The sequence below is a fragment of the Trachinotus anak genome, unplaced genomic scaffold, assembly GCF_046630095.1.
Source record: "Trachinotus anak isolate AG129_WGS33_773 ecotype Australia unplaced genomic scaffold, CSIRO_AGI_Tana_v1 ptg000012l, whole genome shotgun sequence".
NCBI classification, from domain to species: Eukaryota; Metazoa; Chordata; class Actinopteri; order Carangiformes; family Carangidae; genus Trachinotus; species Trachinotus anak.
This window is the reverse complement of record NW_027273863.1, coordinates 27,247,642-27,319,730: the sequence shown is the minus strand read 5'-3', so window position 1 is coordinate 27,319,730 and position 72,089 is coordinate 27,247,642. Positions and strand designations below refer to the sequence as shown.

The 72,089-nt window shown below is 37.2% G+C and overlaps 1 protein-coding gene and 1 gene segment (V, D, J or C); both read right to left on the bottom strand.

The window, feature by feature from the left end:
* The window catches only part of LOC139628550 (uncharacterized), a 352,652-nt gene extending 340,410 nt beyond the window's left edge, over positions 1-12,242 (bottom strand). The window contains exon 1 of the mRNA XM_071490297.1: positions 12,072-12,242. The gene's annotated coding sequence lies outside the window, so the exon portion shown is untranslated. The remainder of the gene's footprint in view (positions 1-12,071) is intronic.
* Positions 12,243-28,650: 16,408 nt separating this feature from the next.
* LOC139628861 (M1-specific T cell receptor alpha chain-like) lies at positions 28,651-52,526 on the bottom strand. The segment is given in 5 exon segments: positions 28,651-28,980; positions 30,159-30,266; positions 30,355-30,396; positions 30,816-31,025; positions 52,081-52,526. Coding segments are annotated over 5 exon segments (402 nt in total).
* Positions 52,527-72,089: the final 19,563 nt, after the last annotated feature.

The following is a 72,089-nucleotide window of genomic DNA, read 5'->3' as shown; positions in this document are numbered from 1 at the left end:
TGAAACTCTGTATGTGATTATGAACTGATGAATTAGACTTGATCTCAGCTTCCAGATGTGAGTTTTGTTTCTCTGAGGGAATATTCCCCTGAAACTGTCTGACTGGTTTATCAAATACTCCCCACCTGTAAGCTTGACTCAACAGTTTGTAGCATCACTTTGCTAATTCACTGCTGCTGTAAATACACAACTTCAGAGTTGTGAGGAGGTGATAACACAACACAGAACATCATACTGATCATCAGCTAATAACTGCAGCTGTAATGATAGTTTTGATGATTTAGTGACATGACTCTGTTTGGTCTCTAGATACTGTTGTAACTGCTGTTTCTCTCACCTGACCACAGGTACTGTCCAGAGTGACGGAGCAGTTTACAAGTCTCTGAGATTACTATCTGAAGCTTTCAGATGACTATCTGACACTCAAATGACTTTAGACAGAGTGGCATATTATGGTTCCTCAGCTTTTACTCTTATTCTTAAAGAGCAGCATCAGAGTCATTTTCAGAGTTTGAAGGTTGAGGAAGAGTCAGAGAGAGAAGAGAAAATACAGATCTAAGAGGAGACAGAGAGATTCAGGGAGGAGCTGAGCTGTTACTGAACTATAGAAGAGAGAGGAACTTCCATATTCAGCAGAGTTCAAGACACAAACCATCAACATCACCTTTATTCAACATGCTGTCATTGGATCATTGTGGGTTTTCTCTACTGTTTCTCTCCATTGTTACAGGTATGTTAGATTCTGCATTTAAAGAAAGTCTTTTAAAACTTCTTGAATGTGATTCAGTTATCAGAACTTTTACATCTTGTGATAACAGAGTTCTCTCTTCCTTTAGGAGTCAGCTGTCAAGAACTGACTCCAGTCAAGACTGAAGAGTTCAGTTCAGAAGGCAGCTCTGTTAATCTGTCCTACAAGTATTCCAAAAAAGCAACTGCTAGTGATGAGTTTTACTGGTATCGACAATATCCAGGAAAACCACCAGAGTTCCTCATCTTTCACTTGGGAACTCAAAATGAAAACAAGTCTAGACTGTCAGTTAAAATGAGTGATGATGGAACCAGAATGGATCTGCAGATCTCCTCTGCTGCAGTGACAGACTCTGCTGTGTACTACTGTGCTCTGAGGCCCACAGTGACAGGAAACAACACAACTCTGTACAAAAACCTTTGGAGCAAAGACAACACAATACTCCACAACATCCACTAGAGGGAGTCACACACTGTTACACTTCAGTGGTTCCTCATGATCCAGTCTAGACTCAGTGAAGATAGAAGAGAAAACCGATCAATAAAAGTCAGAATGATGGAGACAGTTTGCTGCATCATTTAACTGTAATCACTGTCATGATAATAAACACAACATCTGACTGTACAATCTCCAGTGTTTTAGTCTGAATGGTGATAATTTCAACTTCTCTTCTGATCTGAACATGTTTCACATTCTCAGTCAGAATTTCTCACCAGTTTGCAACAGTTGAGCTTTGAGAGTTTTCAGGAAGTTGTTTCTCTTCAGATTGATTCAGGTGAATTTTCTGCAGTTCCTCCTTCAGTTTGACCTTCTTGGATGATGATGATGATAATGATGATGACGACTGCAGCATCACTGTCATTACAACAGCTTCCATCAGCCTGTATGGAAACAGAGCACAGCAAGAGGAGGAGCTACACAACTGAATATGAAAGGCTTCACTTTGGACCTGAAGAGCTGCCGAGTTCTCTCTATTGTTCATTCAGTACAAGTGAAAATAATGCTCCTGCTTTCAGTTTGGATCGTGATCGTCTCCTTTCATACTGGTCAGTACTAAAAACATGCACCAAGACCCAAGAGTTAGTGGAGCTTCATAAAAAATGAATATGTTTCATCATTTCAAAAATCCAAGTGTCATGGTGAAATATCTGTTTGTTCTTTTCAGGATCCTCTGAGGATTTAGTGAAACCATTTAAAGATGTAATGATGACTGTGGAAGGAGACACTGTGACTCTCTCCTGCAACTATTCAGGCTCTGTACGAAGTCTCTACTGGTATCAACAGGAGTCCAGTTCATCTCCACAGTTTCTCATCGCAGATTATTCAGAGAACACAACAAGACAATCTTTAAAACAAGACAAGACAAAGAAAGAGTTTCATCTGCAGATCTCCTCTGCTGCAGTGACAGACTCTGCTGTGTACTACTGTGCTCTGCAGCCCACAGTGACAGAAAACAACACAACTCTGTACAAAAACCTTTGGAGCAAAGACAACACAATACTCCACAACATCCACTAGAGGGAGTCACACACTCTTACAAGACTGAGTTTTGGAGACTGTGTCTGTGGACTGATGAGAAAAAACATCATGAAAACTAACATAAAGGTGATTTTTTTGGTCACACCCACTTCAGTCCACCTCAGCCAATGAGATTATTAGTGTGTCCAGAGCAGAAATGTTTGAGGAACTAAAAGCACAATCAGCTTGATGTTGAGGAGAAGGGCTGTGCAGCAGAGAGGCTGTTTAGTTGTTGGATTCTCCTGCAGTGGAAGAACATTGTTCATCTGCTGTCTGTTTGGCTTCAACTCCTCCAAAGACATGTTGCTTTACCTCTTTTTGTTTTTCTCTCACTTCATAGGTGAGTTTGACAACAAATGAGAGTCTCAGTTCACCTGCTGTAGCAACAAGATATTTGACCTCCATTTGATCACTTTCACAGTTGAAAAGGCACAATAATGTGTCTTTGTGATGAAGTCCTGTACAATGTAGTTGTGATGTGAGCTACAGTTGAGCTGTTTGTGTCCACAGAGTAACACTGTACAGTGACATTTTCCACTGTCTTCTCCTCTCAGCCTCATGGACAATGTTAGTCTAATGGCTTCATTTTCTCTACTTTTTCCAGGACTAATAGCTGGAGACAAAATCTCTCCTGTAAGAGATGAAGTCAGTGGAACAGAAGGACAATCTGTCACACTCACATGTCAATATCAGACAACAGCAGCTGGTGTTCTCCTTTACTGGTACAGACATGATTCTGACCTTCAGGCTCCTCAGTTTATACTGTTCAAAGGAGAGGGAGCACTGAGTGCTATTGAATATATTCCTGATGGTCGATATCAAACCCAAACAACAAGCTCATCAACTGAACTGACCATCAGCAGACTAACCCTGGCAGACACAGCTCTCTACTACTGTGCTCTACAAACACAGTGATACAAAGTGTAGAAGAGGCTGTACAAAAACCTGAAGACAGATATCTGACTCCTCTTCAAAGAGGAGGGAAGTGGTATTCAAAGCACAGCTTGATATCAGATGGATTCTGCTAATTCCTGTTTTCTCAGAGTCACTGTGGTTACAGCTGCTAATGAAACACTGTGGGAGGATTCACATGAGCAGCAAATCCACACCAATGACAAACCACCTGGATGAAGCTTCAGACACAAGACTCCATCAACAACAAAAACTAAATAGATACAGAAATTGTTCAGATTGAACACACAGAGATCAACTCTGGTTTCATGATGCTTTATATGTTCAGACAGTAAAATCCTCTGCAAAGATCCAGTAGAACCACAGTTCACGAGATGAAGAGTCAAAGTGTCTGAATTTAAAGAAACAGCAGCTTTCACAAAACCTCCAATATCATTGCCATCGACCTGACACTGCTGTCGCAAAGACAACACAATACTCCACAACATCCACTAGAGGGAGTCACACATCTGCTCTTTACATATTACATGGAAGGATCACCCAAAACCAATTTTTAGGTCATCTGAGGGCTTCCAGCTCTTCAGAGCGGATCGCGACACAGAGCTGTCCGGCAAGACCAAAGGTGGAGGAATCTGCTTTTATGCAAACAGTGGCTGGTGCAGAGACGTGACAGTGATCCTGCAGCACTGTTCTCCTGACCTGGAGACTTTCATCATAAACTGCAGGCCCTTCTACTCCCCCCGTGAGTTCACCTCATTCATCCTGGTCGGTGTTTCCATCCCACCACAGGCCACAGCAGATACTGTGTGGAGTGGACCAACCCGGACTCCTTAGTTATTGTCCTTGGTGACTTTAACAAAGGGAACCTCAGCCACAAACTGACCAAATACAGACAGTTTGTTAATTGCCCGACCAGAGAGGGGAACACTCTGGACCACTGTTACCCCACAATCAGTGGTGCTTATCACGCCGTCCCCCGGGCTGCACTGGGCCACTCTGACCATGTCATGGTCCACCTGATTCCCACATACAGGCAGAAACTAAAACTGTGTAAACCTGCTGTTTACAAGAACCTCCAAGAACCTCCAACTGCACCAATCACCAGAACAAATTCCTTGTATGTGAAACATACTTGGCAATAAAACTGATTCTGATTCTGATTCTGATTCTGATTCTGATTCTGATTCTGATTCTGATCAGATGTTTTCCTACCTTACAGTTCTCCCAGCATTGCCTTTTGTTTAAAACTGCATCTTAATGGGCTCTTTTGAGGTGACAATAAGCTGGATTGTCAAGATGTGAATTTGTTGTGTTTCTGGTTAGTAAATCTAACTGGAAAAACGTAAAATAGTAAGAAAATCATCAACATTTTAAAGTGCTCATCTTCAATTCAATTCAATTCAATTTTATTTGTATAGCGCCAAATCATAATATACATTATCTCAAGGCACTTTACAGGGTAAGGTCAAGACCTTACTTTGTTACAGAGAAAAACCCAACAGTTCCCACAACGAGCAAGCGCTTGGCGACAGGGGGGAGGAAAAACTCCCTTTTAACAGGAAGAAACCTCCAACAGAACCGGGCTCAGGGTGGGCGGCCGTCTGCCTCGACCGGTTGGGTTTAGGGGAAGATAGAAAGAGGGGGAGGGGGAGGAGAGGGGAGAGAAGAGAGAGAGACCAGGAACAGCTGTGTAGGTAATGGTGTTATCAATAATAATGATGACAGGTAACAGTGGTTAATAGTAAAGATGAGTAGTGGTGGATCTGGATCCTGCTGCTCCCGAGGCAGAGATACCTGCAGAATGAGGACAGAGAGAGGGAGAGAGAGGAGAAGCACAAAACTACGGGAGAGAAAAGGAAACAAAGTTAATGGCATGAAGTCATTGAGAGAGAGCGGGGGAGAGAGACAGAAATAGGGAGAGAGCGCCCAGTGAATCATGGGAATCCCCCAGCAGTCTAGCTCTATAGCAGCATAACTAAGGGATGGGTCAGGACATACCCGAGCCAGCCCTAACTATAAGCTTTACTAAACAAGACAGTTTTAAGCCTGATCTTAAAGGTAGAGAGGGGGTCTGCCTCCCGAACCCACGCTGGGAGCTGGTTCCACAGGAGAGGAGCCTGATAGCTGAAGGCTCTGCCCCCCATTCTACTCTTACTAACTCTGGGAACCACAAGTTGACCTGCATTTAGAGAGCGAAGTGTCCTATTGGGAAAATAGGGAACTATAAGCTCTCCAAGGTACGATGGTGCCTGACCATGAATGGCTTTGTAGGTGAGGAGGAGGATTTTAAATTCGATTCTGGATTTTACAGGGAGCCAATGCAGAGAGGCTAACACAGGAGAGACGTGATCTCGTTTCCTCGTTCCTGTCAGTACTCGTGCTGCCGCATTCTGGATCAATTGGAGGCTTTTTACTGAATTTTTGGGACATCCTGACAATAAAGAGTTACAGTAGTCCAGTCTTGAGGTAACAAATGCATGAACTAGTTTTTCAGCATCCTTTAGACATAGAATGGGTCTGATTTTAGCAATATTGCGCAGGTGGAAGAAGGCTGTCCTAGAGACTTGCTTTATATGTGAAGTAAAGGACAAGTCCTGGTCAAAAATGACACCAAGGTTTCTGACTGTAGCACTGGAGGCCAAGGTGATGTCATCCAGAGTCAGTATATTATCACATAGTGTATCTCTGAGGTGTTTTGGGCCAATTACAATAACTTCAGTTTTGTCTGAATTTAAGAGTAAGAAATTACTGGTCATCCAGATTTTTATGTCCTTAAGACACACCTGAAGCTTGGCTACCTGGTTAGTCTCACCTGGCTTCATGGATAAGTACAGCTGGGTGTCATCTGCGTAACAATGGAAATTCATCTGGTGCCTCCTAATAATGTTTCCTAGAGGAAGCATATATAGACTGAAGAGCATTGGTCCTAGCACAGAACCTTGTGGAACTCCATGACTGACTTTAGTTATGATAGAGGAGTCATTGTTAACATGAACAAACTGGAGTCTATCTGACAGATATGACTTAAACCAGCTTAGTGCGGTTCCTTTGATGCCGACCATATGTTCTAGTCTCTGTAATAAAATCTTATGATCGATGGTGTCAAATGCGGCACTAAGATCTAGTAGGACAAGTATAGAGACAAGTCCATTGTCTGAGGCTATGAGGAGATGATTGGTAACCTTAACCAGAGCTGTTTCTGTGCTATGATGGACTCTAAAACCTGACTGAAAGTCTTCAAACAAACCATTCCTGTGCAAGTAATCACATAACTGGCTTGCAACGACCCTCTCAAGGATTTTGGAGATAAAGGGGAGGTTGGATATAGGTCTATAATTGGCTAAAATGTCAGGATCAAGAGTAGGCTTTTTAAGTAGAGGTTTAATTACTGCAACTTTAAAAGCCTGCGGTACATAACCAGTTGATAAAGATAAGTTAATCAGACTTAATATAGAGGTGTCAAGTAAAGGAAAAACCTCTTTGAATCTTCTCACCACTTTTCAGAGAACATTCAGAATCATTCCTCCTGGCAGGCCTCCTCCTCTTTGTGATCTCTTTTCCTCTCTGCTCATAGAAAAACTAGCATATTTAGTAGCATAGCATTTGTTAATGCCAAAAGGTTGGTGCCAGATTTGGTGCAGGTAGTTAGTGACTGGAAGTGATTAAGTTGCTAACACTATAAAGCAGACAGCTGGAACTCATCCCTACAGCCTTCATTGTCATCTTCATCACTCAAACAACTACATTACAGTAACAGCTTTAGTGCTACTGTTACTCCAGTTCTTGCTACTTCAGTGACATCTAATAATAAAATACAGCAAATAAACAGATGGCCAGTAACAGCATATTTATACAAGAAGTGCAATTGTAGTTTTCTTACCTTACAGATGTTGTCAGCAGTGAGACAGTCCGATGTTGGCTCGCATCTTGTTGGAGAAAAATGCCTGTCTAACGTTAGACGAGTGTCATCTGCAGCAAAACATACTTGAATTGTCTTTTTAAAAGAAATAGGAAAATTAGTGAAATCACAAAATGTTCAAATCCATGTGTTTGTGGGTATCAGCAAAGTTTGAATTACACTTTACAAAACCTCTCTCCCAAAACCACAACACGAGCCACAGGCCCAGTAACAAAGTACATTACTTTTTTCTGAGAAATACAACAACATGAGTTTATTTTACATGACATGTGAACCAACGGCTGTAAAATAATTCATTTTACAAATTCTTCATCCTCCCCTCAAATCTCAGTAAACTGTGGAAAAATTTCAAGAAAATTAAAAGAAAAGTAAAAGAAAGCTTTAAGTGCAGCCTACTCTACAGTAAACCTAGGTGTTCCAGGAGCTCTGTCCCAGAATACAACACTCACCACTCCTTAACATCAGATTTGTTTTAGAGACATAATAATATATAATTTTCTTACCTTACACTTGTTTTCAGTGATGAAGCAGCCCTTCTTGTTGGCCCAGTCCATGGAGCAAATTCCAACACTAAAATAACGTTAACTAGATGTGTGTAACGACAGGTGAAAAGTTCAATTCTCGTCTCGCTCAGAGAATGAGCTTCTATTTGTTGACTCACAACCAATGTAGCTTGGCCAATGATTTTGTTGTTTTTACTATTTCTGCTCAAACAGAGGGAGCAAAACATATAACTGAGGAGGCCGAGCCTCTTAAAATCACCTGGCTGCTGCAGCCAGTTTAAAATTTGTGCAAAGCAGCATAGCAGCCAATGAGTGAGCCTCACCTTTTCTCTGCCTAAAGAAAACAAAAGAAAATTCTGATTGTGTAACTCTATTTCCATGTCTTCGGCTGCATCTCTGAGGCTGCTATAGCTGGCAGACAGCCCCCTCTGTCGGCCGACACAAGCACAACACTAGACGCCTGTCTGCTCTGTTTTGTCTGTTTTTGTTGTGCCTCAAATATGTAAAATTAAATCACTGCAATCTAGTGATATAATTCTACATTTTTTTAAACATAATTTTAAAAAATTAAGCTCAGAGTTGCTCCTTCATGAAGAAAAATTGTTATATTAAACAGGCTCTCTGTGCACACAGGACTAAGTGGAAAAATCACAGCAGTTTAAGTTCTGATTATTCATTCCTGTCTGACATTATAACTTCAGCAGCTGGAGACCTCTAGGAGAGTAGCTGACAGCAGGAGCTGAGAGTAAAATAAACATGTGACATTAGACAGTTGCTGTGAGGCCATTTCTTACATCCAGAGTGTTTGCACTTTGTTACAGTTGTTAGACTTTGCAGACGCCTTGTGAGTGTTGAGAATAACAACCCTCAGGTCCAGTCATCCAAATCAGATTGTGATGTGTTGTGAGACTAATTAAAATGACTTGGCCTTGAGGATGACACCAACTACCATTTTAGGCTACATGATGTTGTTTTAATATAATTTTAAATATGAAACAGCCTCTAAGAATCATTGCCCCCCCCTCCTGAGGAAAAACCCCCCTGATTGTCCTTGTATAACTCACACCCTCCATTTTCAGAGTCTGGTCACCCTGAACTTGGCGGACGTCATGAGACTGGAGTTAACCTTGACAGCATCAACTCTAATCTCTTCATACTCTTTACTTCATTTACTTACAATTTTATTTTCCATATCAGCTTTAACATCCGTGCCACACAAGTTACAGGCCAATCAAAACCATGTGGGTAACAGCACCTAACTAGCTTTTAAGAGAAATACAACAACATGGGTTTTAGTTTTCTGACCTTACAGCTGTCCCCGGTGATGGAGCAGTCTGGGTTAATGTTCGCTAGCTATGTTAGCTAATTAGTGATGTCTCATCACTGCGGCAAAGCAACCTTGAACAAAATGTCTCTGACTTCAACTCATACAGTCTATGCTTCAACTAAATGAGTCAAACAAACTGAAACGTTGGAGTCTCCACTCGTGACATGTTTCTCCCTCTCTCGGAGCTCACTGGACCGTTGGTCCAAACATCATGGAGGTTGTGACTGACTGACCGTTGATTTTTAAATGACTGACAGCCGTTGACGCTGGTGACGCTCTCAGCTCTCATGAATGGATCAGCCAATCATATCATACAATCACTCCCATAACGTCACTAATTGGTACTGCAGGAGTTTTTGTTTGTTTGTTTGTTTGTTACAAATCATTATCTTTGGATTTAAAGTTTATTGAATCTCCCAAGGTTCAATGAAAATGAAGTCAGCACAAATGAATTATATGTGCATGTTATATGTGTACACTGTATGTGAACACATGTCCAAAGTATTCTGTTATGAACAAATAACACTTGACAACTTTGAATTAGTAAAATTATTCCGCCATATAATGTTAATATTAGTAGGTTAATTCTTTTCTATTTGATCATTTTTACATACTGGCATTTCTATGCATATTCCTAGTGTAATGTAGATGCATACTTATTTTAACTTGTAAGAATGAACAGTAAGCATGAATGTCATATGTGCATAAGAAGCAGTTAGGTACCAAGTACTGCCTAAAACCTGTATTATAAACAAAGCCTGTGAACTGTGCCAGAATTTAGAGGTGAATTTAACCTTATGTGTGTTTTCTTTAACTCGTGACCAGAAACACTAAACCAATATTGCCATGCAGTCTGAATATTAAGATACACAAATATTAAATATTCAATAATGATTGTCAGTTATGTATTGCTTATTTGCATCTCACTTAATTGTTACATTCATAACATACTTTTCCAGGGACCTGTGTTAAAAATAATGAAATTAATGTTTACTATACATATACTACAATAAAGTATCAGTGCTGAATCCAGCACAATCAAATTAGTTTGGACCTAATACACACATCATTCAAATCCTGCTGAGGCAGATTCATGGGTCAGTTTTTCCATTTTTGCATTCTCTGCATTCAAATGGGGAAAAACAAAGCTTTCCCATGTTAAGTGATCGTGAGTCCCTGCTTCATTCAGGACCGTTTGTGTGTGACAGCTCCTGAGAGAAGCCACAAGGTGGTGCTAGTGTAACATGAAAAAGCAAACTTGCAGTCCACCACCTACAGGTCACAAGACTCCAGTCACAGTCTGAATGTGAGCTGACGGAAGACAGCAGGACACACAGTAGCATCAGGTCATTTCTGATAATATCAATGACCCTCAGCAGCTGGAATACAGTCACTATGTCTTTAATCATTCTTATTTATTCTTTCTTTCTCCTTCTTTTCACAGCAAAATAGTGGAATGCAAAGAAGACGAAGGAGGACTAAATTTTGGGGGGTATGAAAGCCCAGGTGTTGCAGAATTCCAGTATAATTGTGTGTCTACTGCTTTGTTGAAGTTGAAGTGGCAGTGGGGATATGAACCGCAGAAGGACATTATCGACAGACAGCACTTTCCTGTGTGTTTAATGACATAATAACGCATCCAGAAAAAACACTGTCCAGCTTAAAATGGCAGCTACTTGGTTGCAGCAACCTTTGTAGTGAATGAAGATGAGTGCCAAGCTTGAAACACATACCTGATTTAAAGATCTGAAATCTAATGTGCTCATTTTAGCTGTTACAGAGCCGGAACCATTCAAGGCTTTAAAAACAAGCAGGAACATCTTAAAATCAATTCTGAAACTCGCAGGAAGCCACTGAAGCAAGGAGGCAGCAAGCATCAGTGTAATATGGTCGCTTCTCTTTGTATGTGTTTACAGCCTGGCAGCGATGTTTTGTATTGACTGCAGTCTCTGGATGTTTTGACTGCTGATATTAGAATAAAATTCATTGCAATGGTCAAATCTGGTAAAAATAAAATAAATAAAAGAAATCACCTAATCTGGGTTACATGGTTAAAACAAGACTGCACCACTGTTGTGACTTGAGCATCAAAGGACAACTCTGGATCAAAGGTAAAACCATGGCTGTGAGCCTCTCTGGATAACGTACCCAGACTAGAGCCACAGAGGTTAAATATGATCACCTTCTGAGCCATTCAGCTGCAGGAAGGTTTTGGAAGCAGGACAAAATGCAGGATGCATCAGTGGTACCAGATATAGCTGGGTGTCATCCACATAGCAATGAAAGGCAATGTTATGACTGCAAAAGATTTCCCCAGGGGTAGCTTATCAGAATCAGAATCAGAATCAGAATCGGTTTTATTGCCAAGTATGTTTCCACATACAAGGAATTTGTGCTGGTGGTTGGTGCAATTGAGGATCAGGGGGATCAGTGACAGTGGGGCTCTCTAGCCTTGTTGATGAGGCTGATAGCTGACGGGAAGAAGCTATTTTTGTGGCGAGAGGTTTTGGTCCTGAAGGACCGCAGCCTCCTGCCAGAGGGGAGTGTCACTGGTTACTGTCAAGCGGTAAGCATATTGTGTCACTTCCGGGTGTTGGTGGTGTTGTGTTTGTTGCTGCTCTCCCTGAATTCAGCTGATCCTCGTTGTATCTTTGTATATAACCACTAATTATCTGTTGTACTGTCGAACTCCTGTTCGATCACTCTCAGCTCTCTCCTTCTCTTCGTGAGATTCTCATTAAAACACAGCTGTTTACACGCTAGCTCTGTTAGCTACTTTAGCTTAGCAGTTAGCATGGCTTCTGTCTCTCCCTCTCCTGCTCTCTCTTGCTCAGCCTGCTTCATGTTTAGTTCCTCCTCTGCCTCCTTCAGCGATAATGGTTCATGTAACAAATGTAGTTTGTTCTCAGTTATGGAGGCGAGGCTCAGATCTGGATCTCGGCTCAGCACCATGAAACCACATCTTTAGCTTCTCCAGTTAGCCAGCCCCCAGCAGCTGGTGCGGACCGACCCAGTGTAGCTCCGTCTGTAGCTCCTTCTCTCCCCCCAGCAGCTCCCGAGCAGCCGGGAGGTCAGGGCGGCTGGTGACTGTTCGGAACAAGAAGAGGCTTAGTCCTAAACAAAAGCTCACGGCTCACCACCAACCTGTTCACGTTTCTAACAGGTTCTCCCCCCTCAGCGACACCCCCGCTGGGAAACAAACTCTGGTCATTGGTGACTCTGTTCTGAGAAACGTGAAGTTAGCGACACCAGCGGCCACAGTCACATGTTTCCTGGGGCCAGAGCAGCGACATTGAGTCAAACCTGAAGCTGCTGGAGAAGGATAAACGTAAATACAGTACGATTGTAATACACGTCGGCACTAATGACACCTGATCACACCGATCGGAGATCACTCAGATTAATGTGGAGTCGGTGTGTACTTATGCTAGGACAATGTCGGACTCCGTAGTTTTCTCTGGGCCCCTCCCCAACCTGACCAGCGGGGACATGAAGCCGCTGTCATCGTTCAGCCGCTGGTTATCAGCTGGTGTTCCGCTAACGATGTGGGCTTTGTTGATAACTGGCAGACTTTCTGGGGAAGACCTGGTCTGATTAGAAACAAACATCCCACGCTGGATGGAGCTGCGCTCTTATCTAGAAACTTCACTGAGTTTATTAGAAGCCAAAGCCCTGACAAACCAGAGCTGAGACCAGGAGGCAGAGCCGCAGTCTTACACTCTTCTCTGCGCCTCTTAGAGCAGTCGCTGCCATTCACCCCCTACAAACTGTGTCTGTCCCCCGACCACCTACATTTAAATATAATAAATCAAAAGTGAACAGAGGAGGAGTTAGACATGAAAACCTAATAAAAATTAGCACAACTGTTAGTCCAGAACCAAATAACAGGAAAATTAAATGTGGATTCTTGAATATCAGATCACTCTCATCTAAATCTCTACTAGTCAACGATCTGATAACTGATCATCACATTGATCTGCTCTGTCTGACTGAAACCTGGCTGCAGCAGGATGAATATGTTAGTCTGAATGAATCAACACCCCCCACTCATGTTAACGTTCATATCCCTCGAAGCACAGGCCGAGGAGGAGGGGTGGCAGCCATTTATCACTCCAATTTATTAATGAATCCCAAGCATAAGGTTAATCATAATTCATTTGAAAGCCTTATTCTTAGTCTGTCTCACCCAAACTGGAAAACACAAAAACCAGTCCTTCTAGTTACTGTATATCGTCCACCTGCCCCTTACTCTGAGTTCTTATCTGAGTTCTCAGAGTTTTTATCTGAGTTAGTTCTCAGCACAGATAAAGTTATCATAGTGGGTGATTTTAACATTCATGTAGATGTTGAAAGTGACAGCCTGAGTCATGCATTTAATTCATTATTAGACTCAATTGGCTTCTCTCAGCATGTTAATGAACCCACTCACTCTTTTAACCAGACCCTTGATCTGGTTCTGACTTATGGGATTGACATTGAATACCTAACAGTTTCTCCCAGAAACCCTCATTTATCTGACCATTCTCTGTTAACATTTGAGTTTTCAGTCATGGACTACACAGCATCTGGGAAAAAATCTATTACAGCAGGTGTCTCTCTGACAATACCATCAGCAAATTTAAAGAAAGGATCCCATCAGTACTTAGCCCACTGCCATGTATCAATGCAGTAGGGAACAGCTCTCTTAACTTCACATCCACACAGGTTGATGATTTTGTTGATAGTACTGTAGCCTCACTGCGTGCAACTCTAGACACTGTGGCCCCTCTGAGGAAGAAGGTAGTGAGTCAGAGAAGGCTAGCTCCATGGTACAACTCAGAAACACAAGCTTTAAAGCAAAATTCAAGGAAGCTAGAAAGGAAGTGGCGTTCTACTAACCTGGAAGAATCTCTAAAGGCTTGGAAAGACAGCCTGTTGGCGTATAAAAAAAGCCTCCGTAAAGCCAGAACATCCTATTATTCATCATTGATAGAAGAAAACAAGAACAATCCCAGGTTTCTGTTCAGCACTGTAGCCAGGCTGACAGACAGCCACAGCTCTGTTGATCCATCTATTCCTTTAGCCCTCAGTTGTAATGACTTTATGAGCTTCTTTACAAATAAAATTGTCTCTGTTAGAGAAAAAATTTACCATCTCCTCCCCACAGCTGGCTCAGATGTACTGTCCAGTTCAGCAGCCTCAGAGTCGACTGTAACTGGCTTATATTTTGACTGTTTCTCTCCTGTACATCTCTCTGAGCTTGCTTCAACAGTTTCATCATCTAAACCATCGACTTGTCTTCTTGACCCCGTTCCAACAAGGTTGTTCAAAGAAGTTTTTCCTTTAATCAACACCTCTATATTAAGTCTGATTAACTTATCTTTATCAACTGGTTATGTACCGCAGGCTTTTAAAGTTGCAGTAATTAAACCTCTACTTAAAAAGCCTACTCTTGATCCTGATGTTTTAGCCAATTATAGACCTATATTCATCCTCCCCTTTATTTCCAAAATCCTTGAGAAGGTTGTTGCAAAGCAGTTATGTGATTATTTGCACAGAAATGGTTTGCTTGAAGATTTCAGTCAGGTTTTAGAGTCCATCATAGCACAGAAACAGCTCTGGTTAAGGTTACCAATGATCTCCTCATAGCTTCAGACAATGGACTTGTCTCTATACTTGTCCTACTAGATCTTAGTGCCGCATTTGACACCATCGATCATAAGATTTTATTACAGAGACTAGAACATATGGTCGGCATCAAAGGAACCGCACTAAGCTGGTTTAAGTCATATCTGTCAGATAGACTCCAGTTTGTTCATGTTAATAATGACTCTTCTATCATCACAGAAGTTAGTCATGGAGTTCCACAAGGTTCTGTGCTAGGACCAATGCTCTTCAGTCTATATATGCTTCCTCTAGGAAACATTATTAGGAGGCACCAGATGAATTTCCATTGTTACGCAGATGACACCCAGCTGTACTTATCCATGAAGCCAGGTGAGACTAACCAGGTAGCCAAGCTTCAGGTGAGTCTTAAGGACATAAAAACCTGGATGACCAGTAATTTCTTACTCTTAAATTCAGACAAAACTGAAGTTATTGTAATTGGCCCAAAACACCTCAGAGATACACTATGTGATAATATACTGACTTTGGATGACATCACCTTGGCCTCCAGTGCTACAGTCAGAAACCTTGGTGTCATTTTTGACCAGGACTTGTCCTTTACTTCACATATAAAGCAAGTCTCTAGGACAGCCTTCTTCCACCTGCGCAATATTGCTAAAATCAGACCCATTCTGTGTCTAAAGGATGCTGAAAAATTCATGCATTTGTTACCTCAAGACTGGACTACTGTAACTCTTTATTGTCAGGATGTCCCAAAAATTCAGTAAAAAGCCTCCAACTGATCCAGAATGCGGCAGCACGAGTACTGACAGGAACTAGGAAACGAGATCACATCTCTCCTGTGTTAGCCTCTCTGCATTGGCTCCCTGTAAAATCCAGGATAGAATTTAAAATCCTCCTCCTCACCTACAAAGCCATTAATGGTCAGGCACCATCGTACCTTGGAGAGCTTATAGTTCCCTATTTTCCCAACAGGACACTTCGCTCTCTAAATGCAGGTCAACTTGTGGTTCCCAGAGTTTGTAAGAGTAGAATGGGGGGCAGAGCCTTCAGCTATCAGGCTCCTCTCCTGTGGAACCAGCTCCCAGCGTGGGTTCGGGAGGCAGACCCCCTCTCTACCTTTAAGATCAGGCTTAAAACGGTCTTGTTTAGTAAAGCTTATAGTTAGGGCTGGCTCGGGTATGTCCTGACCCATCCCTTAGTTATGCTGCTATAGAGCTAGACTGCTGGGGGATTCCCATGATTCACTGGGCGCTCTCTCTCTATTTCTGTCTCTCTCCCCCTCTCTCTCTCGATAACTTCATGCCATTAACTTTGTATTTTTTCTCTCCTGTAGTTTGTGCTTCTCCTCTCTCTCCCTCTCTCTGTCCTCATTCTGCAGGTCTCTCTGCCTCTGGAGCAGCAGGATCCAGATCCACCACTACTCATCTTTACTATTAACCACTGTTACCTGTCATTATTATTGATAACACCATTACTGACACAGCTGTTCCTGGTCTCTCTCTCTCTCTCTTCTCTCCCCTCTCCTCCCCCTCCCCCTCTTTCTATCTTCTCCTAAACCCAACCGGTCGAGGCAGACCCCCCCCACCCCGAGCCCGGTTCTGCTGGAGGTTTCTTCCTGTTAAAGGGAGTTTTTCCTCCCCCCTGTCGCCAAGCGCTTGCTCGTTGTGGGAACTGTTGGGTTTATTCTGTAACAAAGTAAGGTCTTGACCTTACCCTGTAAAGTGCCTTGAGATAATGTATATTATGATTTGGCGCTATACAAATAAAATTGAATTGAATTGAATTGAATTGTCACAAAGAGTTTGTGTCCAGGGTGGGAGGAGTCAGCTACAATCTTCCCTGCACACCTCAGAGTCCTTCAGGTGTGCAGGTCCTGGAGGGATGGTAGATTGCAGCCAATCACCTTCTCAGCAGAGTGGATGATATATATATATATATATTATATACTGGGGACCCAAAATAGACCCCTGAGGGCCACCAGAAAATAGAGCAATACAAGAGGAGGAGGAGGAATCTCTAGGCATGACAGAGAAGGACCTGCTTGAAAGATAAGAGATTAGCCAATCCTAACATAGTGTTCAAGCAGACATTACAGTCCACTGTCTCAAAGGCTGAGCTGAGGTCAAGGAGAATTGAAATTGATCACAGTTTTCAAAGGTTTCATAGTTATTGATAAAGGACAGTAGTAGGATGCAGACGATTTCTGGAGATGGGTCTAAGATTACTTAAAACATGGGTGAAATGGGATGAGAAATGGGAAATGAGATGATGAAACCCTGACTGAAGTGAGGACCAGAGAGTGAATATAGGGGATGAGGGTTGGGGTTGTGGGGTCACAGGAGAGGAGAGGAACACATGTGATCAGAGAAGGCAAACTCGACCAAGTTCACATCACCCACACAGAAACCACGGGAAGGAACAACGTCCAGTGTGAATCCTCTGTCAAGGGGCTATACAACATAATAGCAGATATTTCAGCAACAAACTTTTATTACCATTTGTTAGAACAGCCAACACACAGTATTACTCCTACAGAAACAGGGCTGAGGCATTTGTAGGCATTTGACTTTTTAAGACACAAGATGTCACAAGAGAATAAATCTGGGAACATAATCAATGAAGGAAACAAGCTTGGTGTTAATGGGGGGTTTGTAATGATGCCAGCATCTTGTATTCATTTTAAAAGCTGGTACAATATTAACTATATACTTTTTTCTATTACAATAACCATTGTCTTGTTAAAGCTGATGAACTCTGGTGAAACTTTCCTGTTTGGACAAAGCAGGTCTGTCTCAAGGATTTATTTCAGCAGCGTGCACAAACTGCACTTCAGAAAAACAAATAAAACAAAGTCTTCCTACATTACATGATAAAAATGACCTGGGTTATTCAGGACTTGTTGATCTCTGTGTTACAGTTCATGAAAATAGCCACAGGGTGGTGCTGGTGTCACATCAGAGAGCAAACAGAAAGCCTGCAGGACTCCCCCTACAGGACACACGACCCCCAACTGACTCCACCAACTGAGCAAACAGCAGCAGAGCAGGGCACATTTCTGATAACGTCTACAAACTGCTGCAGCTGGACTCTGCCAACGCAGCTGTGCATTTTACAAGGTGACCTTTATAGAAATAACATCTGCATCATGCTATAAAAATAAAAAATAAAAAATAAATCTTGAATGTCCCCACAGCAGGGAACCTGTCAAAGCCATCAGGTGGAAGAAGAGATCACACACATGCTGTAATATAACAATTAGCCAGATTAGCTTTGAGACAATAGGTTTTTACATACCTGAGCTATTTCTATAGATTTCATAGTTGGAGTGATAAATAAGCTTCAGCTGCAGCTTGAAATCCAGTTTTACTCTTCTGTTCCACCACAGTACAACTATGACTCGTCTTCAAACTCATTGCTGAATAAAAAATAAAATAAAATTGGCACTTTATACAATCAGGAAGAGCTGATACCCCTTCCAGCTCCAGACCTTGACCTCTGACCTTTCATTTGGGTAACACAGAAGACCAGATTGCAAAGGAAAAGTTTGTTCATTTTAAACCTAATGTTTGTTAATTTGAGGAAAGGTATGTTTTGTCCAGTGTGTAGCCGGTCGAGGCTACCACCTCGTACTTTCTTCCTTTATGAACCACATCAGGTGATTTAATGTTCTGAATCAAATCTCTCACAGAACAAACCACATATTAAAGTGACAAATTAAAAAACAACACATGTCATAATGTTTCTAATCACTTATCTGATGACTGACACTGTAGTACTGAACACATGGAAGAGCAACAGAATGTAGAAACATTATTACATGAAGGTAAAAATATAATTCTAGACTAAAAACTCTCCAAGCTGATGAGCTGAAGTAATTTTGTTTGTTGGTTATTGATTGCTCTTTTGTTATGATTGATGATACAGTATATGGACAAAAGTATGTGGACGTGTCTGTATCTGTTTGTTTGCTTTGGGTCTCTTGGTTCCAATGAAAGATGGGGTGATTATAGATATAGATCACATAGATTATATACAACAGTGTTCCGTGTCAACTACTAGGCTGAGTTCAAGTTTCATATTATGTGACTCATATCACTGATTTCCTGTTTTACTTCTTGGCTGCATGATTTAATCATTGGTTGTGCGTAGCAGCACTCAACAGTCAACTTGGTCGAGCTGCTGTGGGACTGAGACCTGATCAGCAGGACCAGTGCTGGACCTCACTGATGCTCTGGTGTCAGAGAGGGAGAAAATCTCTGCAGCTGGTTCAACATCTGGTGTAAAGACCGAGACCAGAGGGGTGGAGGCCGTTAGAGCAGCAGGTTAATGACCACGGGGTCACAGTCACATGTTACACTGTCACATGGGGAGGGAACGTTCAGCTGGAAGTTAAGTTTGTAAATAGTTTAAAGTTGAGTTGTTTGTTCAGATTTCACCTGCTTTTATAACTAACCTGAAAAATAACCTGAAGACAGTTCAGTTAGCTGTTTAATATAGTAGGATATAACATAATAATGTATATTATAATAACAATACGACATAGTATAATGTAATATGTAATATAATATAGCAGTATGCAACTATATTATATTATATTATATTATATTGTATTATATTACACTATATTATGCTGTCTTACTGATCCCTATAGATGTCTGAAATTACAGCAAATAAGTTTGTTATGTCTATATATTTGGCAGCATTTTACTCGAAGTTTATAATCAGTATATAAAGGATTAATATAAAATATGTAGAACAAATACTGATCAATCGATATAGACATGTGTTTAACTACATTATAGTATCTTGTTGATGTTGTTTGTGCTCTGCTTGTAAATACTAAATGCTGTTAAGGACAGTGTTCCCCTTTGTTTCACATTTTCTATAATATCTATGTTATATGAATATATTAAAATTTTCTATGTTCATATTTTTATTTTGTTATTGGTACAAAGTTCCTGAGAGTTTTAAAACATCTTCAGCTGCAGTTTCAGTTTTTTTTCTACAACTTGTGCTGGAAATATTCTGAGGTCGTGTTTTTTCTGACGGATGTTTGTCAGAAGGTGACCTGACCTCAAAGCCTCCTGCTGCAGCCTTGTTACTTCCTCTGTGTTTCTCAGCCTCGTGCACATTGTGCTGCTTCCTCTTTCTGTTGGTGGTGAAGCTGTAGGAAGCAACAAACAAACAAACGCTGTTTGTCATCTGGTTACTGTCACAGCAGGTCACAGGGCTGAGGCAAAAACAAGGTCAGACTCTGCCTGTCATGACAGTGACAATGATGATGATGATTTTTACATCTGTAAACATTTCTATAGGACTATGACATGATAACCAAGTGGTGGGAAAAGGCAAATATACACAGCACAATCTCACATGGTCAAATATGTATATATATATATATGTGATGAACACTGTGATACAAGAAATAGAGCAATAATAAAGTCTGATGTCACTGTGGACAAACATAAACATGTATAATTACCAACGTGGTAAGTGGACAAGGGCCCCAGACCACAACGGGCCCCAGAAGCCCCAGGTTTGTTGTGTGTCAGCTGCTTTTTGCTAATAAGCTCGGCTGAGTCTGTAACATCTCTTAAGACTCTTCTTAAATCACTTTTATCAGAGAGCTTTCCCTGGTTCTACTTTCCCTCAAGCTTTTTTATTCCTCTTATAATTATTCTGTACTGGTTTTTACGCACCTGAGTGTTTTCGTTTTTTTCTTCTCTTTGAAATCTATGGATTTAATTGATTTTATTTTGTTGTCCTTATCAAGCACTTTGTAACGCAGCTTTTGAAAAGGCAGCTTCATTATTTCACTGGCCCAGGTTTCTCACTTCCTCCATGTGAGTTCAACAGGAGCTGAAGTGATAAAAAAGTGTTTGTACTTTATTTAAATAATTCAACTGAATCCTACTTCATACATTTACCTAATTTATCTGCCATTTACACTTTAATTACACTAAATACATGATCAGTGTATTAAAGATGAAACTGCTCAATATAATGTGGCTCCACCTCCACATCACAATCCAACATGAGATATAATAAGACATAATTATCTAAAAGGGGTCATTCTGCATAAAAAGTATTTGAATTTTAATACTTAAAGTACACAATGATACCTTTGTACTTTTACTTGCACCAGTGAGGTTAATATGGGGCCCCTGACATGACATTACCTGAATACATTAGTAAGCTACTGGAGAATCTGAATTTCCCTAAGGGATTAATAAAGTATTCTATCTATCTATCTATCTATCTATCTATCTATCTATCTATCTATCTATCTATCCATCCATCCATCCATCCATCCATCCATCCATCCATCTATCTATCTATATCTATATATATATATATATATATATATATATATATATATATACCCCATATCCCTGTGAGAGGAGGTGATAATGTAGGACCTACCTTACTTGTACTAGGCACAAATACTCAACAAATAAAATGATTAAAAAGCAACTGACCATGTAAACTGTGGGTCGGTGCAGCGTCTCCTTCATGTTAAATAAAACACGTGTAGATCCCAGTGAGCTCAGTGAGAATCAACCACCTGCTCTTCATCAGGCCAAGATTGATTATGTTTTTGACTGTTTTACTGGAAAACAACCTGTTAACAGTTCATTTGTAGATTAATGAGCCTGAAAGTCGTTTTTCTTATTTGTAGTGTGAACAAATGTCACTGATCCACAGACAGAAGATGAAAACTAAAGTTCAGATGATGAAACTAAATGACACGTTCATGTGGATCAAAATGAAAGTGTATATGCAAGAGTTTCCCCTTTATCTATATATTTATTGATTTATTTATCAATCAACAAAGCTGAGCTGTGAAACAAAGCGTCCTCCTGACTTGTTCTGTGTGACTGGATCTGTCCTTATGAGCTGATCCACTGTTTATGTTTTCATTTTATTTTAGATAGATGGGATAAAATTAAAAAAAAACTACACTACTACACACAAAGAACAAATGAGCAGCCAACATTTTGAAACAACGCAGAAAAACACATAAAACACATTGAAGAAAGCAGAAACAATGATGACCGATGAGTCCTGGTTTGAGAAACAGTGTCTTATTAGTCAGTGTCTTTTACAGATTCTTGTTTTTCCTTGTCTCTTTATATTTACTGTGTATTTTAAAAAACTCGGATCACATCTTGTCCTGTTTCATTCTTAAAGGAAGTGACTGTAACATGAAAACAGAAAAATATACAGTAATGTTATGTCAATGATACTGACAGACAATGAACACTGTTATTGGTGCAACAATATGACAACATTAAAAATATAAAATGCTTCTGACATTTTCTGAAACAATTGAAATGCAGAAAAGATCTCGGGGCCTCCTCGTGGAGTCGGGCCCCTGAGCAGGTGTGTATGTGTCCACCTGGTTGTGTAAGTTACCCCTGATATAAGTTAAGTATCTACTGACATGTTTATGACATCAGAAGACGAACAGTGTGACCTGCTTCACCGATGGCTTATATTTAGGCGTCTGATCTGTTTTCTCACGCTGACTCTGAGGCCACACCTGATGATGCACCTTCACCTCAGCACCGCCTGACCTCGATTTCCCCGCCCACACACACACACACACACACACACACACACACATCCTGTCCCAGCAGGCTTTGAGGCAGAAACCACCACCGCCCTCGTCTGTGACGCAGGCGTCTTCGTGCAGCTCGATCTCATCAGGTGACCACATCCTGTGGAAACAGTGAGGCAGAAGATTTTCCAGCAGCGGCAGCAGCCAATCAGATCGCAGACACAAACACCTACACAGAATTACAACTCATCATCTAAACCTTTATAAGTGGATATATTTTAATGTTTGTAGTTTGTAAAATTTAAAGTCTCAATCTCTTTATTCTTTATCCATTGATTTTTTTCCCTTCATCATCATATATTTATTTAAGCTTGGCAGTAAGATCAGTCTTAAAATAATGAGCAGTTTACCAGCTGATTCTTCCTTGTATTTCATTTATTGACATGAACAGAACAGTAGAAACACAGCAGTCGTCCTTGACTTCGATCTCCTGAGGTCTCTCCAATCTACGAAGTTTGTCTCAACATTGATGATGATTTCATGATGATTTCATGATGATTTCATGATGTGGAGATGTCAGCGTCTGCTCTCCTGCTGTTTGAAGGAGATAAACAACAGGTTTAAAATCACACTGGATTTCACTCTTGTAGATGAATATGAAGCTGAAGGATGATTCTGGGTCTAATTTTCACAGTTTGTGCGTCATTTCTCTCAGTTAGTCATGATGAGCATGTTGTAAAATGTTGTTAATTCTGAGAGAAAAATCAAGACTGAACCCAGAACCCACAGATGAACTGTGGGTCAACTCTTTGCTGCACTAAAACACAGGATGATCTGACAGGAGAAAGGCAGCTCTCTACCTCCACAACAACGTGCTCATACTTTGTGTTTTCTGCTAACAACCTGTCTGCTCTGTGCTTTCGTTTTTCTGACGCTTTGACACTGATCAGGCTCCTGATGGATAAGTAAAATCATTTTGAGTTGAGTTCTTTATGGAGCTGGTTTTGTGCACAGGGCCACTGTCACGAAGACAAACACAGACTGGTGACATGAAGAGGAGTATCCCTGTGTGCTGCAGGATTATGATTTCACTTCATGAAACCACGAGGCTCAAACACAACAAGTGCCTGCCTGCAAATGTTTGTTCAATCTGTATTTACTTCATCAGTTACAGTGTTTTGTGCTGAGGTCCCTGGATGTTAATTGTAATCATATATTTCACATATATCATATCACATATTTTTATATTATAATACTTTGAATTATTAGTTATTAGAGAAGATAAAAGGCTGTTCTGAACTCTGAGCTCACACAGTTTCAGTTTGCGCTCTCAGCAGGAGGTACAGAGACCTTTGACCTGTTGTCCTCACTGACATGGACATTTAGGATGAAACTACATCTAATATCAAACACCACACTGCTCTTTTTCACATATACTGTATGTATGTGTGATATCTGCACATATAAGGAGCTCCACAGAGGCAGAGCCGTAAATCCTCCAGTAAAAACAGGAAGCTAACAAACGTTTATTCTTCAGTTTCATACGAGACGTCAGAGCCAATGATCAAGGTGCTGCTGAGATCACAGGATGATGACCATGGACTGAAAGCTCCTACACTGCTAACAGCTCCTCACGTCTTCTGAAGCTGAACAAACGTCACGACCGACTTTACCGCCGCAGTAAGAGCCGAAGAATGAAACGTAACAGTCATGAGCCTGTGCACGCTCCCAAAGCATCTTGGGTAAAATGGACAAGACAAGAATACTCTGGGCCATTTGGAGGAGGTGGACCTTGAACTGCAACTACAATACCAGCTGTCAATCAAACGAGTCCTGAAACCTGGACACTAGTCACATGTCATCACTTCCTGTCCCCTGGTCCAGAGTCTCTGGTTGTTTGAATGTGTTTAACAGCAGCTCCAGATGTTTTCAGGCTTCATTCTCTGATCAGTAAATCCTCCAGTTCTGGTTTCATGGACGACCTCTGACCTGCAGCCTGCTCTGTGCACATGTTGTGTGTGAGTGTGTGTGAGGTTATCGGAAACAAAAATGTGAAGATGCTCATTTCTGATGATAAGAGAAGAATCAAAGCTCTGTCGATTAAAAATAAAATTCAGCACAGACTCATTCTGTTGATATTCAAATAAAGACGATGTCGTTCACTCGTTCTCTGTTGTGACATTAAAATAAATCTGTCATACATATATCCACATATCAATATTAAAATTAACACAGACTCTGGGACAGTGCCAGTGGAAAACAGGTGGAGTGGAAGTGGGCAGAGATGTAATCGTGGATCACTCACAGACACACACACACAGATGTGCGCTCACGCTGTGGTTTTCATTGTTTCCACTCAGTCTGGCTGTGTAACCTGGAAGTGATGACACACATTCAGTGATCAGAGTGTTTGTGATTGTGGAGGATCCGAATGATCCAGATTCAGGTACAGTGTTAAACTCGAGTCCTGCACATCTTCAGTTTCAGGAGTTTGATAATAAAGTTTCATCACAGAGTCCAGGCTGAGACCAGACCTGAACCTGTGCAGAGAACAGACTTAGTCAGGACGCAGAGATGCGTTCCAGCTTCCAGGTGCACTGTGCAGACTCACAAATAATCCTCTGATGTAACTGTTTTATCTGCTGTCTGACATTACATGGTGGCCTCCTGTGTTCAGGCAGAGGTCAGAGGTCAGAGGATGTTTGGAGAGAAAAACACTGTGAGCAGAAACCATAGAGACCTCTATTTGAAATAAACAAGCCGTGGACAGCTGTGGTGTTACACTGTTTTGACCTCAGCATTGCCGTACCTGGCGTGAGTCTGGAGAGCTTGAAGAACGTGATCGGAATCATCTCATCACGTCATAATGTTCATGTGAGCCAACGAAGCTGAACGTTCAACGAAACGACACCAGGAACAAATCAACAACAGTGAACAACCGGACAGGCTGTTTGTTCCAACCCTCGGGTACGACCTGTAGGAGCAGCGCCCCCACAGCAGCAGGCGGACTGGACCTTTGTTGCCATGGTTACAGTAATAAACACACAGCTAAGCTTAATGGTTATGGCTTAGTTAGGTTTGTGTACTATGTTAAGATTAGAGGACCTTCGTTGTCATGGTTACAATCAAAGTGCAAATTATGCAAGGACAATCGGGGGGGTCAGTTCTTTCTGGGTGGGGGTGGGTGATATGATATTGAAGGAGACAGGCAGGTAGACGAGAAGTTCAACTAACGTTAAGGTTCAGAAATGGTACGGTCCATTTTAGGGGTGTCTGATATCATATTACAAGATTCTTCTGGGAATGAATACAGGAAATAGATTCTAATAGTTACAGGTAAGAAAGATATATAAATGTTTCAACCCCCCTGACTTGTTGTTTTTACCTCTTTGGGGGTGGTCCAAGCCTTAATCAGGGGGGTCAGGCCCCCTCAATTCCCCCCTGTAATTTGAACCCTGGTTGCAATAATAACGACATGGTTCAGGTCGTGGATGAAAGAAACAACATGAACTACTGGTTCTACACAGGAAATGAACAGCGGTGTGAAAGTCCTGTGTTTTCCCAGTAAACCACCACAACTTCGGACGTAGCTCGTCACCTGGCTTCCTCCTCTGCTCCTGTCATAATTACTACGACCTCTAGAGGTCACCTGACAACAAGGGCCATCATATCCTGCTGCGCAGACGACCTATGGGCTTGCTTTTTTTTATTTTTATAAAGAAGTACAGTCAGAACACACTAAAATGCTTCATACATTGACATGAGTGAAACGTTTGTGTCTCCAGTTAAACTTGTGAAACTATTCAACTGCTGCACAACAGGCGCAGTGTCGGCCATGTTCACACTGTGTAAACTCCTGGTGAAAAGGTGAGAAACAACAATCATGACTTGAAGCACGAGTTTACTTCATGAACATTTAACTCAAACCATCTTTACCCTCTTGAAGTGCAACACGTGGGACTCAGGAAGTGACCTGTGCTCTCACAGCCCTGCACTTAGCATGTGCACCACCCACCTCCACCACCCCCCAACACCCTGGGTCCGGTCTGGTGATGTAGCACGTAATGAGGCAGTGTTGTTTGTAGGAAAATGCTTCATGCTGCAGCTCCGTGTCAACAGTTTGTGTGTTTCCTGCTCAACATGACACAACAGCTCCATAAAGAACAGGTTTCCCAGTTAACTGGTCTGCGCAGACCTCTGACCTCTGACCTCTGACCTCAGTCCCATCCCAAACCTGATCTCCGTCATCATGGATCTCACTACATTCAGCCAAACAGTGAAGTTCTAAATTCAATAACTGAATGTACTGTTGAAGTTAAAATGTTCTTACGTTCAAGGCCAAGAGCTCAAACTGGTCCTCACAAAGACGGACGTGTACGAGCAGACACACACTCTCTTATCTCTGCAGGCTGGTGTTTTTGTGCAGCAGAACAAACAGGAAACCACAGACAGAATCGCAGCTCTGATGATCACAAACACTGATTCCTGCTCTGTCTCTTATTCATTTAACACCACAAACATGTGGCAGAGTCACAGCGTTGCTCAGGCTTCAGGACGAAGACAGAAGAACAACAACAACCAGTTTGTGGTGTCACGAAGTGGCTCACAGTTCAGACAAAGCAGGAGGGAGGACACGCGTGCTTAAAAAGCAAACAACAAAAGGAGGAGAGATGGAGAAGCTGAACCGCTCTGCTCGGTCCCTCCCTGAGACGGAGGAGGAGAGAGAGAGGAAGCAGCAGGCCACACAGAGCTAAATAGGAGTGGGCCTCACAGTGGTTACCAAGTATTCATGTGCGGAGGGAACTTAGATGGTATGTTAGACACACAGTACTTTATGTGAAGACTCAAAATGCAGCTTGACTCTGGTGTGAGTTTCACATGTGTTTGGTACAAAATGTGAGATGTGGATATCGATATTTGACGACCTGTGTTTATTAGATCAGACTGAGTGTGAATGAATATGAGACGTGAGCTCTGTGTGATAAACACTGACGACTGCACGAGTCGATACAAACACATTATGAGGTCACAGACGACACACTGAACATCTGTGAGGAGTCGTGTTCATTAATACGAGCGGTGCATGTAAATGAGTTCAGAACAACCAGTGATCTGAACAGTGGAAAATATAAAGTGTTCACAGCTTTGTTCCTGTAAAACCTCCATCAGTCTCACACACACACACACACACACACACTGATATTATAGTCTGACTCACTGTGTGGGCAGACACCTTCACAGTGACTGACATCAGGAGAGATCACATGACCCATCCTGACACAGTGACAGTGAAACATGTGGATTTCATCTTCATATAATCAGTGTTTCCATGTGTGAAACGTTTTCTCACTCAGCAGAACTGCAGTTTGTAAAATTTGATATTGAACATGTTTCTCTGATTCACAGCAGCTTCCTGGTCTGAGAGTTTCAGTTCCAGAGAAATGCTATCGTTTCTTAGTATGAGTGCTGAGCTCCTACACACTTTTCTCAGAAAACGCTGCTGCACCAATCAGGACCGAAGCAACACTTGAGTCAGGACTTGATGACAGTTGGTGGGTAGTTTAGTTTACTGTCAGTCAGGTCCGATCTAACCCCGCCCACAGTCCTGACGAAGCAGATTCACATTATTTAACCATGAGTGTTTAATGTCATGTGAAGGTGTGAAGCCACGTTTCAGGGCTTTCATGTGAAACCAGACAATAAAAATGTTCTTCCAACAGTGTTCAGGTATTTCCTCATTCCTCATGGGCCCTAACACTCTAATGGCCCCTAATCATGTTCTGTTTAGAAGAGCCTTCATATTTACCCTTCCTCTCCTGTTCAGTAACCCCTCCATGTCAAAAGTATGTGGACGCTGAAGGGTTTTGTCCACTCAGATTTCTGCATGTGCAAACATTCTGTCCACTTATTATATAATTGAATTTGATTTCTATTTTAAGCAGGTTTTGTTTTAGCTGATGAGAAACACTTGTGATGGGTGGGATGGTGTAAAATGTTCTGCTTTAATTAACTGTGACGGATTCACTGACTCACCTGTAGAACCAGGTGAGGTGTGTCACCTGCTCTCTCTGTGAGGGAGTCCTGATCGTGTTGTTCATTAGAGGTTTGACCCTGAACACAGTTAATATCCCTCTGTGGGATCAAATACTGCTCACCTGGTTGTCTCTGTATGACACGAGGAATCAGTAGTCGCTCATGCACAGCACACAGAACATATAACTTCTATTCTTATTTCTTATTTTGAGGAAATATTGTTTTCTACTCATTGATGCTTTTCAGGGTTTTTTCCATTTTCATCGAACGTTCATCCAGTTTGAGTCAAAGGGAAGTTTTACCACTTCATCTCATCTCTACAAACTGTATTTGAGTACAAATACACAAAGGGGGCATAATGGTTATCCTGACAGATACACATACAGCTGTGGGGTCTGCAGGGGCTGTGGGGCCTGTGGGGGCCTGTGGGGGCCTGTAGGGCCTGTGGGGCCCAAAATAATGAGGAATAAAGCCAATGTCACCAAAACACAGAACTCACAAATAACAACACAACAACGATTCAGTGTGTCTCAGGTTTATTTGATGTCACTCAGAGCTGAAACAGGACGACGTGTCTGTCACACTGTTAAATGTAACTGTGATATTTACACAAACTCATTCATAAAAACATCACTGACAATATGGCGAAAAATCTCGAACTTCTCCAAACTACAAACAACAAACTACCTGTATTCATGCGTCATGACAGTATGATGAGATACCAGACGTGTGCTGAACAGGTGATATGATATTTACACGTTTTCATAAATGATACAGACGTTGGAGCCTCAGATGAAAAGACATGAAGCTGCGCAGAGACTCAGTCTTCAGTGAAGATCTGCTGAGCTCCTGAAAGACAAAACATGGGAAAGAAATATTAAATGAATGTTGAAGAGACACAGACAAAGATGTGCTGGCTCCAGATTTCTTCAGTTTCCATTTGTTTGGTTTAACACTGAAACAGTGAACATCTGTCTTTAAGTTTCTGTTTTATGACCAACACAGGAAAAACAAGAAAAACACATGAATAAAAAGAAGAAAGAAAAGTGTAAATTCTAAGCTGAAGTTTTCATCTAGAGTCGTTAAAGAAGCAAAAGATTTTCATTAAAAAAATGATGTGAAGTCAAAAACAGAGAAAATAAAAATCTGATCATTGAGAGGATTCAGGTGTGTTGGATGATTCAGAACAGTTGAAGTTACAGAATTTATTTAAGAACATCACATGAACTTTATATTAGAGCTGAAATCAGTTCTCTTGTGGGTGTTCTTTACAATGATTTCGTCACACAGAACATCTTTACAACAGTTTTACAGCAGCATCCAGACCATGTCCAGTGTCACAGAGCATCAAAGCCACTGACCTGTGCTCACGGGACCTTGAATATTCATTACTGTATAAAAGTCAAAGCTGAACCCTGCAGTAATTCTGTTCCATCTACTTTAACATCACACAGGTTAAACAAAGACTTTGACGTTCACCTTGTTTTCTCCTCCACATCAGTGGTTTAGATGGTCGAGATAAACTGGACTGGTTTTATGTCTTGTGGACGATGCTGCGTAAAATTCTGTCGTCACGTGTGAAATTCTGTTGTCACATGTCCTTCTCCTGGACTGTAAATCATAAATCACGTCTGCCTCTTAAAACGATGTTCATATACAACTGGCCCCATTTAGATAACTCACACCTGTCGGTCGAGGTTCTGGAGGATGGTCGTCTCAGTTAACACACATTTCCCTTTTTAAATATACAGTAGAACTAAAACCAGCATTGTTTTAAAAACTAACTAACTAAAACCAAAATTATTTTCACTGTAATATAAGACAAGTAAAAGCAGCAAACTCTCACTGTGGAACCATGAGATGGTTGAAAATTATTATTACAATAAAATTTTTCATACTTGACTTTTACTAATATATGACTGAGTTAACTCTGAAATCAGAGGAAATCAGACAGAAAGGCTTGTGTCTAATATAAACTTATGAAAGAATGAACCCTGTATGTGTGGGTCACGTGGTTTTATACTCACAGTGACTGATCCACAGCCGCAGAGTCATGAGTACGTTGAAGATGATGGTCTTGAGAAAGAGCAGCCTGAGGCCCAGGATGGTCAGAGTCACACCGTTCACCGTCGGATCTGCAAACAACAACATCACAAAGATTAAAACCACAAACCAAACCAAGCTTTTAAACTTTTCAACTATTCAGTAAGATTCAGTACAAACCTTGTTCCAAACCATCTACACATGGCTTAGGGTTACCAGTATCTGAAAGAAACAGAACAAGTGATTATTAGTTTTAACTGTGATAATTGTCATACACTGTAAATCTCAAACTCACTGTGAAGCTCATTAAATAACCCAGTGACCAGTTTCCCTCATTTACAAACAGTGAACAGACAGAAAATGAGCCTGCTCATATTTTCATCACAGATTTTTATTTAAACCCCATTTTAAGGTTTAATTTTGGTCCTTTTGAGTTGCATCACACATCCAAGCCAAGATTTTTTATTTCCCAAATTACATTTTCCTTGAGTTTACACCTGATGATGCAATTTGTCATTGGGAAAACAAGTTTTATTTTGAAGTTTGAATTCATTTTACAATTTAATTTTGTAGGGACAAACTTTTTCTAACACTGTTAAAAAGAGAATAAAGAGAATTCATATTAAATGTTTCACACTTACTTTCAACACATTGTCCTCCCCCAGCACCTTCAAGCAACACCACACTGTTGTACAGAGAGTCTCCTGATATCCGAGTGGCCTCCGTCTTATTGAAATCGTCTTTTAGGTCCTTGTGGTTGTTTGTTGCTTTGTATCTGCTGAAGCCCGTGGCCAGGCAGGCTGTGGTGTTCCCATCTGTCAGTTTGTAGTATGACGGCAGGTAATTATCCCCTGAAAGACACAAATCAAGGACAACACTTCAACTCACATGAACAAAGCTCAAACATTTGCAGCGTAACTGTGCTCTAGGAAAAGAAAAAGAAACAGAGTTGAGTAAAATGAGAGATGTGTAATTAAAAGATAACCACCATGAGTGAACAGATGAAGAAAAACAAGCAGCATCAAAATCCATAGAAGAAGACGTCACTCGCTGACACACTGTGACTGAATCACACTCTGAAACTCAGCTCCACCAAAACCAGAAGATTAATGCTCCAGGCATAATAATCTCCAGTTCGATGACTGCTGGGAAATTATTACTGAATGTGATCTCAAACCTCAGTTTTAGTTGTGAGTCGCCATGAAGTCGAATGTTTGAAATTTAGTTGAGTTTTTCTGAATTTTGTGTAAAAACATGTAGAAATTAATTTTTATCCAGTTCATGCAAATACATCAAAATGGTCAAAATACAGTTTCAGTGAGTGGAAGACATTCATAAAGGGAGGATTTACCTATTTACCTCTATAATATTACAATATTTGGATATTTGTTCTTAATTAATTATGCTAATTTATTTATTTTAGCACTGTCACAAAAGCATGTTAATATGTAGGTTGTATTTATAGAATATATATATATAATAACTATTATATAATTATCTGTTATCTATTGTGTGGTAGGCTGCACAGAAAGTATTACTACAATAACTTCAACCATATGTTAAGTATAATGTTTAGTAGAGGTGGTTTGTATTGTACACAACTTATATTCTTCTTTACTGTTAATCACACTGCTGTACATTCAATGCACCATTAGAAACTATGGGGCTGTAATTTCTAAAGATGACGCAGCTTTAATCAGTGGTGGCTCCATAAAACACTAAAGTTCCTGTAGACACATTAAAGTTTTATGGTTGCTAATGCTAACGTGAACGTTAACGCACAGGTGGGTTTCATGAATAACTTACTCAACACAATAACGACTTTTGATCCTGATCCAAACAGGATTTTGTTGTCGTTGTATTTCACACCACAGATTGTGTAATTACAAAAACAACTCAGCAAAGACACAGCAAAGCAGATGAACTAGTGTTTGTACTATAATTAGTTTTACAGTTTTTTTTTAATTTTCATTTAATTTAATGATTTGTTACCCACTTGTTTTCATCATGAGTTTAGTTCCAGCGCCAGTGTTAAGAATGCATTTTTAATTGTGACATCTTTTTTATTATTATAACTAAACATAATTTTGGTTTTATTTATTTTATTAATATTCAGAATCTTGATCAAAAATGACTTGATGATTATCAATGATGATTATTAATATTGTTCTTTTAACAAATTAGCAATAAATGCACTTTACATTCACATTTAATTTACATTTGATTAACAGTGGTGAAACCAGCTTTGGACAAAAAGAAAATCACAGTTGCATCACTGAGAATTTCATGTGGCAGTGACTTACTGGACATGACAGTCACCCTGACTCCAGATCCAAATATGATTTTGAAGTTGTTATTCACACAGGAACTAAACCAGTTACAAAAACCACTGCAGTAGCTCATCAAGTATATATCAATGGCATAGCAGTTAGTTTAATCTGAGTTAACTTCAAGGACTTAACAAGATGAATACAACAAGATTTATGCCACTCTTATTTTGGTAATAAAGTGACCACGTCAACAGGATATTACGTTTATCTAAATGTGTGTTGTCAATCTTTTACGAGTAAATTCAGTAAACCTCCTCTGTGGTGCATGAATTCAAACCTTATTAATAAAAACTTGATAAATGATGGAAACTGAAAAAACTCCACTGTAATCAAAATATCTATGATATGATATTTGTTAACTCACTTTTTTCTACCTGAAGTTTAGTTCCAGCGTCAAACAAGAGTTTGTTGTTTCCGGACTGTGTCACACATTGTTGTGGTGTTGAACAATTACAACAATTACAGCACTGAACCTTTGTATAGTCAGTCTTCTACTTAATGATATGAAATATAAAAAAAACTAACATCAATTGACAGTTTCGAAGCTTTTTCAAGTTTGAAATGTGAGACATGAGAAGATGTGAGTATTTTAATCAACATGACGAGATGAATGACTGAGAGTTGTGACGTATTCCTGTCTACGTATGTTCAACCACAGTTAGCTTTTATTCAGAGGAAGTTAAATGTTTTATTTTATCTTTGTCAAAAAAGTCAAAAAGTCAAAATGCAGCATCTGAGGTAAAACAAGCAAAAGACTAATTGGAAAAACACAAAGAAATGGAGGTTAAACGCCTTAATGGTTCATTACAACATAACTTAATTATGATTTTACAAATTACACCTAAATGAGCTTTTCATTAAGTCACGAAAACAATCACGTTAAACAACTTACGAGCCTGGATGAATAGTTTGATCCCACTGCCAAAAGTGACCCTCTGTCCGACATTCACACATTCATCAAGTCCAGAACAAAAACCCTGACACACTCTGAGCCAGACTGCTGGTCCTCACAGCTTCACTGAAATACACTGTCTGTAAAACTTCAATACGTTCAGTCGGAAACACTGACGGATGGTTGTTGGACCTGAACCTGGACAATCACAGGTCATGTCTATTTAACACCTGCTGTTAGTGTTTGTCATTAACATCTGGACCTGGACGTTCAGAGTAAGAACACATCCTTGTTTCCTGTGAGCCACATGTGTACTATGTTAAAATACTGCAGTATATTTCGGTGTGAGTGTACGTAGTATTTTATACAGTAACTGTGTGAAATAAGAAGCCAGAGTTCAGTTGTGACGTTTGGATGAAGAAATCTGCCGAACCACATAACTTTAAGATAAACACTGTGTTTCTTCCAAAACGTAATGTAATGTGAGGCAGAACTGAATATGAACAGTGGAGATGAGTGGAGGAGGTACAGTCAAAGTCCTGTTTGCCAGAGCTGATAACAAAACATTACATCACTGAAAACAACAACTCTGGCTTTAAAATCACTTTTTATGAAACGTTGTACTCACAGGTTTGAACTCTCAGCTGAATCCCTGAACCAAAAATCATTTTCACGTTGTTGCTACTCACACTCTGCATGAAACCTCAACAATAACCTGCTGACACCAACAACCAGAACATGTGAAACAGTGTCAGCGTTAACATTAAACTAAACTAACAGTGTGTGTGTTCACTTCGTGCAGGGTAGTAGTTATCTGCCTTTTTACCAACTGGATTTTACTACTTGATACGAGTTTGTGTTAAATGTGTATCTGTGAACTGACTTCATGTCATTGTATTTGGGCAGAAGAGCGTCAGCGTGTTTTGAACAAGTCTTTACAGTTTCTGAGTTTTTCCTCCGTTGATGATGAAGTTACATTTATATCAAATATGTTTAACTGGTTTAAAAGGATAAAATGAAAAGTTATGTTATAAAACAATATTAACTGTCAGTCTCTTCCCACTGATTTCACATAAAAAACCTTTTGAGTAGATTTATGAATCAGCTGATCAGCTGCTTAACGAACTGAAACTGGACTCACTTGTTTCCACAGAGACACGAATCCCTGACCCGAACGAGGTCTTCTGGAGAGAGCTTTAACAAGAACTGAAGCCTCAACCAGAGGACTCACACTGTTCTTAACTGTACTGTCTGTACTGTTTATTTGATATCGAAGTCAAGACTACATGATAATCTAATATCCTGATTTAAAATATGTTCATGTATTCTAACTGACCTGGAGATACAGGATGGTGGTTCACAGTTGACCTTAAAGCTTCTGTTACAGTCTGGGAGTCTGAACAATAATAATAATAATAATAATTATTATTATTATTATTATTATCATATCTCTTTTTGAATAAAAAATTACAGGATTTTTTATTGATTATAGTAAAGATATTTGACACAGATATGAGATTAACTTTGTATCTATGTGAGACAGCACCGTGATAATGATCCCGTTGTTTGCTTTTGGATAATACAGTGTTTATACTGGTTTTACTGGATCATTGGTAAAAGGACAGATCAATAACTAACCACTGCTACAATATTCACCACAGATCAACATTTACATCAGTTATATGTGTTGTGCAGCTGTTGTTAAGTTCCAAACTCACTAAAGATGATTTGTGATATTAACCAAGTTGCTGAGGACTTGTCAGTTAACGGATTATTACTGTTTCTTTCAGTTTGAACTGTCTTTCAACAAATGTCAAATCTTACTGTTATGTATTTTGAGCTCAGTCCCTCGTCCAAAGATCAGCCTTCGAGTCCCGTCATTCACACACTGAGACGCCTCCTGACACAAACTCACTGAGCAGCTGAATACAAACAGCCCATTTTTATCAACATCACTAATTTCCATCTGCTACATAGTTTCAAATGGTGGAGCTTCACTAATGAATGGATGTTTTACTGGAAATATTTACTGTTGAATCTGCTCTGTCAGTTTGCAGTCTAATGGGTTTGGAGACAGACTCAGCAGACGTTCAGTGTAGATAATTTTACCTGCACTGTCAACATGTATGTGTTCACCTGTAGAGCAAAGTCCCAAAAGATAAGAAACTGACTTGTTGATGACAACTTGGTGCCATATTTGTTCTTGGGTCTCCCACTGTTTGATCTGTTTCCTGATGCTCTGTAGTTTACTTTAGAAAATTAGACACAAAAGACATAATAAAGTTGTTGTTTCTTTCTTACTGGACTGTATGAAGAGTTTGGTTCCTGTCCCGAAGATGAGCTTACGTGCAGCGTCATTCACACTGTGCATGTCTTCAGCTCAAAAACCTCTGAGCATCTAGACATGTCATATTCGACCTCTGATGACTGTAACACCCAATAATCTCATTAAGATCATTAACCACTAAAACATGTTCTTTTTCTTGTGATGTAATAAATCATTTTTTTAAAGCATAATTAATAAAATTAAGTGATTTCCCATGTTTGACATACATCTGTCCATCAAATTATAATTAAAGTGTAAAGTTAAAGTCTTAAAGTTTTTCAATGTACTTCGACCCAATAATGTTACATTAGTACATTATCACTGTTGAAGGCCTTGAATCAATGGAATGAAACATTAATTACATTCAAGGAGAAATATTCTGTGTTGATTTCCTGCAAATGGTGACTGCACTGATGGAAACTGGAGACTATTGTCATAATTTAAACTTACAAGAGAAGAAAATTAGTGTTGATTAAATTCAAACTAAGAGCACATAACGTTCACATAAGAAATATTACAATATTTGCGTCCCTATTAAAAACTCATTAATTCACATATTACTTGGAAATTCACTTCAATTTTAGATGAAATATTTAGTGACAGAATGACTTACTGGTGTGAACTGTCAGCTTTGTACCCAATCCAAATGTCAGTTTGCTGCCAGCATTATTGACACAGTGTCACACTTCAGTGCAAATACACTAAGGAGCACAGACTCTTAATTTAAACCTTAAAATGTGAATGAAATCACATAAACTCAGGGATGATATAATGAACTTTGACCTTTAATAGATCCAAATCAATGCCTTAGCATTGTATTTGTGGCTCAGTCTCCTTTTATTTTCATCATTAAAAGTTTAAATCTGACTGACTGAATGTAACTATGGTTCAATTAAGGGCCCAACATTTTCTAAAATGAAATTGCGGAGAGATTTTTTTTTCATTGTTGAAACTAATGTATCAAAATGATGTTTCATGTAATAACTCACTGAAATGAATAAACACATTAGACCCAGTAAGATATAACAGGAAAAACTACACAATGGAAATGTCAGCAAAGAGTGCTAACTTCTATGCTGATGATGTGATTTTATACATCACTGTATAAATGAATAAAAACTATAAAAGGCACTCTGCCATCAAGTCATTCAATGAATAAGAATAAAAAAATAGGAGTCTGTGTATAAATTTAAGCATTTGAGTATTAAGTGATATTTGTCCTGTAGTGATAAAGCAGGTTCTTTTTTATTTTCACACTGGGCACTATAATTAGATTACTATGCATTACATTGATTTCTTTTACATTGATTCACATTTTTTACTGATGCAACTGTATTTGCTCTTTTTTGTTGTTTTTAATATCTCAGAGGGCAGATTTGTGACTCAGGTAGTGTTCATTTATTTTTTACATAGGTTTCTTTTTGTAATAAAGAGTTTTTACTCACTGTCATGGACGATGAGTTTGATTCCAGATCCAAACAGGAGTTTTTGGGAACCAGTTGTAGTCACACAGTTTAGAAAGGCTGAACAATAACTCAGAGACTTCTATACAAACTATACAAAAGACTTATCATCAGCCAGATAACACTTTTGGAGATCCCAAAGTAAATGTTGATATTTGCATCATGTTTTCCCACAACATAAAAAGATAATAAAGAGAATCTATTATTACAATGAAACATCTTCTCATAAGAGTTTAAAGAACTTAGTGGCCAGTTAAAATGTGAACTATGTTGATGTATATTTTTACTGCAGACTTCTTTATAACCACAAATAGTTTTTACTCACTATCATGGATGATGAGTTTGATTCCAGATCCAAATTGGAGTTTCTGAAAATTACTTCCAGTCACACAGTTCAGGAAGGCTCAGCAATAACTCAGGCCTTCTTGACAAAAACTGAAGCTTTCACAGCTAAAAAACAGCTTTTCTCCTTATACGTTTTGGTTTAGCTAATGTGGACATGTATCTTATTTGAAGAATTATTGAAAGGGTTGAATTAATTAACTAAGCATCTGACCACCAGATGTGCTTCTATTTACATTATTAATTAATCTACAATTAGTTTTTCCATTACTTGATCAATAGTTTTTTCCTATGAAAGGTCAATTATAAAAGCTCAAGGTTGTCAGAGATGACAATAATCCCTGAAAATTTCTGATTTAGTCTAACAAACAGTTTATATTTGTCATTTACTTTGGTAAATTACATAAATAATTAATCAGTCATCAATTTATTTTTGGTCAAATTGTCACTTATGTATCACAGACATTTACAATTAAATGCATAGCACGGCTGTTATTCTGATATTCACAGCTATAGAAATAATTAAACAATATCTATTGATGTTGCTTGAGCCTTTTATGAAATATTAGTTAGTGAGTGTTTAGTGATTGATTCAGTTGAAATGTGTTCAATTATCTTACAGTTTTGTATTTTCAGGTCAGTTCCTCGTCCAAAGATCAGCCTTCCAGTCCCGTCATTCACACACTGAGATGCTTCATAACATAAACTCACTGAGAGACTTTGTGTGCTCGACTTTCACAGTAACTGAAAATAATGAGTCAAGACATTTACACTGGCTAAATGGTTTTTAAACTGTTGATTTTTGCTCATGTTTTAGAATATTTAGTGTTTAATCAGTCTTGTTCATTGTACTGGTTCATTTGATGGTCAGATTTTTTTTCATTTTCCCACAATAGCATAATAATTTCATGAAAACCAATATAATGTCTTATTCTCAAAAAATTCAAAAGAATGTAAGTGAGAGTTAAAGGCTAAATTATGTTCAGTATATTTCTGTATTACCTGCAGGTTTGTTTGTGTTTATGAATCAGTTGAAATTAACAGTTTTTACTCACTGTCATGGACGATGAGTTTAATTCCAGATCCAAACTGCAGTTTTTCGTAACCACTTGTAGTCACACAGTTCAGAAAGGCTGAACAATAACTCAGAACCTCCTTCACAAACTCTAATACATTCAGCTACTTTACAATCTACTTATATTTTTTAAGAGTTATTCATTTATTTATTTATTATTTTTTACATTTCTGGGTTTGTTTAAGTAGTATCTGATGAAAACTTCGGACAGATATTGATAGGTATTTGCATTGTATTTTAAACAGTAACTTAAAGGAGAACCTTTTCCCACATTAATAATGCCTGAAACAACATGACACCAGACCTGTTTGGTGAGCAGTGTTATTTTGTTGGTTGATGAGCACAGAAACATTACTGACTACATTTAATCATATCACAAACCTATTAAAATGTAAAGACAGTTTGAAAGTTTAATGAGGAGGTTATTTTCTTGGTTGTGTCTTGGTTGAAACACTCAAGTAGAGATAAATAAAATTAACTCACTAGCTTTGATAATTAACTTTGTTCCGGCTCCAAAGGTGAGTTTTCTGAGTCCAGTGTCAGTCACACAGTGATTGGCTATAAACCAAAAAGTCAAGCTGCACAGTTTTGGATTTGGTTGGATTTTTTTCACAGCTTAGTATTTTGTTGGATTTTTGTCTTTTCACAGGTGAAATGTGCTCTCTAACACCTCTCACAGGTTTTTCACAGGTCATTTTTTTCTACAAGGAAACAACATGTTTGCTTTTAAAGTCAAAAGTGACAACAAACTAGGAGGTAAATAATTAACTATAGTCATGATCTTCAGAAAATCTTAAAGAAGGTCATTTTCTTACTGGTTTGTACCAACAGAGCTGTTCCACTGCCAAAGAGAAGTTTTGTTCCCCCGAGATTAACACAACAGCAACAGGCTCAACAAAAACTGACTTCAACTGCTGCCTAGAAAACTTGAATTTACTGTAATTAACCAGTTCAAACTGGTATAATGTCACAATATCATTGGTCATGGCTTTTTTTTGTGTTTATTATGTCTATAAACAACAAGTTCCTTAAACTAACCTCCCATTTACCTTGATTACTCTTTCATCAATGCTAACCTAACCAAATGTTTTAAAGGCAGTTATTGATGGAGGTGTAAAACATTTGCTTTCACCATGTAAACATTTACTGCTTGCTTTCCAATAGAATGAAAAAGTTTGCCAATAAAATACTAACCTCAAAACACATCACTTATCAATTCAAGAGTCTGTTATAAGACCCAACATCTTTATCATCAGCATTAAACAACTACTACCACAACCTCCATGAATTAACCCATGAATACCCTTGAAAATCCTGGCTAGTGACTCAGTTTGAATCTATGGTACAATGATGCTGATATTTAAGGGATATATTTGCACTTATTGTTCATAATGCAGAGCAGAGTCAAACATCTATTTTGACAAAATGTACAAAGAATAACTGCAGAATTACTTACGACCTCAACCATCAATCTTTAGGTGATAATGAATAAAACAAACTTACTTGATTGAACGGTCAGTTTAGTGCCAGAACCAAAGCTGATTTTATAAACTCCAGAGTCAGTCACACTGTGACTGCAACAACTACAGAAACTCAGCCACTGATCTCAGCTCAGTAATACTGTTAGCTACTGCAGTGAAATAAATTTAATAAAACATTTTGAATGGTTTATCTAGGAAAATCTATTGACACACACAACTGCAACAAGGTTTAAATATATTCTATTAAAACACAAATATTTTGTTACAATGGGACTGAGACTATGCAGGATTTTATTTAGTCTGGATAGTATTGTCTAAAATGAGATTGACAGCATTTGCATTGATTGGCGTGTTCTTAAATCGTCTGTTGAATCTTTAACAATCCGGTGTCTTAAATTTTAACAAGAAATGTTTTAATAAGTTTCACTGATCTACATTAACAACATAACAAAAACATTTTAAAATAATTAAACTCGTATCTACATGCAGAGTTGTCCCAGTGCTGAAGAGGAGCTTCAGTCCATCATTCACACAATGGAAACAGACTCAACAAAAACAACTGGAGCCTCACTGAAGTAAAAATAAGAAATTACCAAAGATAAACAGAAATTACAAATAGCCACTCTGAGGATAGGAGATTAATTCTCTGTTTAGAAAGTCACCAATGAGGTTGTAAGTAAAAATAAACAATTATTTAAAATGTAGATAGGGTCTAAAATTGATTAGCAAACCATAAATAGGGTGTACTAGTCTTAGAATGGACATTTTATTCTTAAAATATGGTTTATATATATATATATATATATATATATATATAGTCTGTTAGACCAAAGATTAATTGGTTGTATCTTTTGGTTAAGCACATAACTTGACTTATTTGAGCCTAGTATCAGTTTTGTGCCACCAACAAAACACGATTTTGTAAATCTCAGAGTCAGTCACGCACTCCAAAGATTTAATCACATCATCTGCAAACAGTTTTATCTTTGATTACTATGCTTGGCTGTAGGGTTAATGGTTAAAATTTGTTTTAAATAGTATACCAGTTATATTATTTACTTAACAGGGGTGATCACAACATTCATTGCAGCAGTATTCATTTAGGTGATGGACATATTATTTAAAAAATGTAATTGTGAAACTTAAAAATGACTGATAGTTGTTATTAGTTGACCAGTGTATATATTAAGAATAAAATTCATCTCAGATGACAGTGTCTTTAGATATGAGTTAAATATAAAATGTTAGCTTGCCACAAACAAACTGACTTTACATATTAAATATTTGAATTCTACTCACTGCTCTCTACAATTAGTTTGGTTCCTTTTCCTAAACTAATTCTCCCTCCTGATCCTGAAGCAGTCACACAGTGGATTTGGTCTGAACAATATCTACAAACTATTTTTCCTCATGAAACTTCAATAGCAACAGTTAACAAGTCAGAAGTAAATATGTTATTTCCCTGATATAACAAACTGTTTTGTTTACAAGTGGTTTTAAATACATGAATCACTACATATGACTCAAATATTTAAGATTGACCAGGAACATGTACACACTATTCACAACTAGAAATGAAAGGGAATTTTAAAAAGCTGTACTTTTGTTTCACGTAAAGGTTTTACTAATTTTTTTTTTTCTTTTTTGGCACTGAAACAGTCATTTCAGAAACCAGGTGGGAATGTTGAATTCAGAGTTATATTCCATTACAAGAACATTTCTTACAAGATTTCGGTAACTTACTTGACTCAACCATCAGTTTTGTGCCAGAACCAAAGATGAGTTTGTTACCAGAGTAGTCAATCACACAGTAACAAACCCAACGACATAAACTGTGAAGTCAGTGACACAGACTTTTTTCCTGATGATAATACTCCATTTATACTTTAAAAGAAACTGATAAAAAGTGGATTTCAACTAATTTTTATTTGGCTTAAAATCTACTGGTTTAAGCACATGAATCAACACATATAACACGAATATGTGAGTTCTACAAGAAAGTTCTGTACAGAAAATTAAATGTTTTAGAAATGTAATCATTGCAGGAGTAAACAGGAGTTTTAAAAGCTATGTTTCTATCCGATCTATAGATTTCATCTGTGTTTTTTATACATATATGAGCTGGTGCTGGGCACTGCAGACACTGTAAAACCAGGTAAAAATATGAATTCAGGAAGTTAAATTGGATCAAAGATCTTTTTCTTCAAACAACATTCATTAACTTACTTGATTCAACTTTCAGTTCTGTTCCAGAACCAAAGATGAGCTTTGAATTTCCAAAGTCAGTCACACAACAAGAAAAGCAGCTACGAAAACCACGAGCTCAAAGACAATTTCGTTACGAAGCTAATCAATTTCAATTAAACTAGTACTACTAAAAATGTGTTCCAAGTATACAGAAATCTTACAGAAGGTAATATTTCTGAAATGAAATAATTCAGAATGTTTTCGTTTTGTTATGATTCATGTGCTGGGGACACTGAAGTTTTAAAAGCCAAGTTTTTTGAAGTAAGTGTATCTAGAAATGTTTATCCAAGCTGTAAGAGAAAATGTTGAGTTGGTTAGATAAACCATGATATCTTGCAAATGAAAAAAATAGCTTACTTGATTCAACTCTCAGTTTCATGCCAGAACCAAAAACAAGTTTTGAGTTTCCACCACCAGTCACACAGTAAGAAACCTAACTCCCGAAACCCTGAGCCCAGCGACATGGACTGTTTCCTCATGAAGCTACAGTATTAATACTTGAAAGGTTCTGTGCAAACAATATATTCATAGTAATTCTTATTTGGCTTAAAAGAAATTTAAAATTAGAATGAGAAATGTTAGGACAAAAAACACAGACAGTAAAACAGTTATGGGGTGAAAGGGAGTTTCTACATAAACTGATGGTTTCTCTAGAGTTTAAGTATATAGCTGAAAATGAGTTAGATTAGATCAAACATCATTCCTCACAAATGAATAAAGCAACTTACTTGATTCAACTATCAGTTTTGAGCCAGAGCCAAAGATGATCTTATTCCCATATCCATTCACACATTAAGAAACCCAGTGACACAAACCCAGTGACCTGCTATGTACATACAGGTAAACTTTTAGTATGCTACACGATCAAAACAAAGAAACACCAGGCACAAACAGCCAGAGGTCACCTTTTAACTGATTTGGAGCAAACAGGCACGGTACAGTAAACTGTGGATCATTTAGAACAATAATACATAAACTTACTGTCCTTGACAATCAGTTTGATGCCATCCCCAAAAAGTATTTTCCAGTTTCCCGTCCCTGTCACACAGTGTTTGTTCCCTCAACAAAAACTGTAGCATAAAGAGCCTGACATTAATTTAATCACATCATCTGCAAAAAGTTTAACTTTTACAAATAGATTTTTAATAGTTGTAATGATTCACAGTTTTGTTTGGTTAGACATATTGATTAATTTTGATTCGTTTGGATTTATGTTGAATTTCAAAAACCCTTGTAACTTATGTTTTGTGATCATTAAAATGTACCAACTGCAAAAAAATAAAATGGCATAAAAGTAAAAAATAAAAACATTTCAGTCACTTTTCTTTTGAATATTTCAGGTGTTAATACTCACTGTTTTCTACTGTTACTTGGGCTCCTTTTCCAAAAAACAGCCTTCTGTTTCCAGAAGTAGTCACACAGTGGATAAGATCGGAACAATAACTAGATGGACTATTTCATTATCAAGCCAGACTAGTTACAACTAAGAAGAAAAAAAATATTGCTATTTAACTGCAAATTATTCAGTGGTATTAAATTATTGCATTACAGAGTCTATACAAGTTTAGATGTGTATGAAAGTCAGAAATATTAGAATTAAAGGAGGAAAGTAACAGCCAAACTGCTCTTTGTAGTGAGTAAAGTGGATTATCATATCCTCATTCAGAGTGTTTGAAAGCATAAAAATCACCTAAACTGGATGTAAGGTTTTCACTGAAATAAATGGGTCATCAAGTATCTATTTAAATGGTGTTTCTCTAGCTTTTCAAATTAAGAGATGTGATATGGTGAAATTCACTAATGGGAATCAACGGTGAGTTTAATGCCAGAGGCGAAGATGAGTTTAGACACTACTAAGTATATCACACTAAGAGTAATCGAAACATCTGAACGGAGATGGATGACTGGAGTCCTTTAAAGGTCTGAATGTATTAATACATTGAATAATAAATTAATAATGGACAAATCAAATACTAAAAACTAAGAAAATTACTGTTTGTCAAAATATGTCATTATTCAATGCATCATTTAAATAGATTGAGTCTTAATACTTACTGGTTTCTACACTTAGTTTGATTCCTTCTGCAAAAAGAAGTTTAAAGTTTCCTGCTCCAGTAGTCACACAGTGGATTTGAATTCAACAATAACTACAGGGCCTATTTCATTGTGAAGCTATGCCATGGCTTTAGCATTGCTAAAAACAAAGTCTATGTAAAAATACAGTGGGGTTAGAAAATCTGAAAAGTGTCCTTAGACCTTTGGACCCTAATGCATATGCTATTATTACATTACTCTTAAGACTTGTATCTACAAATTCCAAGTGTATTTCTACCATTAGTGTTATATAAAGGGCATCATTTCATCATTCAATATATCTGAGAGCAGGAAAACCTGATCACATCAAAGTACAGCAACATGGTGTTTCTACGGACCCTCTTGTGAGTCTGAAATGTTTGAATTGACATATATTTCAAAACAGAAGAATATATGTATAAAGTTAACTTACTGGAGACAACTGTCAGTTTAGTCCCAGATCCAAAGATGAGTTTACCAACTCCAGAGCCAGTCACACTCTGAGATATGTCACCACATAAACACAGGGGTAGACTGACTGAATTTATAGGGTTTATTTTGTAAAATCTGGTTCTAAATAACTTAATGGATGAATATATAAAATACAATAACAAAATGTACCACTAGTTAAAGTGATGGAGAAATGTATTAATTTCAGTTTGAGAAAGGTTTGGGATCTGCTGTTTAGATTACAAATGATTAACACAGCATTTTGAGTTGTCACATAATGACGTAATCATTCTGAGTGATTGAAGATTTGATTTTCTATTTACAAAGTGAGAACCTCTGATTTATGTTCATCATAATTTAAGAAATAGCTGTGAATTTTTATAGAGCTAATTTTTCAGTTTTATCATGTTGCTTTCCAGCAGTCTGACTTTTATCAGATCTATATCAAATAAAAAAGCAGACTATATTTATTAGACTTTAAATCGTAATGATACTCACTGGCCTCAACCATTAGTTTAACTCCTTCCCCAAAAATGATTTTCCAGCTCGATCCTCCAGTGCCAGTCAAACAATGTTTCCTCTCAGAACAATAACTAATGTCTAACGAAACTAACAGTGAGGGATTTAAACACATCATCTGCAAACAATAATATTTGTATGTTGTTCACTACAATCATCATCTGATCACCATGTTTAATTAACGCAACAAGTACATTTTCAGTCTGAATCCACACACAACCAATGATAAGCTGTGTCTGATCGAGGACTTTTCTGACTCCAATATCGTCTTTGTCAAAATTTTTCATTAAACTGTGCAATTATTTTTTACCTTTGTTAATCTCAAATATTACTTCAGCACGGACATCCAACAAAAGCACATTTATTTATTGTATCTAATGAATATATAAAACCATAAAATCTTGACACTCACTGCTTTCTACAATTACTTTGGTTCCTTTTCCAAAAATGAGTTTCAGGTTTCCTGGTCCAGTAGTCACACAGTGGATCTGATCACAGCAATAACCACCTATACCGACACTAATTACACCAGCTGACAACAGCTAGTGCAGTCAATTAATAGTTAAGAGGTAGAACTGATTAAAATATTTTGCACTTAAAGAGCAGTTTGTTAAACTTCATAGGAAAACTGCTTAACAACGTCCCTGTGCTGAAACACAACGGTTAAAGACATTAAAACGACTTCTAAATACAGAGTTGACAGTTTATTATATTAGCAACACGTTTTTGTGTCATTACATTTAGATGTCCAGCAATGAACTGACTCTTTGTCAAACCAGATTAGACAAACACTTTAGATTATACAAGGTCTTGATACTCACTGGTTTCCACAGTTAGTTTGGCTCCTTTTCCAAAATTTAGTTTATAGTTTCCTGTGGCATCAGTCACACAGTGGATCTAATCTGTACAAAAACCACCTGGACTTCAATCTACACTAATTACACTGGTAAGCAACAACTGTTGTAATGTAAAACTAGTAAAAACATTTTGCGCCTGAAGTTTTGTTTAGTTTTAAGACATGACTCTAAGACACATCAATTTAATTCATTTGATCTGTTGAATAAATTCTTGATACTCACTGTTTTCTACAATCAGTTTGGTCCCTTCTCCCAAAATGAGTTTATAGCTTCCTGTTCCAGCAGTCACACAGTGGATCTGAGCTCAGCAATATCCACATCAACTGCCACCACTTTACAGAACTAATGCAGCTAATATACATCTAAACAATAAATCAATATCAAAATCCATATAGAGGTAAAAATTGTTACACATTAGTTGAATGAAAATAGTAATTGTTAGGTTTCATGGTACGGGGAAGGTTAGGTTTATTAAGTGAGTTAATTACGGAATGTTTCTTAAAATGAGAACTACGATGAAAAAATAACAGAATCAGTTTTAGGTTTAGTGCAGATAGTGTTACTTACTTGAAACAACAATCAATTTTGTGCCTGAACCAAAGGAGAATTTAGCTGTCACAGAGCCGCTCACACTCTGACAAACACAGTAACATTAACACATTAACAGTCAACAAGCAGCTGAAGCTAATATTCAAAACAGTTATGGAACAAACCCAACCACCATCCTTTGAGTTGATGGATATATTAACATTTGTACTGCTGCCTTGAAGTTCACTTTTAAAAACCGACCTCTGCAAAAAATAATTAAACCTGACACATTATTATTTGATCACACAAAACAGCAATTAACTGATTCATCTATTCTGTCAAGCAAACAGCAGCACGGCGTACATGAAGACAGTCATCATGTTTCTCATTTAGTATTTGGTTTACTCACTGCTCTCTACATTTAGTTTGGTTCCTTTTCCAAAAATGATTTTCCAGTTTCCAGATGTGGTCACACAGTCAGTCTGATCTGAACAATAACTACATCAACTACTCAACCTCATGCAGGTACAAGAGTTATTGTTAACGGGTCATGGGTCAATTGTTTTTTGAATTACTACAGTGCAGAAATATGTATGAAATTACTGCCATGCTTCTAACAAGACATTCAAAAAAAACTAAACGGTACATCTCCTTCAAGTCTTTTAAAATAAAATACTACACAGTTTTATAGATCGGCTTATGAATTTCCATTTTTGGAGGAGGTTCAGAGGATTCTGAAGCAAAAGGGGAATTGAAATTTGGGTGTTTATCATTGAGGCACATGGTTAATATTGTAAATATACTTCTGGTGATTGAGCAGATGAAATTGTAAAATGTGGTCACTTTTTACTCTGTGTACTATTTGAATACAGCAGAGATACTTCAAAAGTTAAAATTTTAACTTTATTCCTTCACCACAAAGTAATTTTCTGTAATTAATCTGCAAACAGCTTTATTTTTCTAGATGAACTTTTCTGTTCAATGAATCTAGGCTTTACCAATTTACCAATTTACCAATATTACAGATATTTTGTACAATAACAATTCAGAATCGGAAGTTTGAGCTCACCTGGTGGTGGAAGAGTTTCAAATGATTTCTAAATTAAAACACATTTAACTGGACTTACTGACTTCAACGTTCAGTCTGATCCCCGACCCAAAGATCAGCTTGTAATTTCCAGTATTCACACAACACAACATGCCATTACATAAACTCTGCGAGGCTCTAACAGCTTCATATTAACAGTGACGCAGCTCACAGTGCTGCCATCCAGTGAACTGAATTAACATTATTTTAATTAGGAAAAGCTGCTGTTAACATGGTCATTTATTACTAGAATATGAGAATATACCTTGTGTTGAATGTAACAGAAATAGCTGTGACTACATGAATGATTTCCTATCTAAACTGGAGTATTTTTGAAACACTGGATTCATCAGTAAAAAAAAATCTAAATTCTACTCTAAATGTGTGAATAAAAAATGTTACGCATCTTTCCTCATATTAAATCATTAACTTCTCATCTTTACGATTTTACATTTCCCTTTATGAGTCCTTGTTTTCACCTAACGAGATCTTGTTAGAGATAAAATAGACTGAAATGTTTGTCTGCCAATATTTTCTCACTTCCTCCAAGAACATTGCATGATGACATTTAAGGGCCGAGCGCTGGTGTTATCAGTTCCATTTCATCACAAATTTCAAATTCACATATGGAAAATTACTTAATCTCTGGAGTGAAGCAAATCTGTGTTATACATGAATGATTGACATTGGATAGTTTGGATGAGCATATGACTCACGTGTGTCAACAGTCAGTTTGATTCCAGATCCAAACGTCATCCTGGCAGCGTTTGTCCCACAGTACAACCCGACAGCACAAAAACCCTCAGAGGTTTCTCAGAAAACGTATGAAGCGTTTTTATGCATTAAAAGGTATTTACAAATCCAACTGAGTGAGGCGGTAAAATGGAAAACTGCTTTTGTGCTTCAGTTTAATGTTTTAAACTCCCTTTCAGCAGCTCCTTTAATTTCTCTGTCATATGCTTCACACTTATTAAATTATGGTCTGTTAAAATATTCAAAACAAACTCAACAGTTTGAGAACTCAACACAAAGCTAAATGTAGCATTGCTATTTTGTTTTGGTATCTGTCACTGAAATGAAGAAAACCAGTGAATGTGAAGTGTTTTGTAAGTGAGTCTGTCAACTTTAAATGAAGCTTTAAACAACTTCACAGTCAGATTTTCAGGACACAATGAAAAGAGTTGAACTTACGGCTATTAACATGTAGTTTAGTCCCACTGCCAAAGATGATCTTGTTAACATTCACACAGTCTGACGCCTCAGTACACAAACCTCAAACAGCTACATTAGCTCCGACTCTAACAGAGCTCTGACAACACACGGCAGGCTTTGTTAAGCTGACATGAATAATGTTCTAATGGTTCAGTTTGTTCAGGGAAGCTTCAGGCCCGTCCAGCTGGTCCAGCACATCAAGACATTTGTGAACAGCAGCTTCAGAACCGGACAATGAGTCTAACTTAAGGAAGAGTCAAACCCTAAAGCTCAGCTTCCAAATCGTCACATGATTTTAGCCATTTGTTATTTTTAATTCATTTACTGTGAGATTATCAACACTGGGCAACCAATGAGAGCGTGAAGTGGGTTTCAACAGCTTCACATTCATTTAGCGTCTGTCTCAAAGTAATTCAGACATTGATTAAAGATCAAACTGGATTTAGAGTCAAAGCACCTGCACCTTTTTGTAGTTTCAGCTCATCTTGTTTGAGATTTTCAGAGTTAACGTGAACTTACATGACTGTGCGATCAGCCTGATTCCTTGGCCGAACAGCACTTTACTCCCCACAGTCACACAGTGTGTGTCCGCCTGATGAAAACTCTCAGACACCAGACTTCAGCTGCGACTTCAACTCAAGCAAAAGACAGTGAACGGACGCTTCACAAACAGTAACCTGCAGACACACTGATGATCAGTGTAGAGAAAACGCTCAAAAGTGCAACTTACAAACAAAATCACAACTAACTGAACCGACTTTGGTACAAAATCTTTTTTTTCATACAATTTTACTTCACATATCTATTCATATTTCTTCTTTTTTATCTCATTATTTGTTCTTCTGTTTTGGTTTTCTTTCAGTAAGTCTCTATAGATTTTACTTTAAAAATTCCCCTCATTATCATTTGTTTATGAGCCGAATCAGCACTTACTGGATTCAACATTTAATCTGGTCCCACTTCCAAAGATCTTAAATTGATTTCCAGTAGTCACACAACATGAAACACCATAACACAAACCGACAAACTGAACCAAACTTCTGACTATTGAAAAATGATTTATGTATTGATGTATTCATCATAATAATTTTTAAGATAAAAATAAAAAGACAATCTTAGTCACAAAAAAAAACATCTTTAAATTTTTGGATAATATCTAAACTGCATTACCGTTTTGAAAAGTTGAGATTTTAGGAATGTAATTAATTCACAAACAATGTTCTACTGAATAATTCTCTTCACTAATCCTTTGCATCTCATATTAATAATGTTTTCGATCTATATCAACACTTACTTGTCTGAATGTTTACTCTGGTTCCATTTCCAAATAAGATTTTATATCCACCATCATTCACACAACATGAGGCACCATGACACAAACTCTAGTGATGAAATGAACCAAATGTCATTTAGAAAAACATTATTTGTACATTTGAGACTTTGTGTGAATAATGGATTTGCACTCACAACAATTAAGCTGCTTAATAATGAAAATTAATGGTTAATTTTGTACAGTACAGACACTGAACTAATTGTTTCTAAGTTTTGTGTCTAAGTTTTATGTATTTTCTGAAAAACAATGTTAAACTTGCTTTTGAAGAAGCTCTTCATGTATAATATTTATGATATATATCACTACTTACTGAATTCAATGGCTAATCTGGTTCCACTTCCAAAGAAGATCTTATTTACAGCTCCAGTATTCACACAACATGAAGCTCTGTAACGTAAACTCAGTAAAGTGCCAAACCGAACCAAACTTCATTAGGAAAAACTTTTTACATTAGAAACCTCTGTATTTCACTATTTTCATTAAGAATGAATGATTATTAATCTGCACTATGAATTAAATGTAAATGTTTATTGTGCACTGAAAGAACTGTGGCCAGTGCTTCTCATTACAGTGATGATTTAGCTGATGTATTTATGATCATCAAAACGTATTTGAATCTTTTCTGTAGTTGGAAGATTCTTCATTTCTGTGTGATTCAAAAACATTTTATCGTTTCCTGATAATGTAGAGAAGTTTTCTACCGGACAACAGTGTCATACTGAATTATTTTTTACTTTGTGCTGATTTTACGAGCTTGAAAAGTCCAATGAATCATTTCCATTCCTGTTTATCACAAGTCAAACCTGCTTTTTGTGATGCCTCATATGAAATATTAGATATATATCAGTACTTACTGGTTTCAATGGTTAATCTGGTGCCCCTTCCAAAGATGAGTTTATAGTTAGCATTCACACAGTGTGAAGGACCATAACACAAACTCAGCAGAGGGACCTGATCCAGACTGATCCAAAAACACAGTTGAGAGTTTTGTCTGAATGTGAACATTACAGGTACATAAATAAGCATTAATTTTCACTAAAATTAAATGTAAATTCTAAATGTTATATATATGATGTAAATTATCATAGTTGCTTCATACTGGAGATACTGAACAAAATGTTTACATGTTGGTGTTCTTGATTAATATCTTGATGATTCTGATTAACACTGATTTATGATCATAATGATCAGATCATTTCACTCATCAATGAGTCCAAATGACAACAACTTTTTCTTTAAATTATCCACTGTCCACTACACTGGTGTATGTGTTGCAGTAAAACAGTCAACAGTGTTATTGATCTATATCAGTACTTACTGTGTTCAATGTTCAGTCTGGTTCCCCTTCCAAAGATGAGCCTTTGATTTGTATTAGTCACACAACATAAAGCGCTATGACACAAACTCAGCAGACTGACAAACTGAACTTCATTTAGAAAAAAAAATTATCTTAGTTTCTTTTTCATGGATTAATTTAAAAGATTTCATAGAGTCATTGTTTTTACATTTGAGACTGAATGATTATTATTATGTAATGATGCTTTTGACTAATACAGTCATGGTCACGATTAACCTAACCTGCCTAATTGACAGTTGATACATTCATGATTTTATGATTAATTTGATGAACACAGGTTTGCTTGTAAATATGCCCCACATCAATAATATTTCTGATCTACTTTAGCACTTACTGGGTTCAATTGTTAATCTGGTTCCACTTCCAAAGATCATCTTATTTCCAGTATTCACACAACACGAAGCACCATAACACAAACTCAGCAGTGACGACTTCAACCAAACTTCATTTAGAAAAATTTTTCACATTTGGGACTTACTTGAATGATTGCAGTCAAGTTACACAAAAAGCTGCTATTTATAAATTATACATTTATATGATAACTAAAATGTAAATGTTTTTATTATTTTACATTACTGAAACTGAGGTGTTTGAGTTTTGATTTTGTAAATTAATACATTAGTCATTACTACTCTCTCTGTGGATGCATTTGTTATGATTTCTATTACTATGATTAAGACAATCAACCATTTAGTCTCAGAAAACTCTAAAATCTTTCAATAACTCCGAATCTGCAGCACCTGACAACAGTGTTACACTGAAATGTTTCCTTTTTTGTGCTGATGTTACGAGCCTCATATAAATATCAGTACTTACTGGGTTCAATGATTAATCTGGCTCCACTTCCAAAAATAAGCGTAGTTGCACCTCCAGCATTCACACAACATGAAGCACCATAACACAAACTCAGCAGCGACAAACGGAACCAAACGTCATTTAGAAAATATCTTGCAATTGAGACTTTTAACCAGTTAATTTAAGTCCCTATGTTGCCTTTACAATAAATGATTATAAAAAATATATGTTATAAATAAAGTGTAAATGTTGATGTGAACTGTATGTTAAAGAATTTAATACGGTGCTCTTGATTAATAAAGTTGAATTTACTGTATTTGATAATTATGATTATGATAATCTTTCAACAGTTTTTGTTGTCTTTGTTTTATCTGGATGATTCGTCACTTTACAGACTGTTCCTCACCTTTTGGTGATAGAAGTTTTCCACCAGACAACAGTATGTTTTGTTGTATGTATTTCAGTAAAACACAGGTATCGTTTTAAAGATTCATGGGAAACATTTACAATGTATATGAAAACTTACTGGGTTCAATGTTTAATCTGGTTCCCCTCCCAAAGATGAGTTTATATCCACTGCCAGTATTCACACAACATGAAGCTCCATAACACAAACTGAGCGCACAACTGAACCAAATTCATTTAGAAAACTGCAAAATTCAGTTTAAACTTCAGATTTGTTTTAACAGTTTGTTCCTCTCACTCAACATAACTGTTGATTTTACATTTGAGACTCCTGTCTCAAATAGATCACTGTTTCAGTTAAAAATAACTGTACATTACTGATATTTACTGTACATTAGAGACATTGCTGTGTGTAATTTCACAAACCAAACTTCACTTAAAAAGACACTGTTTTTACATTCTGCCAGAATGTTTTCATTCCAATCACATAAATATACTAGATACTATTTTGATTACTGTTTTCTACCTGACATCAGTGTACTGTTGAATTATTATATTATAATATTTCTCTGTGCGGCTGTGAAGCAGCTGTTAACTCATCAATGAGTCCAGATAACTACAACTTTAATAAAAGAAATCTTTTTCTATATCCCTGTTTAACAAGTTCAAATTGCTAATAAGGATGCTCCATATAAATAAATATGATCAGTATCAGTACTTACTGGGTTCAATGATTAATCTGGTTCCAGTTCCAAAGACGAGCTTATTTTGATTGACATTAGTCACACAACATGAAGCACCATAACACAAACTGAGCAGTGACAGGCTGAACCAAACTTCACTAAAAACAAATGTAAAAAAATTAAAGCTGTTGAGGTGTTTCATTGTTAATGAATGAATACATTGATGATGCTGATTAATACTCTGTCTGATGATGTATTTATTATGATTTCAATTAAGATCAAAACAATCTAAACTATTTAGTCTCGCAAACTCTTAACTTGCTTTATATAGAACATTTATAATCTATATCAGTACTTACTGGGTTCAATGGTTAATCTGGTTCCAGTTCCAAAGAAGATCTTATTTTGATTTGCACCAGTCACACAACATGAAGCACCACAACACAAACTCAGCAGGTGTGAAACAAACTAAAGGTCACTTAGGAAACTTTTTGTCCAAATAAACAAAGACCTGATTTTCCTTCATAGTAAATTATTATAAATGTATATTGTTAGTATAATGTAAATGTTGACACTAACTATACATTAAAACATTAAAGTCAATGCAACTGATTAATATGTGAATGAGTCTCCCTTGGTTTTTTGGTTATTATGATCATGACAACCTGCAGCAGCTGTCCACTCATCAACGCGTCCAGCTGACTACGACCTAATGTCACTCACTGCAACAGCCAGGCGTGTTTTTATCAACGACTCTGAGTTTATCTCAAGATGCTAGGCAGGCTCCACGTGTTTTTGGTTTTTTATATTTACTGTATTACATGTTTGAATGATTGAATAAAAACTTCTTCTACTACTTCTACATATAAAACATTAGTGATCTGTATCAGCACTTACTGGATAGTTAATCTGCTTCCACTTCCAAATGTGATCTTAGAGAAACTGTCAGTATTCACACAACATGAAGCACCATAACACAAACCCAGCGGTGACAAACGGAACCAAACTTTTAGAAAACTAAGAAAAAGTTTAGATCCTCACTAACAATTATGATTAACATCATACTCCCCAGTAGATGTGTTTATGAGGATTTTATGATTCATATCATCAACACAAGTTTGTTTTTCTCCACATGAATAATATTTATAAATCTATATCAGCACTTACTGGGACCAATGGTTAATGTGGTTCCATATCCAAAGATGATCTTTTGATTTGCACCATTCACACAACATGAAGCACCATTACACAAACTCAGCAGACCAACGCACTGAACCAAACTTCATTTAGTTAAACATCATTTTAAGCTCTGACGTCAGTCTAGTCATAAAAACAGATTAGCCATTGTAGTTAAGAATACTACTGCATGGTAAATGTATTTCATAAATAATGTGTATAAAATAAATATATTAATAATATATCTATTATTATGGTTTGTGTGTATTCCTCTAAAGTAATGTTAAATTTGCTTTTAAAGATTCTCAATATAAATAATATATGATCTATATCAGTACTCACTGGGTTCAATGATTAATCTGGTTCCACTTCCAAAGATCATCCTTTGATTCCCAGTATTCACACAACATGAAGCACCATAACACAAACTCAGCAGACTAACAAAATTAACCAAACTTCATTTAGAAAAGTAAGAAATTAATGTCACACTTAAATATCCAGAGTAGATTTAAAAAGTTTAGGTCCACTCATATAATCATCAGTTTTATATTTGATATTATGCCGTGATGATTAAAGTCACAAAACATCATGTTGTTTCAGTAATAATATATGTACCACTGTATATGTACAGTATATGTACAGTATTTTTACTGTGCTGTACTATTTTAGCACATGCTTCTGTCTAATTGTCTAATGATTTTATGATTTATATTATCATCACAAGTTTGTTTTTAAAGATTTTTCATGTTAATAAAGTTTGTAATCTATATCAGTACTTACTGGGTTCAATGGTTAATTTGGTTCCACTTCCAAATGTGATCTTTTGGTTCCCATACACACAACATGAAGCACCATAACACAAACTCAGCTGTGACTGAACCCAGTCTATAAAATTTTCTATTTTATGGCGATTTCATGAGCCTGAGGAGCTGAATGAATCAACTTTTTTGAATCTTTTTATGTGATATCCTGGTTTTGTATATATTCATGTCAAAATAACATTATTTTTTTATGCTGTATATCAGGACTTACTGAGTTCAGTGTTTAATCTAATTCCACGTCCAAAGATGATCTTGTCTGGATTTCCAGTATTCACACAACATGAAGCACCATGACACAAACCCAGCTGAGAGACCAAGTGAACTCAACCTCATTTAGAAAATGGAAAAAAAATTCCACTTACATATTCAGATTTAATTTAATTTATAAAAATGGCTATTTCTGAAAATGAAATAAAATGTAGTTTGTCTCTCTCATTTAATCTTCACATCATTTGAGACTCACATTAGTTATTTTATGTATTATCTATAAAACAAGGTAGAGTTTCTCTCTACAGTCCATATAATTGAACGTTTACAGTCTATATCACTACTTACTGGATTCAATGGTTAATCTGGTTCCACTTCCAAAGATGATCTTATATCCCCCAGAATTCACACAACATGAAGCACCATAACACAAACTCAGCGGTGATGAACTGAACCAAACCTCATTTAGAAAACTACTAATTTTACATTGTATAACACCTACTTTCAACAAATTAAATCAAATGAAGTCAGTTTGTTCATCTCATATATTCATCAATTTCACATTTGAGACTTTTGCATGAATGATTTCATTTAACTTTAAGATTTTTTTTAAATGTTTCTTAATTTAATATTCATTATAAATTAGATGTTCATTTTCACATTTACTGTCAGGGAAGTAGTAGTGTGATCTGTCTTAGTTTTATGTACATCTCTAAGACATCGTTAAATTTCCTTTTAAAGATTCTAGTAATATTTATGATCAATCAACACTTACTGGGTTCAATGGTTAATCTGGTTCCACTTCCAAAGATCAGCTTTTGACTCCCACTAAACACACAGCATGACGCACCATAACACAAACTCTGCTGTCACCAAACTTCATTTAGTAAACATGACATTAAAGTCTGTTTCTATTTTACTTTATAATGAATGATGATAATTACATATTCTAAATATAATATAAGGGTTGACATTTACTATACATTGTAGTAATGAATATTGTAGAAAATAAATATCAACCTTTCAACAACTTTTGCTCAATAAAGATTTTTAAGTCTTTGTTTTTGCTAAATTATTCTTCATCTTTTAGTTTTGGTTCAGTTTTAGTCGTTATCAATAAACTCTTAGTTTCTAACATTTTGGACATATACACGTTTTCTACCAGACAACAGTGTTGAACTAAATTCTTTTCAATTTCATGATGATATGATTCTGAAGAGTCAAATAAATCATTTTGTGTCAGCAGCTGTTTATAAACCAATAACTAAAATGTTCATGTGTTCCTGTTTAATCCAGTCCAAGCTTTTGTTTTTTTTTCATTAATAATGCTCCATATAAATAATGTTTACAATGTCTAGATCACTACTTACTGGGTTCAATGGTTAATCTGGTTCCACTTCCAAAGATGATCTTATTTACACCTCCAGCATTCACACAATGAAAATTCTGCTATTTTCTTTACAGTAGCAATACTGAACAAAATGTATTATTGGTGCTTTGGATTAACACAATGATACCTCTGATTTCCCGGTTTATCTATTTGATTATTATGATCATATATTTTTATCTATTTTGCATGTATAGCACAGATAGACTTTGTTTTTAAAGAAGCCTCATATTAATTATATTGATAATCAACATCAGTACTTACTGGGTTCAATATTTAATCTCGTTCCACTTCCAAAGATGATCCTATTTTGATTTCCACTAGTCACACAGCATGAAGCACCATAACACAAACTCTAAGTGGCAAACTGAACCAAACTTCATTTAGAAAACAGACATTTTTGTATTTTATTCCTAAATGTGTGCTTTTGAAATGGCTACTTAGAATAATAATAATAATAATAACAAATTAAGCCAAATTGTCTTTTGTACCATTTTTACATTTGAGACTTTTACATGAATGATTACATACAATTTAATGTATTCCCATACAACACTGTAAATTTGCTTTTGTTTTTGTTCCATATAAATAATATTTGATGTATATCAGTACTTACTGGGTTCAATGGTTAATCTGGTTCCACTTCCAAAGATCAGTTTATATTGACTTCCACCTCCAGTAGTCACACAACATGAAGCACCATAACACAAACTCAGAGACCAACTGAACCAAACTTCATTTAGAAAAATAACATTTTTAAATTTGACTGAATGCTTAGATTTAAGTCAAACAAATAAGGTACTATTTGGATATTTTATATTTATATTATAATAATTATTTTAATTTAAATATTTATGGTGCAGTATAGAAGCTGTATAAAATATTCTAGTGATGGTTCTGAAGTTATAATTTCTTAGTTGATGTATTTATCATGATTATGATTAGCTATTGTTTTCTTGTATAAGAGGCTGTTGTACTGTGATTTTTTTGGGTTTAAATGAACATGAGATCAGGAGTGTGTCTGGATTTGTTGTTGATGTGTACGTACACCGCTTTAAACCTGAGCTTCAGATCTACAGAAAGAAAGAATATAATTCAACTTACTCTCATTAACATGTAGTTTAGTCCCACTTCCAAAGACAATCTTGTTAGCAGCAGAGGAATCTGTCACACAGCCTGAGCTCTCACTACATAAACCCCACTGACTGAGGTCATTACAGAAATTAAAAAATACTGTCAGCCCCATCGTTTCATACTGAGAAACCGTTTTTACACCATAATCATCAGCAGCAGCTGGAATATGGTCCAACATTTAGTTGAATCTTAACTCAACAAAGTAACATCTGAAAACACAAACACATGATTCTCACCATGCGAACAATTTTAATATCTGAAATCACTGCAGCAGCTGTTGCTCCGCACAAGACAAAACAGGAGAAAATATGTGAGAATAAAACCTTCAATTTTTACTACTCTGTACCTCAGTATCATTTAAACTAATTCAGACTTTTCAAAGGTAAAGTACAAAGTTCTCTTTCAGAAGAAAATATACTTGTTAAAAGGTTCAAATGTTTAACAGACTCCTCTCTCAGATCATTAGTCGAAGTTTCCAACAAAGAACGAAGATTAAGTAGATAAAGTAGAAGATGAGACTTACTGGACTGAGTCACTAAGAGAGAACCAGAACCAAAGACGAGTTTCTCACGTCCACCAGCAGTCACACAACAAGAGGCCACTGAACAAAAACACTGCAGACCCACTCAGCCTTCACACTGCAGTACAACACTCCATTTTAAAAATGACCAAAACTAGAGGCTCAGAGGTGACGGCAGCAAACAGCTCAGTGCTGGGTGTGCACAGTTTAGTTAAGGGTTCAGTGAACCTGGATGGAACCTGTGTCCTCACAGTAACAGCTTCACTGAACCCTCACAGAAAACATACATGTGGAAAATGTTTCATGAGACAGAGCAGTCTCAACACACTGTCCATTCACAGGCCAAAACTCACCATTTTGTGATGACATTAAATTAAACACCATCACCATGTTCACCATGTGAACATTTCACTGTTTTGATAAATGTAAATGTTGATTTTTTAAAAGTTTTTGCTTTTTTGAATTTACTTTTAAAGATGCTCTGTATCAATAATATTTATGATCAGTACTCACTGGGTTCAATGATTAATCTGGTTCCACTTCCAAAGATGATCTTATATCCAGAATTCACACAACATGAGGAACCATTACAAAAACTCTGAACCAAACCCCATTTAGAAAAATATCATTTTTAAATCTGACTGAATATTTACATTACAGTTACAAAATAAAGCTGCTATTTGCATATCATACATTTATATTTTAAATAAAATGTAAATTTTTCATATATACTGAATGTACACTGTTTTCAAACTGAGCTTCTTCTTTGAAATTAATATTCAAACAAGTTTCTGTTCACATCCGAAAGTTTCCCACAGTCAGATCTTCACCTGAGAGAGAAAAGAATTTGACTTACTGTCAGTAACATGTAGTTTAGTGCCACTTCCAAAGATGATCTTGTTACCACCAGCAGCATTTGTCACACAGTCTGAGGCCTCAGCACATAAACCTCACTGATTCAACTGGAAATCTGCAGCTTCATCCACAATAAACTAAAACCTGTTTTCTGTTGTTTAAACCTGGTGAGACTGATCTGTGTGAACTGTTTCTATCACATTAACAAGTTTCCTGATCCTGGACATTTATCTCATGTGAAACACATTTAACAAAACAAACTTAACACAGGGTTCATTTAGACGTGATTATTGTCAAGTTTTTTTTGTAATTTACTTTAAAAATTGCTTAATATAAATAATATTTGTGATCAGTACTCACTGGGTTCAATGATTAATCTGGTTCCACTTCCAAAGATGATCTTATATGTACCACCAGTATTCACACAACACGAAGCATCATAACACAAACTCAGCAGAGCGACAACTTCAACCAAACTTCATTTAGAAAATACCATTTTAAAATCTGACTGAATGATTCAGTTGCATCACAAACCTGTTGTTTGTACGTTATATATATTCATAGCATAATTAAAATGTAAAAATTGATATTTCACATCCTTTTTGCAAATTGTTTTTAACACAGCTCCACATAAATAATATGTATAATCTATATGAGCACTTACTGGGATCAATGGTTAAACTGGTTCCACTTCCAAAGATCATCTTAGTTCCACTTCCAGTATTCACACAACACGAAGCACCATAACACAAACTCAGCAGTGACGACTTCAACCAAACTTCATTTAGAAAATAGGATTTTTCACATTTGGGACTTACTTGAATGATTGCAGTCAAGTTACACAAAAAGCTGCTATTTGTAAATTATACATTTATATAACTAAAATGTAAATGTTTTTATTTTACATTACTGAAACTGAGGTGTTTGAATTTTGATCCTGTAAATTAATACATTTGTCATTATTTCACTTAGAAAATACCATTTTAAAATCAAATAAAAAACAAATCTGCAGTTTGTATATTATATATATTTATATCACAATAAAAATATAAATTTTGATATTTAGTGTTGAGTAAAGGTGATTATTAGTAATACTTTCTTAATTGGTGTATGAATTGTGATCATGATCATCTATTGTTCTTTCAGACGTCTGTTTGTTTTTAGCTGTTTTTTTTAACTACACTAATGTTGTCTCTGAGTGTCAATAAAGTTTAACTGAACATCAGATCAGCAGTTTGTCTTGTAAACTGCTTTAAAACTAAGCTCTTTAACAGTCCCACAGTCAGATCTTCTCCACAGACAGAAAAGAACTGAACTTACTGTCAGTAACATGTAGTTTAGTGCCGCTTCCAAAGATGATCTTGTCAGTACCAGTGTCATATGTCACACAGTCTGAGGCCTCAGCACATAAACCTCACTGATTCAACTGGAAATCTGCAGCTTCATCCACAATAAACTAAAACCTGTTTTCTGTTGTTTAAACCTGGTGAGACTGATCTGTGTGACCTGTTTCTATCACATTAACAAGTTTCCTGATCCTGGACATTTATCTCATGTGAAACACATTTAACAAAACAAACTTAACACAGGGTTCATTTAGATTTTTTAAAAGTTTTTGCTTTTTTGAATTTACTTTTAAAGATGCTCTGTAGCAATAATATTTATGATCAGTACTCACTGGGTTCAATGATTAATCTGGTTCCACTTCCAAAGATGATCTTATATCCAGAATTCACACAACATGAGGAACCATTACAAAAACTCTGAACCAAACTCCATTTAGAAAAATATCATTTTTAAATCTGACTGAATATTTACATTATAGTTACAAAATAAAGCTGCTATTTGCACATCATACATTTATATTTTAAATAAAATGTAAATTTTCAAATATACTGAACATACATCGTTTTCAAACTGAGTTTCCTCTTTGAATTAACATTTAAACCAGTTTCTGTTCACATCTGAAAGTTTCCCACAGTCAGATCTTCACCTGAGAGAGAAAAGAATTTGACTTACTGTCAGTAACATGTAGTTTAGTGCCGCTTCCAAAGATGATCTTGTCACCAGCAGTGTCATATGTCACACAGTCTGAGGCCTCAGCACATAAACCTCACTGATTCAACTGGAAATCTGCAGCTTCATCCACAATAAACTAAAACCTGTTTTTTAGCTCATGATACAGCCTCCAGACTGCAGCACAACACACTCAGCTTTAAAAATGACCAAATGTCAGCAACAATTACGACTGAGATGATCAGAGGAGTCAGAAAAAGAATCAGCAACTCAGAGAACTCCAAATCTATTTTCCCACTTTGCTCAGTTTGGGTTAAAACAGGATTAAATAAACCTGATTGAATAAACCTGGTTTAAACCTGGTGAGACTGATCTGTGTGAACTGTTTCTATCACCGTAACAAGTTTCCTGATCCTGGACATTTATCTCATGTGAAACACATTTAACAAAACAAACTTAACACAGGGTTCATTTAGACGTGATTATTGTCAAGTTTTTTTTGTAATTTACTTTAAAAAATGCTTAATATAAATAATATTTATGATCAGTACTCACTGGGTTCAATGATTAATCTGGTTCCACTTCCAAAGATGATCTTATATGTACCACCAGTATTCACACAACACGAAGCATCATAACACAAACTCAGCAGAACGACAACTTCAACCAAACTTCATTTAGAAAATACCATTTTAAAATCTGACTGAATGATTCAGTTGCATCACAAACCTGTTGTTTGTACATTATATATATTCATAGCATAATTAAAATGTAAAACATTTTTTCACATCCTTTTTGCAAATTGTTTTTAACACAGCTCCACATAAATAATATGAATAATCTATATGAACACTTACTGGGTTCAATGGTTAAACTGGTTCCACTTCCAAAGATCATCTTAGCTCCACCACCAGTATTCACACAACACGAAGCACCATAACACAAACTCAGCAGTGACAACTTCAACCAAACTTCACTTAGAAAATACCATTTTAAAATAAAATAAAAAACAAATCTGCAGTTTGTATATTATATATATTTATATCACAATAAAAATATAAATTTTGATATTTAGTGTTGAGTAAAGGTGATTATTAGTAATACTTTCTTAATTGGTGTATGAATTGTGATCATGATCATCTATTGTTCTTTCAGACGTCTGTTTGTTTTTAGCTGTTTTTTTTAACTACACTAATGTTGTCTCTGAGTGTCAATAAAGTTACATTGTGGAGATGTGAGTTTTCTCCCTAACTACAGTGTTGTATTGGATTAACTTCTACTTTGTGCTGATGTTTTGATCCTGAGGAGTCTGTTCTGTCGCCAACAACCTTCACGTCCAAAATAACTGATGAAGTAAATGAGACTTACTGAGCTGAACCATTAACCGAGAACCAGAACCAAAGATGAGCCGGTCACGTCCATCAGCAGTCACACAACATGAGAGCACTCAACAAAAAGACACACACAGCCTCCAGACTGCAACACAACACACTCTGAACCAAACTCCATTTAGAAAATTATCATTTTTAAATCTGACTGAATAATTACATTACAGTCACAAAATAAAGCCGCTGCTTGTACAGTTATGTTATAATTGAAATGTAATTGTTGATATTTAGAGTAAATATACTGAACAAAATATTTTAGTGTTCATTTCTTAGTTGGTGTATTGATCATGATCATGATTTGTGACTATCTACTGTTCTGTTTTATGGTTTTTAGTGGTTTAGTTTTATAACAGTGAAAGAAGTCGTTGTTATAGATATCACCAGTGAAAACAACTGTACATGTCATAAACTCACATTTTTTTAAATTGAATTCAACATGTGCTTTTTGTGAGCCTGAGTTTTGCGGCTCTTTACCACTTTATAGATCTGTCATGTTTGCTTTTGTCATGTTTCAGGTTTAAATCATTAAATGGAGAAAATGCTGCTCTGTGTAAAACCTCAGTGTAAGAAAATACATTTCACATATTTCTAAAGCTTAGATTTAGTATTAGTTATATTAGGAGTCTGGTGGAGCAGGCAACAGGCTCAGCAGACTCATTAATGTTGTGAAATAACATCAGTTACTCACTGCTGTTAATAATCAGTCTGGTTCCTTGTCCAAATGAAATCTTCCATCCTGAAGAAGTCGCACAGTGTTTCTGTCCTCACACAAAATGTGAGTGAGGATCAGCTCCACAGGTCACACATCAGACATCTTCCTAAACCTTTAAAACATTTTCTCTTCTCACACATGAGCAGGAATTTGAAAACAACGTAGAGAAACGATGATGGTCTGTCATTATGTTAGTGCAGTGTTGGATTCATATCTTTGCTTTTACTTTTGTAATGATTGATTCTGTCTGTTCCCTTATGTTCCTCAGGTTTATTGAGAGAATAACTGAAGTGTACAATGTGAGGAATCCTCTGTCAGTGATACGATGTGATGTATGATGATGGTCAGAGTTCTGTTCCACATTAAAGAGGATCACAAGCTGTCTCGACCCACATGTAGATTCATTTAGTAAGAGCTGAGTTTATAGTTCATGCTACAAGAAATCGGTGTGACGATATTATTGACTGACTGATTTGGATCAATAATCTGATCATATTAAACAGACTCTGCAGGTTTAAACCTCTTCTCCTCAGAAAGCAGCAGTTTTCACTGATGCTATTTTCGGACTCAGTTTTAAACTTTAACTTGTCATCTGTTGATTTAATGTGCGATGATAAATGTTGTGTCCTGATTTTTGTAAATGTACAAAAACAGAACTTACTGGAGCCGACAGTCAGTCTGGTTCCTGAGCCAAACAGGATTTTGTCGTAGCCTCCAGAATTCACACAGTGTCGCGTGTCAGGACGTAAACCTCAGACTTTAACACCTCAGGATGTCATGAAGTGCTCAGATATCAAACTTTAACCACAGAACAGACACGTGAAATATTCTGAGCCGTTTGTTTCACCTGGTTGAAGTTTTCAGGATTCAGTTAAAATGACTGGTTTTACAGTGTAAATGTCTGATGAAAGTTTGGTGAAGAGAAAGCAGAGACGATTGTTCCCTCAGTTAAAGCAGAATAAAACTCCACTTCATGCAGAGTAAAGTTTCTAATGATGATGAATAAATGGAGCTTTTGCAGACAGAGGGACACACACACAGTTCCTGCTCCAAACAGGGTTTTATCAGCACCAGAGCCTCTCACACAGCAACACAAACACAACCCGACAGACACACACAGACTGTATCACTTTGAAGACGGATATTTACAGCTAACGTCTGAATAAAGGGAATGCAACAACATCAGAGGTCAAAGGTCAGAGGTCACCATCTGTTCAATAAATCTTTTACAGTCAGAAAATCTTCTGATTCAATACAAACAACAGAAACTCACAAAGTGGAACCAGACAATGTCCAGTTTCTTCTGAACTGGGAACCAGCAGGTTAGTGCTGAACTAAACCAGCGACTCTCTCACTGTCATGATTATTCATTTCTCTATTTTCTGTGTGAATCAGACAAAAACGTCTTACTTGATTCAACAGTCAGTCGAGCTCCTCCACCAAACACCATCTTCTGTCCTCCTCCACTTTTCACACATCAGGAAACACTTCAGCAAAAACCATCCGACCACAAAATACACAAAAGCACAAACCAGCTAAAACAAACTAGTCCTCCTCAGGTCTCGATCTGCTTTTAAGCCAGTTTATAGTAAAGTGAAGACTCTGATCTCATCGTCTCCACACAGAAACGGTTTTGATATTTTCTGACCTTTTTACAATAAAAGTCCACTGAGTGATTTTTTTTTCATTGGAACTGTTCCACACGTCGGCTGCTTCACTGAGGCCTGAGGTCACATCTAGACAAAGACTTCACAAGCAGTCAGTTATCAGAGCGTCCTACTCCGGCCTGTGTGACCTCACAACGTAACAGATCATCACACACACTGTCAAAATCACTATGAGGGTCAAATCCATCAGTTATGTTGGACACGGCGTCCTCAGTCTCAACAGCCAGGCTTCTCCTATGAATCCCGCCAAAGCAAAAGTCTCCACATTAAAAAGCCAACTCAGCATATCAGCGTCAGACGCCTGGAACAGATGAGCTCATCCTCAATGACCCATAGATCAGGAGTTCACAGTGTTGCTTTAAAAATACTGACAAACATACGAAAGAGAATATTTGAGTTTTCCCATCTCCCAAAAACCAGTTTCTGCACCAGTCCTCGCACTAAAACCCCACAGAGCTGCACTTTAAACTGGATTCACCCGTCGACACCTGAACCTTAATCTCTTGTGTTAAACTGTAGTTTCAGGTCGTTAAACTTTAAATTAATTCACTTGAATTTTCCAAAACCTTGGAGGAGAAAATAAGAGTTTGACGGTTTCATGGTGACGCAGAGAAAGAAAGAGCAAAGTGGAGGCGACAGTTTTAACTTTTAACATTTAAATAAATGAACTCACGGCTCTGGACGTTCAGTCTGGTGCCCGATCCAAACACCAGTTTACCGGTGCCCCCCCCAGCATTCACACCATGAGACACAGCACGACGAAAACTGCTTCTCTTCACACTGAAACTTCTGCTTTTCACCTGGTAAATCTGGTAAAAGTTAGTTTTTTCTCTGCTTCTAATCTAATATTCAACATGTTTTTTGTGTCTGAACCTTTTTCAGTTCTGTCCTATAAGTCTGTTTATTCTAGAACAATCTGTAACACAGGATTTATCCTGGACACACGTCATCAGACTTGTTTTTTCCACAGTGGAGATAAAGACATTTGTTTTTTACAGAAGTATTCTTCACAGAAATATCTCGTTCTGAGGAGATTTGAATTCTGAGATTTGTTGCAGCGACTCACAGAGAAGAAGAACAAATGACGGAGTTTTAATGTGAATGAAATCATTTTGACGTTAAACTCACGGCTCTGGACGCTCAGTCTGCTGCCGGATCCAAACACCAGTTTACCGTAACTCGTCCCAGTATTCACACAGTGACACACAGCAGGACGTAATCCGGTCTGGGTTCAGGGCCAACATTTACCATCTGAAGCTGCTGCTTTTTATCTCAGCACAGCTTCAGATTTTAACCTGATGAATCTGTCTCAAGTTTGTTTTTCTGATTTCCTAACATTTGTGTTTTTTACAGGAAATTTCTGGACAAACCAAAAGTTTCCAGGACACTGAAAGGTTTCTCCAACATGTCAGGGCTTACTGATAAAAACATGTTAAACTCACGGCTCTGGACGCTCAGCCTGCTGCCGGAGCCAAACAGCAGCTTATTAGAACTCGTCCCAGTCACACCATGAGACGCAACAGGACAAAAACTGATCTGGGTTCAGCTCCACAGTCTCACTGTGTTTAAACACAGAGACGACGCTTTCTGTCACTCAAACCAGACTTGGTTGATTTAAAAACCTAAAATCACCTGTTTCCTTCACTGACCCTGACCCACGACATAAACCTGCTGGACCAACATCAGATCCTTTCAGTCTCACTGTCATTTCACCAAAACCCTCTGATCAAGTCACGTTTGTCTTTAGAATTAGAGCAAAAAATCTCAAATCAAATTCATGATCCTGTTGATTTTACTGACAAAAGACTCTTCAAACGGATCATTTCGAACTTTTCCCTCTCACCTGACTCAACGATCAGCCGGGTTCCCCTCCCGAAGATGATCCTCTCTGTCCCTCTCGTCACACTGTGACTGACAGCTGAATAAAAACCTCGACACACAGCTTCACACTCGTCCTCTCCTCTTCTACACAAACTGACTCCAGTAATGTTGGAATCTGACACTTTTCACTTGTTTAAAGAAAACTGCACATTTTCAGCATTCGGCAGAATCGACTTCATGAGATGTGAACTTTCTTCAGTGTCGGTTTAGAAACAGAATTCAACATTTTCCATCCAAACAGAAATGATATTTTCTAACTTTTTCATTTTACCTGAGTCGACAATGAGCTGAGTTCCTCTCCCAAAAACCAGTTTATCTGCAGTTCCCTTCACACATTTTTATAAGTTAGAACAAAAACTGAGCTTCAGTAACCAACATGTCCTTACTGACAGTTACAGCAGTTTATTTTCAGAAGCAGCAACAGAAAATATGAAGTTGTGAGGTTTTATTTCTGAATTAAAGGCTACGAGTGTGTTAACAGCAATAAAATCTATATTTTCTATTTGTATTTTATTCTTTTTGCTCACATGTGTCGGTTTCATACATTAATGTTTAATAGATGAGTTTATTATGGGCCTTTTTGTTGTCAGTGATAATAAAATTTCACTATTACAGCTCAACATTTAAACCTGGATCAAATAATCCAGGTTTAAGAAAAATTTACTTTAGTGTTAAATGGACTGTTTCATGCATTTATTTAGTTTTTAATGTAGTTTGACTGTTTCTTTAACCTGTCAAACCTGTTAGACAAACATTTAAACCCAGAGCAAATGATCTGGGTTCATGACAGTTAGATGGAGTTTTGTCATGTATTTATTTATTACTGACCTTAATCCTGATAATGACTCAAGATTTAAGACTTAACTTCAGTCTTAAACCAACTTAAACAGATTTAATCATATTTTATGTCACATAATCCTGGATTTGTTAATCACAGAACTAAACCCTGGATCAAGTTTAAATGAGTCCCATCAGTCTTATATTAGTCTGAACATCTGCTGTAAAACAGTTTGAATGTTACTCACTGGTTTGTACAGTCAGTTTTGTTCCCGTCCCAAACACAGTCCTGTATCCTCCCTGACCAGTCACACTCAGCTACACAGCTCAACAAAAACCAGTCGGACCACAGTCTGGACTGGGAGCAGCTTCACTTCTGACAGACGGTGAAATGTTTTCTGTTTAAACTCTACTTTATCAGTCCTCTGTGGCTGTGACAGACGAGCTCACTGAGTATTTGATTCATGTAGAAATGATGCACTTTGTGACATCACATGTTCTCAGGTCAGATTTTTTTTTATTTCACGGGATTTTATGTTAAAAATGAATTGATTTACTTACCTGTGGACACGATGAGCTTCGTGCCGCCACCGAAGATCAGTTTGTTTCCAGATCCATCCACACACCCACACACACCCATACACTAACCTCACACACACACATAAACTGATGCTCTTATCTATTTCACACCATGAAGCCAATTTCTGCCAAAAGTTCAATAATTAAACAAATAAAGACATAGATGGAAAGTTAGAAGAATGAAAACTAAAACACTGAGGTTTTGACTTTGATTTAATTAAGAAATAAAAAACTAAGTCAAAATTTTGTCTTTTAACTCTTTGACTAATGTCATAATTTTGACTTAACACTTGTAAATTGTTCGATTATAATCACAATTTCAATTCAAAAGCCTCAAAGACTTTCATCTCATAACTTTCACTTATAAAGTGATTATTTTTATTTTCTACTTCATAATTTTCACTTCATGAGTATTTTTAGTTTACTTCAAAATTTTTACTATTTGTTTTTTGTAGTGTTCCATATTTTTCCTAATTTTCAGCTTTTTATAGTTGATTCTTTTAATGTGATTTTACTTTATATTCTGTTCCTTTATCAATTTAAACAAGTCCATATTTTACAAACTTTAAAATTTAACACGTTCTCTCTGCTGCTGCTGGTTTTTACACTTTAAAACAGTTCGCTCCTGTTTTCCTTGTTCATCGTGTTTTATGACAGTTTCATTCATACAATCTGCCGCCTGCATGTGTTCATGTGTCAGTCGAACTCTACAAAAACAGAATAAAATGAAAAATGAAGCTATCATGTGAAATATTCATCTTACCGGTCTCCACTGTCACTTTGGTTCCGCTGCCAAAGTGAAGTTTATTTACTCCCTGATTCTTCACACTGTGACTCACACTGTGACAAATACTGAGGCTGTCACACTGATTAAAGAAATCCTCATTATCACCAATGTCTTCACTCTAATGTTGTCTCAGTTTTGATTTTTTTTTCTACTTTATGTCGTGTTTTAACTTTTATATTCACCAGGATTCTCATAAATAACAGAATAACTGTTGTACCGTCCACGTGTGTCCAGGTTTAAACTGAGGAAATTAAAGACAAACACTGGATCTTTATAGAAACAAAAAAAAACTTCTTACCGGTCTCCACTGTCACTTTGGTTCCTCTGCCAAAGTAAAGTTTGGTTCCTGCCTGATTCTTCACACTGTGACTCACACTGTGACAAATACCGAGGCTCTCTCACTGCTCCCTGAATTTACATTTTTATCTTTCGTTCATCTGTATTTTAGTATAAGCAGAATTTACTCGATATGTTTTCATGTCCAAATGTCACAGCGACTGGTCTGTGATACTGTTGCTTTAAAACCGGTTGATTCATCCTGTAGTTTGAGTCTCCAGGTCCGTATCACACTAACGCTATAACTCTATAAAACTATGAGACACTCAGATAAAGAGACGAAGCAGCTCTATCAACACTTAAAAAGTGTGAAACCAAAAAAATAAAGTGATCTCACCAGTTTCAACAGTCAGTTTGGTTCCACTGCCGAAATAAAGTTTGTATCCTCCCTGATTATTCACACTGTAACACACACTGTGACAAAAACTTACAGACTCACACCGAAGCACCTTTTTTATATCAGTTAAGTTTTTATATTTATTTTTTACTGGAATTTTATATGAATGTATGTTTTTTCACTTTTATAAGTCACTTATTTATTGTTGAATCTATTATGTATTATGTAGACCATCTATCTACAGATAATCTAACCAAATTTAAACCAACTCCTCTGTTGGTTTTCACAGTTTGATCCAGTTTCATCCCGTTGCTTATTTTTAATTTTCACATTCATTGTTGCAGGTGAGGATTTGTATGTATTTGATATTGTCCTGCACAGATGCACAGTGTCCAGGCCCATCTGCATCGATCAAACTCTTTAAAAAAAGACACAAGGTAGGAGTCTATAAAGGTTTCTATGATCTATAAAGGAGTGTGAAATGTGAAATATTCATCTTACCAGTTTCAACAGTCAGTTTGGTTCCAGAGCCAAAGTAAAGCCTGTTTCCTCCCTGATTATTCACACTGTAACACACACTGTGACAAAAACTGATGCTCTCACACTGATGCAAAAAAAATCCTGATAAATAGTTTTTTCTTTTTTTTATCTCTGGTGTAACTCTGTCATGTATTTTTTTTATCCTGCTTTTGACTCATTTGATGTTTTTCTTACCTGTTTCTTGTGTTTTTTCACAGCTCATACTTCATCTGTTTTGTGCTGGTTGACTGGTACAGCTCTACATTAAAATATAGTTAATCCTAGTTATACATCTACATTAATAAAGTAGTTTTGATCATCTCAAACTCTAAATTCCAGTTTGATTTTCACTCTCCTGCTCCTCTGCAGAAGATGACCTTTCCACACCAGGATAAAACTTTCACTCTGGTTTTCCTGCTCTTACTCAGTTTGTTAAAATCAGCACAAGCTTTTGTTTTTCATATTTAGTTGAAGCAGAAACTCACCAGCGGCTCCTCACACTGACTTCAGAGTCGACTGTGCTCATTTAAACTCCATCACAACAAGTCGACAAACAGCCATCAGCCATCCACAGTCTGCTTTAGCACAACTGTGGATGAAACAGTCGGTGCACTTGTCCTCAGTATTCCATAATCCACTTGTTTGGTTACTTGCTGGCTGTGTCCCAACTTCTGTCTCCATTGAAGGGGTGTGGCCTGAAAGTTAATGGTCAGAAACCAAGCAAGTTTAACAATTAACAATTTGCTGCAACTGTGATTTATATTGGACATTGGTGATGTTAGAGCCTGGATCAAAACCTCTGAACCCTGAACCCTGTCCACATCTCCACCATGAGCCCATTGTCAATCAGAGTTTTGTAGCCAGGATTAAAAATGGGAAATCAACTTTGCATCTGGATATGTCCATAAATAAAACATGCAAAGAAAAATGGTTTTAGCCTTTTTGCAGGCTGTTGTAAGTTACCTTATAGGAATAACAACTCTCAAATCAACATATTTCTCCAACAGAGGTCAATGGGACGGATATGTCAGTCACTGCTGATTGGGTAGAGAAAAGCAACGCACATCCCAAAGAGAAAACAGCCACTGTAAACACGAGACACACAAGAGAAAGAAAAATGTGTGATTATTAGCAGATAAAACAGTATCATCTGCATAAAGACAAATCTGACAATTACACATGGAAGTGTATCATGTATACAGCAGCAGAGACAAGAGGTGGTTGGGTTGGGGTGGACGTACGGAGTCCCTGACTGGGACACCAGAGACCAGGTTCACATGTGCTTCAGACACCAACAGTTCTTTGACGAAGGTCAGTGACAGATGGTGGTTTGGGCTAAATGTAAATAACCAGGTTGTGTC